General features: G+C 39.3%; 1 protein-coding gene and 1 long non-coding RNA gene across 4 annotated transcripts; both read right to left on the bottom strand.

Moving 5' to 3' along the window:
* Positions 1 to 27,670: 27,670 nt before the first annotated feature.
* On the bottom strand, positions 27,671 to 44,228 carry si:ch211-236k19.2 (LIM/homeobox protein Lhx6). Of its 3 annotated transcripts, none has more exons than XM_034170924.1 (9): positions 43,949 to 44,228; positions 43,240 to 43,370; positions 42,672 to 42,806; positions 42,066 to 42,187; positions 38,904 to 39,124; positions 30,820 to 30,920; positions 30,637 to 30,719; positions 28,923 to 29,094; positions 27,671 to 28,369 (listed from the first exon to the last, which is right to left on the bottom strand). In XM_034170924.1, the coding sequence occupies exons 2-9, from the start codon at positions 43,240 to 43,242 to the stop codon at positions 28,334 to 28,336; spliced, it is 873 nt and encodes a 290-aa protein (XP_034026815.1). In that variant the 5' UTR covers positions 43,243 to 43,370; positions 43,949 to 44,228; the 3' UTR covers positions 27,671 to 28,333. The 3 variants fall into 3 exon arrangements, with proteins under 3 accessions (XP_034026815.1, XP_034026814.1, XP_034026813.1); XM_034170923.1 differs by having other exon boundaries at positions 30,624 to 30,719; positions 38,904 to 39,121; positions 43,949 to 44,204; XM_034170922.1 differs by having other exon boundaries at positions 30,624 to 30,719; positions 43,949 to 44,202.
* A 12,721-nt stretch (positions 44,229 to 56,949) lies between these two features.
* Positions 56,950 to 70,524, bottom strand: LOC117509841. Its single transcript, XR_004560557.1, has 3 exons — positions 70,420 to 70,524; positions 69,569 to 69,584; positions 56,950 to 56,962 (listed from the first exon to the last, which is right to left on the bottom strand). It is a non-coding gene; the product is annotated as an uncharacterized LOC117509841 (long non-coding RNA).
* Positions 70,525 to 70,748: the final 224 nt, after the last annotated feature.

Here is a 70,748-nt window from a genome sequence, read left to right as displayed (position 1 = left end):
ATTTTTCCAGGTGAAGGAGTCCTGTTTGAAGTGGCTTTTCGTAAGCTAAATTAGATGTCAGGAATATGTATTTAGTTCATGCACTTGAATCAAAGTTTTTTTTGTGGTGTTGTCAGGATTGACTTTCAAGTTTTTTGGTTTCTGAATTCTTTTTCAGATCATTTTCATAGAACATTGGTTTTCTTTGCTGTGCACAATTTGTCATTGCTTTTTGCCACTTGGTTTCTGACTGATAACTGGAAGATAGACAAACAGGCATAAAATTGGAACCTTCATCCAATTTTGGTGGTGTAGGTAAATCCATAACAGAAAAATGCAAGTGACTGAGGCACTTTCGATTGAGATATAAAATGTACACTAAAAGGGATTTTCAATATTAAATTGAAATGTCCACAAAATCCACAATCTGGATCAGATCTGGCTCAAACTTTGTCAGGCGATACTGAGTGCCAGTCTGCACCTCACTTTCAAATTGGAGCGTGATTGGGGCATGTTTGTTTAAGATATTATGTAAAATATACATTAAATGGGGTTTCAATGTTGCATGTAAATGGCCACAAAATCTGTAATCTTGTTCAGATCTGGATCAAATTTTGTCAGTTGATAAAGAATACCATCCTACATACCTCTCTCAAATGTGAAAGGAATTCAATCTTTCTGACAATTTTTGAAAATTCTTTCAATGTTAAGTATAGGGATTTTTCCAATTTTCCAAGATTTTTCCCGACTTTCACAAACAGACTGTTGTGTGAAAGTGTAATGACACGGACCCACAACAGGGGGCGTAAATGAACAGTCAATGGAAATAAAGAGTAACACTTTTAATGTTGTGAAATGTGCACAACGAATACAGACACAATTCAATACTACAGTCAATTTGTACAGTTGGTGTCGTGTGGGCAGGCTCGAGGATAGGAGACGCCTGTCCAGATAAGAGTTGGGACCCACACGATTTCCACCGCCAATGGATCTGGAACACACCGGAGCCGCCAAGCCCCGAGTCACCAGGTGGCCACCGTCTCCAGTTGCCAGATCGGGTACTGCTAGCAGGGAGCAGAAACAGTCAAGGGTGAGTGTGTGCACACACCCAGCAAACAGTCAGCAGAGTTCTGATAATGAAGGGAGAAAAACACCACCTCCCACTTCTCACAATGTCACAGTCGTGCAGATCCTACTCTCACTTAACAGCTGAGGAGCGGAAACGCCAACTCCTCCTGACCAGCTGCAAGTGTACTGAAATGTCTGCAAACTCAGAATGCAAAGTACAGCTTCTCGAGCTTAGTAGCAAAATACGTTGCAACAACAAGCCAAGCTGAAACAGAATAAAGACGGCTGAGAGTTTACCTGAGAACGTCAGATGATTTCTCGGCAGGGGTGTGGTGTCTTCTCCAGGCTTTTATGGATTGCTAGATGAGATGATGGACAGCTGTCAGGGTCCCTGGCGGCGAACTGCGCCCTCTGGTGCCTGAAGCCCGTCTACAGGCAGAGCGCCCTCTGGTGTAGGCCAGCAGTACCTCCTCTTTGGGCGGCCCACACAACACAGACAGACAAGCAAACAAACAAGGCAAAAACATAACCTCCTCCAACTTCATTGTGGGAGGAAATTAGTGTTATATATCGTTTGATTAAAGCTACTGTAAATTAAATAAATTAAGCCATTTTTTAAAATGTTATTTATTTTGAGCAAAATTAACTGTTTTCCTTGAAAAAGACACTAAATCCCAACATGGCAAAGTCCCAATTCCATTACAGAACAGTGCTGTGTTGAATCTGTGATTCTGCATTATTAAAATACAGTGTTCTTTGTACTTACAACGGTTAAGTTCTGTTAACTTGAATACTCTGTTAAAACAACTGAAAACACATGAGTTCACTCAACCAGTGTTTTTTCTTTTACCTGCAATCAAAGCAAACTGTATATGTTCAACTAACTTCAAATATTTAAGTTGTACTAACTTATTTTTCAGCACATAAACTTAAAAAATATTGGGGCAATCCAGTGTATCTTTTTTCTGCCCATTACTTTGGGTTTACGGTTTTATTTAAAGAAGTTATACTGTGCAGCAGTGGTCTATATTGGTTTGCTAAAAGGAGCACAACACGACTCCTTTAATATGGCACATGAACTTGCACCCATATTGGACAAAAGGTATTGCATCTGATGTGCACAAATCCACTCGGTTGGACACACCAGGCCTCAGGCATAAGTGACAAAAACAATTACCAGACACACACACACACACACAAAAAAAACATTTTGTTGACTTTTCTGTATCTGCACTCATCTGCATATTTTACATATTTAAAACTGAACACACTACTATATATATATTTTACATATTTAAAACTGAACACACTACTATATATATATTTTACATATTTAAAACTGAACACACTACTATATATATATATATATATATATATATATATATATATATATATATATATATATATTATATATATATAGTAGTGTGTTCATGTGTTTCAAACAATCCATTTTACATAAGTATTATTATAATACAGTACACGCAGTGACTGGTTTGTAATGTAAGTTTGGTGTGTCTTTAAGGCCCTGTGACTGCGTTTGACAGCCCTGATGCTCCTGTCCTTTAAACAAACAGCTGCTGGTTGGAAATTTGTTTGACCTCATGTCCCTGTGAGTTGTTGACACCAGACTCCTCAAATCTTCACCTGACCTGAATTCCGGAGCACAAACCGGTGTGACTGGCTGGAAACAGGGCTCTGCTGTCTCCACAGCGATCCTATTGACTGAGGACACAATGCACGGCAATGTGAGACTCTGGCGTGACCTTGGGATGGGGAGAAGCTGCGGGAAGCAGAAACAATGGAACGACAGAAAGTGAAAAGAAAGTAAAGACCCCTGAGAAATGCAATGGCTGACCTGGAAACCACACACGCACGTACACATGCACACACCCATTTGGTACATTGTCAGCCCTTTCTCGCTGTTATACAGTATGTGTCACATAAAAGCCGCATGGCCTTATGAAGTATGATGGGTGATACCTCTGCAAGATGGACTCACACAGAGGGAAGACCTGCTTTAGTTCAGCCTAAACCTGCGCTGTACACATACTGCACTGTTACAGTTAGCAGTAGGAAAGAACCCAAAAATGCAGACAGCAGCCAAACAAGGAGGTATGTCAAAACCCAGGTGATTAATTGTGCAAACAGTCCAACAAGCAACTTGAGGAAACAAGCACAAAAATAAATCCTAACATTGAGGTATCACAAAATGGTAAAAATGCAAGAAAGAACTAACGCAGATCAAACTGGGTACGATAACAATAGAAGAGTAGGAACTAGCTGGGACAGTCAACATTTACAACAAAACGCGAGGAGAAGACAGAGGGAATAAACTATAAACAAGGGGCAGGTGAGGGCTTAACTTCAAAACCGCCGCTAAACAACAAGGGAACTCCAAAGTGACAACTGTGTAAACACTTGGCCAAATGGCCGGTGGGAGCCAAAGTCAAAGTCCAAAGGCTGGCCTTGCGACTAGCTGGAGCTGAAGGCACAGTCTAGGGGTCGACTGTGGCTGTCCGGGGTCACTTGTGGTGTCCAGAGGGCGGCCAAGGGGCCGGTAACAGTCCACGACAGTCAGGAGATCAACCTTACAGCCCACGTGAGTCCTCAGAAGAGTCAGAACAGCCACCGGGCAGCTCACCAGAGTCCACAGCTGAGTCAGGAGGATGGCCGGACGGTCCCCAGGGGTCTACGGCTGAGTCAGGAGAGCAACAAGGAAACATGATGGCAAAACACATACAGAGAACTGATCACAAAGAGACAGACCCCAGACATAGACATTGGACAAAGCACAAGGATGACACACACAGATGATGACAATGGCTCATAACGAAAACAGGACACCGACATGGACAGTGAGCAACACACACAACACTGCACATACACAAAGATACACTTGATACTAAAAAACGAGAAAAGAAATGGAACATTAGAGTGAGGCTTTAATGGCAAACAAGGGTGAAATGTGAAAAGGCTTATTTCAGCATAATGTAACATGGGGTCACTTAACACTTTCAAATTAAGAGAACACAAGCAAATACAGAAAACACAAAGATATTTGCAAACACAGACAACACAAACAAATACGACCTACAACACAGGCATCAGTTTCATTCAAATTCAAATTCAGACGATACATGAAAGATACATTACAAATAACCACGACACAAATAGCAGTACACAACAAAACAGAAGTACTAGCAACACAAAAAGAGGTTCATGCTTGGAGGATTTTTATTTATTTATTTTTTTAATTACTGATGGACTGATTTTATTCTGAAAATATCTTTATTCAGTTTTTTTATTTGATTCATGATGCTTGTTTTTTTAGTTCTGTTTTGTTGTTAATGGTTCTTCATGTTGTGGATATTTGCTGCACACTTCTGTTTTTCCATACTTTATCTATGTTTGCAGACTTTTTCTCAGTTTATTGTTTTAATTTTGGAACAAGCGGAAATCCAGATTTAAATATGTCCCAATGACATATGGGGGGGGGGGGTCCCCCATGTCATTGACGTGGGAGAGCGTTGGTCACATAAGTGAGAACTCAAGTGTTCAAACCCACTAGCAGCCACAAAAAAATGTTTCACTCACTCACAAACCGGCGTTGTTGACAGGACGTGAAAGGTGACCATGAGGTCACAATGTGGTAGCGAGATAAGTGAAATTCTGATTCAGATGTGTTGTAACTGGCTTTGTACTCAGTTACAGATGCATTTGTTACTGACTGATTGATACAGTATATGTTCATGGGATTCAAAGTCAGCCAACCAGCCAAACAGCACAAACATGTTTTCATGATGATTTTATATTGCAACAAGTTGAAAGTGTTGTAACCTTAGTATGAAATTAAAAAGCAATCTTTCAGCCCTGCCCACTACACATTTATCATGTTATGACACAATACACTGTATTCCAGTACTAAAAGACTATTATGCCAAGAAATAAGAAAGTTTAAACGACATAATCTTACAAATATTCTAATACATGTACAATTGAATATGCAATTTTAAGTAATGCATCATGAAAATACACACAAAAAGTTTATTTACATGTCATGCTTCCTCCGCATGCTGTAATTATTGCAGTCAGGGTGTAGGTTGTGCATATTTTGTAGGTAAAACTTTTTTTTTTTTGTAACTTGATGAGCAGTTGGTGTGTGGCTGCTCTTGACTGTGTGAACACTTTATCCAGCTCAGTCAGGTGTGGGCGCAGAGTCCCGAATCAGGATCAACCTGCAGACAAGAGGAGGCCTGCCTGTGGACGATCAAACGTGGAAGCATCGCCACCTTGTGGCCATACACTGGCATTACATCAAAACAAGCACACACTGTTGAGACCAGACATGTTTACACAGATTTTGGCTCAAAACTACACCTGGAATGTTACCAGACTGTGCATGTGTTAAATTCGTAAAAAAATGTCTGCTTCTTTCCCATATAAAGCAATTTTGAAATAAAAGTTACAAGTTAGAGTAATTTAATTTTGTTGTTCTTTGCAATCTCAGATTTGCAGGAGGCCACTACATCCACCAAGGTCAATGCCCCTTTAAGCTGTATGGACAATTCCATCAGATTCCATGAAATGATGGGATTACTTCTAAAACATCTGAATTAAGAACTAGGGACCTTTACAGGTGCATCTCAAAAAATTGGAATATATTGGTAAAGTTGAATGAATGAATGAATGAATTTATTCGGCAGTGCACACACACACATACTTAAAAACAACAAAGAAAAGAAGACATCTCTCATTAAACAAAACAAAACTCATATCCATTTCCCATTTTTCCAGTTTTGTGCGGCTGAAGGAAAATTCAATATTTTTGTCAGGTTTTTCAGAGAGTGAAAAGTTTGCATATTTAAGTTTCAGGATATAAAAATTAAAATGTTTCAATTATTTTTGATTTTATTTTAATGTTGATAATTATGGCCCACAGCTCCAAAAAATAGAAAATGCACATCTCACATTATTTTATTTCAAGCCACTGTTTATGGAGGGAGAACATTCAAACAGCACACAGAAAGAAACTGAGCATGTGCGGAATCAAACCCCAGATCTTCTTGCTGTGAGGCTGTAACATGCACTCTTCAGGTACTGTTGTAATCTATATCTATTACCAGACAGGACACGGGAGACATTCATGACAGTCAACTCTAGATCCCACATGTATATCCATTAATGCCACACCCCTTCCTGTGGGGTCCGTCCTTTTATACCATCCCTGTAGGTACATATCTTATGCCCACGCTACAGAGGCAAGAATGTTAACCACGCTGTCACTGCTACTGTGAGCGCGCAGCAGCGTGCAATAGCACAAAACGTATCAAACCAAAATTGCACACTAAAAAGAACCAAAATACACAGTAAATGGAATACAATGGCAAATGGGATGAATAATTCATATCATGTGACATCCAAACCACCAATCAAATGACAAGGATCTATTGAGGCGTTATACAACCCCTGGCAAAAATTATGGAATCACCGGCCTCAGAGGATGTTCATTCAGTTGTTTAATTTTGTAGAAAAAAGCAGATCACAGACATGACACAAAACTAAAGTCATTTCAAATGGCAACTTTCTGGCTTTAAGAAACACTATAAGAAATCAGGAAAAAATGATTGTGGCAGTCAGTAACGGTTACTTTTTTAGACCAAGCAGAGGAAAAAAATATGGAATCACTCAATTCTGAGGAAAAAATTATGGAAATCACCCTGTAAATTTTCATCCCCCAAATTAACACCTGCATCAAATCAGATCTGCTCATTGACACTGATCCTATGCCATGACATTGACCCTATGTGTCTTTTTGCAAGGAATGTTTTTGCAGTTTTTGCTCTATGGCAAGATGCATTATCATCTTGAAAAATGATTTCATCATCCCCAAACATCCTTTCAATTGTCCAAAATATCAACATAAACTTGTGCATTTATTGATGATATAATGACAGCCATCTCCCCAGTGCCTTTACCTGACATGCAGCCCCATATCATCAATGACTGTGGAAATTTACATGTTCTCTTCAGGCAGTCATCTTTATAAATCTCATTGGAAAGGCACCAAACAAAAGTTCCAGCATCATCACCTTGCCCAATGCAGATTTGAGATTCATCACTGAATATGACTTTCATCCAGTCATCCACAGTCCACAATTGCTTTTCCTTAGCCCACTGTAACCTTGTTTTTTTCTGTTTAGGTGTTAATGATGCCTTTCGTTTAGCTTTTCTGGATGTAAATCCCATTTCCTTTAGGCGGTTTCTTACAGTTCAGTCACAGACGTTGACTTCAGTTTCCTCCCATTCGTTCCTCATTTGTTTTGTTGTACATTTTTTGATTTTTGAGACATATTGCTTTAAGTTTTCTGTCTTGACGCTTTGATGTCTTCCTTGGTCTACCAGTATGTTTGCCTTTAACAACCTTCCCATGTTGTTTGTATTTGGTCCAGAGTTTAGACTCAGCTGACTGTGAACAACCAACATCTTTTGCAACATTGCGTGATGATTTACTCTCTTTTAAGAGTTTGATAATCCTCTCCTTTGTTTCAATTGACATCTCTCGTGTTGGAGCCATGATTCATGTCAGTCCACTTGGTGCAACAGCTCTCCAAGGTGTGTTCACTCCTTTTTAGATGCAGACTAACGAGCAGATCTGATATGATGCAGGTGTTAGTTTTGGGGATGAAAATTTACAGGGTGATTCCATAATTTTTTCCTCAGAATTGAGTGATTCCATATTTTTTTCCCTCTGCTTGGTCTAAAAAAGTAACCGTTACTGACTGCCACAATCTTTTTTCCTGATTTCTTATAGTGTTTCTTAAAGCCAGAAAGTTGCCATTTGAAATGACTTTAGTTTTGTGTCATGTCTGTGATCTGCTTTTTTTTCTACAAAATTAAACAACTGAATGAACATCCTCCGAGGCCGGTGATTCCATAATTTTTGCCAGGGGTTGTATAAACACTAATAAACAAATGGTTATGAATGCTATATTCCATTTCTGCCAATACGCCTAAATCCTACATACTGTAACTTTAAATAGTTGTGAGTATCTTGATGTATAGTCATGATGTCACTGTAGCTTTAAACAGTCTGCAATCATTGTGGATTAAACTTGGTAGAGGGTTGTTTCTTAGTCAAAAATCAGGTGGTGCAATTTCGTACAGAATTGTTCAGCTGTATAGGCCACACTGAACCATATGTTATGGAATCACTGAAATACAAAGAAATAATTTCCATAAACTGGTGTCAGTCATGTACACTGCTGCACTGTGTGCGTGCCCCTTCTAGTTTGTGTCTGCGATGGAGAACAAGCTGAGTATTATGAACACTGGAATCATAATCCATCAGCTTGTCCAAATAATAACAGTTCAATAACAAACAGCAACTAATGGCTCAATGTACCGCAAAGCTGGTAGTCTCAACTAATAACCAAAACAAATTTTTTTTTGTAGACCGCCAATGACAAAATAATCAAACATGATGCTGTGAGATTGTGTCTGAGTGTGCTGAGTTTGCCACGTGAGATCAGACAAGTTCTGTCGCAGAATCCACCACACAACAGAACTGCATGGAGTCCTGGGTGCCAACTACACAGACAGGCCACTGGTCCATCACCTTCTCTCAAAAGTAACCATTGATCTGCAGCAGGTGAAACATGAGTGTGCTCCTGAACTTCTACAGTCACTGGTGTCATCAACACAGAGGCAGCAACATGCACAGAGAAATGTATCACACAGCCAAAATGTTATAGCTGACGCTCCCAGCAAAGGCGAGCAATACTCATTATCTGAGTCTCCCTACATAACCGCTCATTTGACACAAAGTCATTGCGGTGGTACTCAAGGATTCTCTGAAGGACCTGCAATTTTCTTTGCAGATTCTCTCAACTAAAGTACAGTGAAAAATACTGGAAAGAAAAGAAACATTAACCATTTAACCCTCATCAGTACACATCATCAAACTTACTAGGAAATGTGCCAGAAGTGGATCCCTTGCACCCCCTCACCCATGCAACAAAAACAGGTTTTTTTCCAAGCCTCTGAATCTAATAAACATGGATTTGAATGTTAGCATTAAAAATATTGGAATACAGGGGGTGTAAGAAGGGACTCACTTCTGACCTATGACCTAATTCTTATCTGTACACCTGGAGCGCCTGTGGACCCCACCAGAATGTCTTCTTTATTAATACTATTAACATGTTTTTCAGTATTCTTGCGGGTATCTGTAATACAGTGCATCTGGAACATATACATAGTGCTTCACTTTTTCCACATTTTGTTATGTTACAGCCTTATTTCAGAATGCAGCAAATTGAATTCTATTCACAACACCACATAATGACGTGATTTTTTTTTTTTTTTTTGCAAATTTATCAAAAACAAACAAACAAACAAACAAACAAAAACAAACAAACAAGCTAAGGAATCACCTGTACGTAAGTATTCACACCCTTTGCTCAATACCTTGTTGATGCACCTTTGGCAGCAATTACATCCTCAAGTCTTCTTGAATGTGATGCCACAAGCTTGGTGCACCTATCTTTGGACAGTTTGGTCCATTCCTCTTTGCAGCACCTCTCAAGCTCCATCAGGTTGGATGGGAAGCGTCAGTGCACAGCCATTTTCAGATCTCTGCAGAGATGTTCAATCAGATTCAGGTCTGGGTTCTGGCTGGGCCACTCAAGGACATTCACAGAGTTGTCCTGAAGTCATTCCTTTGATATCTTGGCTGTGTATTTAGAGTTACTGTCCTGCTGAAAGATGAACCGTCACCCCAGTCTGAGGTCAAGAGCGCTCTGGAGCAGATTTTCATCCAGGATGTCTCTGTACATTGCTGCATCCATCTTTCCCTCAATCCTGACTAGTCTCCCAGTTCCTGCTGCTGAATAACATCCCCACTGCATGATGCTGCCACCACCATGCTTCACTGTAGGGATGGTGCCTGGTTTCCTCCAAACTTGATCTCTGTCATTCACACCAAAGAGTTCAATATTTGTGTCATCAGACCAGAGAATTTTTTTTTCTCATGGTGTGAGAGTCCTTCAGGTGCCTTTTGGCAAACTCCAGGTGGGCTGCCATGTGTCTTTTACTAAGAAGTAGCTTCCATCTGGCCACTCTACCATACAGGCCTGATTGGTGGATTGCTGCAGAGATGGTTGTCCTTCTGGAAGGTTCTTCTCTCTCCACAGAGGAATGCTAGAGCTCTGACAGAGTGACCATTGGGTTCTTGGTCACCTCCCTGACTAAGGTCCTTCTCCCCCAATCACTCAGTTTAGATGGGTGGCCAGCTGTAGGAAGAATCCTGGTAGATCCGAACTTCTTCCATTTCTGGATGATGGAGGCCACTGTGCTCATTGGGACCTTCAAAGCAGCAGAAATGTTTCTGTACTCTTCCCCATATTTGTGCCTTGAGACAATCCTGTCTCTGAGGTCTACAGACAATTCCTTTGACTTCATGCTTGGTTTGTGTTCTGACATGCACTGTCAACTGTGGGACCTTATATATAGACAGGTGTGTTCTTTCCAAATCATGTCCAATCAACTGAATTTACACCAGGTGGACTCCAATTAAACTACAGAAACATCTGAAGGATGATCAGTTGAAACAGGATGCACCTGAGCTCAATTTTGAGCTTCATGGCAAAAGCTGTGAATACTTATGTACGAGGGTAGGCTGAAAAGTTCTAAGGCTCCCCATGAAGGAGTAATGCATTAACTGCATTATAGTGAGCCTTAGAACTTTTCAGCCTACCCTCGTACACGTTGTTACTGTCAGGATTTGTCCTTAACTGGGGTTTCAATTCCATTTTCCCTCTTTCTTTTTTCCACCATCTGCTCCAGATTTGATTTATTAGGTATTTTATTTTCATCATGTGTTTATTATATTATATCTATTTGCTTTGCCATTTTGTTTCTTTGTTACTTTTCATACTTTGGCCATAGTTCAGTTCCGTTCTAGTTTTGTTCTGTCCATTTGTTTTCATTTTTATCATGAGTTTATCACTTGTTTATTTAGGTCCTTTCATTCAGAATATTACAACCCCAAATCCAGTGAAGTTGGGACGTTGTGTAAAATGTAAATAAAAACAGAATACAATGATTTGCAAATCCTCTTCAACCTATATTCAATTGAATACACCACAAAGACAAGATATTTAATGTTCAAACTGCTAAACTTTGTGGTTTTTGTGCAAATATTTGCTCATTTTGAAATGGATGCCTGCAACACGTTTCAAAAAAGTTGGGACAGGGCAACAAAAGACTGGGAAAGTTGATGAATGCTCAAAGAACACCTGTTTGGAAACAGGTGAGTGTCATGATTGGGTATAAAAGGAGCATTCCCAAAAGCCTCAGCCGTTCACAAATAAAGATGGGGTGAGGATCACCACTTTGTGAACAGCTGCATTGAAAAATAGTCAAACAGTTTAAGAATAATGTTTCTCAGCATTCAATTGAAAGGAATTTAGGGATTCCATCGTCTACAGTCCATAATATAATCAGAAGATTCAGAGAATCTGGAGAACTTTCTACACATAAGTGGCAAGGCTGAAAACCAACACTGAATGCCCATGACCTTAATCCCTCAGGCAGCACTGCATTAAAAACTGACATCATTGTGTAAAGGATCTTACTACGTGGGCTCAGGAACACTTCAGAAAACCATTGTCAGTTAACACAGTTTGTCGCTACATCAAGTTAAACCTCTACCATGCAAAATGAAAGCCATACATCAACAACATCCAGAAATGCCGCCACCTTCTCTGGGCCCAAACTCACTGAGAAAAGTGAAACATCAGTGCACTTTATTCAAAGTACTTATTTACATTGGTCTGATGGAAAATTATGGTTTCCAGTTTAAATCTGCTGGAATCACTTTACCAAATCATAAATATACATTGTGAAAACCTAAAAAAAATAGCTGTAACAAATTAGATAATTCTTTTTTAAGTTGATCCAAAGTATCATTTTGTTCAGCGCTCATTTGAAATGGACAGATGCAAAGTGAAAAAGTGTGCTGTGGTCTGATGAGTCCACATTTCAAATTGTTTTGGAAATCATGGACATCGTTTCCTCTGGACAAAAGAGGAAAAAGACCATCCAGATTGTTACCAGCGCAAAGTTCAAAAGCCAGCATCTGTGATGGTATGAGGGTGTGTTAGTGCCCATGGCATGGACAACTTGCTTGGAGCAACACATGCTGCCATCCAAGCAACGTCTTTTTCAGGAACGTCCCTGCTTATTTCAGCAAGACAATGCCGAGCCACATTCTGCACGTGTTACAACAGCGTGACTTCATAGTAAAAGAGTGCGGGTACTAGACTGGCCTGTCTGCAGTCCAGACCTGTCGCCCATTGAAAATGTGTGGCGCATTATGAAGCTCAAAATACGACAACGGAGACCCCGGACTGTTGAACAACAATCAAGCATCAAGCAAGAATGGGAAAGAATTCCACGTACAAAGCTTCAACAATTAGTGTCCTCAGTTCCCAAATGCTTATTGAGTGTTGTTAGAAGGAAAGGTGATGTAACACAGTGGTAAACATACCACTGTCTCAGCTTTTTTGAAACATGTTGCAGGCATCCATTTCAAAATGAGCAAATATTTGCACAAAAACAATAAAGTTTATCAGTTTGAATGTTAAATATCTTGTCTTTGTGGTGTATTCAGCTGAATATAGGTTGAAGAGGATTTGCAAATCATTGTATTCTGTTTTTATTTACATTTTACACAACGTCCCAGCTTAATTGGAATTAGGGTTGTACTTATTAGCTGATGATTGCTTTTTAGTTCTCGTGTTTGGTTCCTAGTGATTTATTATTCCGCCCTCGCTTTCTGTTTGCTTCTTGTGCTCTGTTTTCCCTCATCCCAGTTGTTTGTGTTCACTCTCATGCCCACCTGATTATGTTCTCACTTCATCACTGCACTTGTCTGCTTTGTGATTTCCTTCACACACTCTCTTGGCACCTGTTCACGTATCTCTGTATTTTCATCACTCCACCTTGTGTTGTCCTCCCTATCTTGCACCATGTATCATCTTGGATTCACCCAGCCACACCCCTTTCTAGAGACTTCTCCCCACACCTGGAGCTTGTTTTCCAATCACTTCCTGTTCTATTTAAGTCCATTGTGTTCACCTCCTCACTGCTTGTTCGTTGCACTTCACCGTCTTCATCCCAGTTCTGTTTTTGCCTTTGCCTGATTGCCATCCTGTATTTGACCCTGCTTCTTTTTTTGGACCTCGCCTTTGTCTTGCTCTCTGATCACTGTGACGCCGTGTATTTATGAACTTTGCTTGTTGAATGACCACTCCCTATTTGTGTACCGTACCTTAATCAGTGATTTTTTTTTTGGATAAAGCCATTTTCTTATATACCTGTGTCCGTGAGTCCAGCATTTGTCACTAGCCACCTAGTGTCTGCACCCAGTGTCGTGACAGTTTATTAGTTTTTTTAGTTTTAATAGATTTGCAAAAACAAAATGTAAAAAATAAATAAATAAAATTGTATTGTGAGTGCCATGGTAAAGGCTGTGAATACTTAAGTACATGTGATGTTAGGGTGTACCGAAAAACAAACCAACTTTTTCAAGACACTTCTTCATTTTTTATTTCCTTTAGGGGAAAAAATAAATTGGGTAAAATTTTATAAGATTTGAAAAATATTAACCACTGCCACCCAGCCCCTGTTTTTTGTGATGTGCAAGTGACATTTTGAGTTATGGACCAGATACATTAGTGTGCATTAGCTTCATGGCAAAGGTTGTGAATACTTATGTACATGTGATTCCTTAGCATTTTTTTATTATTATTTTTAATAAATTTGCAAAAATAAAAAAAAAAACACTTTTTCAAATTGTCATTATGGGGTATTGTGTGTGGAATTCTGAGGAAAAAATTTATTTCATCCATTTTGGATGAACATAACAAAATGTGAAAAAAGTGAAGCACTATGAATACTTTCGAGATACAGCATATAACTAGACTGGGTCACTTAGCAACTATTTTGAAAAAAGACTTGAATATCTGCCTGACAAACCAAGATTCATTTTGATTCATTCATTTTTTTAAATCTTTTTTCTCCTTTTTTTTTTGCACAAAAATGTCCAGTTTAAAAAGCTGATACTTACTCCCACTCCCTATCATTGTTCTGACACAAATAACCTGAATAGAAACAGCTCTGACAGTTCATTAGATATGAAAAATTGACAACTTAATTCAAAATTTTGTGATGGAGTCTGACTAGATGTCATTATATCAAACTGGGGACCAAGTGGGCCCCATCACTTCCTGTTCCGGAGCACAGCGGTGTTTTTCTGTATCTGTTAGCTGTTTACTCTGCGCAGTTAGATTGATCTAGTTATCTAGATTACGATTTGTTTCCCAGTGTAATCTTTACGTGCCTTAACTAAAGCACTCCTTCTGCTGAATCACCTCTAAATTATTTACACATTATTCACTTTGCGTGTTTTTAGGAATCCGCTAGCTTAGCGTAGCTACTAGCTCTTAGCCGATTTAGCATGGCGGCTTCTCCTGTCTCTCCCGCACTTTTCTGCTCTGGGTGTGAAATGTTTAGTTATTCCTCGGCCTCCTTTAGCAGTAACGGTACTTGTAATAAGTGTAGCTTATTCGTAGCTTTGGAGGCCAGGCTGGGCGAATTGGAGACTCGGCTCCGCACCGTGGAAAATTCTACAGTTAGCCAGGCCCCTGTAGTCGGTGCGGACCAAGGTAGCTTAGCCGCCGTTAGTTCCCCCCTGGCAGATCCCGAGCAGCCGGGAAAGCAGGCTGACTGGGTGACTGTGAGGAGGAAGCGTAGCCCTAAACAGAAGCCCCGTGTACACCGCCAACCCGTTCACATCTCTAACCGTTTTTCCCCACTCGACGACACACCCGCCGAGGATCAAACTCTGGTTATTGGCGACTCTGTTTTGAGAAATGTGAAGTTAGCGACACCAGCAACCATAGTCAATTGTCTTCCGGGGGCCAGAGCAGGCGACATTGAAGGAAATTTGAAACTGCTGGCTAAGGCTAAGCGTAAATTTGGTAAGATTGTAATTCACGTCGGCAGTAATGACACCCGGTTACGCCAATCGGAGGTCACTAAAATTAACATTAAATCGGTGTGTAACTTTGCAAAAACAATGTCGGACTCTGTAGTTTTCTCTGGGCCCCTCCCCAATCGGACCAGGAGTGACATGTTTAGCCGCATGTTCTCCTTGAATTGCTGGCTGTCTGAGTGGTGTCCAAAAAATGAGGTGGGCTTCATAGATAATTGGCAAAGCTTCTGGGGAAAACCTGGTCTTGTTAGGAGAGACGGCATCCATCCCACTTTGGATGGAGCAGCTCTCATTTCTAGAAATCTGGCCAATTTTCTTAAATCCTCCAAACCGTGACTATCCAGGGTTGGGACCAGGAAGCAGAGTTGTAGTCTTACACACCTCTCTGCAGCTTCTCTCCCCCTGCCATCCCCTCATTACCCCATCCCCGTAGAGACGGTGCCTGCTCCCAGACTACCAATAACCAGCAAAAATCTATTTAAGCATAAAAATTCAAAAAGAAAAAATAATATAGCACCTTCAACTGCACCACAAACTAAAACAGTTAAATGTGGTCTATTAAACATTAGGTCTCTCTCTTCTAAGTCCCTGTTGGTAAATGATATAATAATTGATCAACATATTGATTTATTCTGCCTTACAGAAACCTGGTTACAGCAGGATGAATATGTTAGTTTAAATGAGTCAACACCCCCGAGTCACACTAACTGTCAGAATGCTCGTAGCACGGGCCGGGGCGGAGGATTAGCAGCAATCTTCCATTCCAGCTTATTAATTAATCAAAAACCCAGACAGAGCTTTAATTCATTTGAAAGCTTGTCTCTTAGTCTTGTCCATCCAAATTGGAAGTCCCCAAAAAGTTTTATTTGTTATTATCTATCGTCCACCTGGTCGTTACTGTGAGTTTCTCTGTGAATTTTCAGACCTTTTGTCTGACTTAGTGCTTAGCTCAGATAAGATAATTATAGTGGGCGATTTTAACATCCACACAGATGCTGAGAATGACAGCCTCAACACTGCATTTAATCTATTATTAGACTCTATTGGCTTTGCTCAAAAAGTAAAAAAATTACTCATAACCATCCCAAAGACGTATCGTTATCTCTGGCTGCTTTCAGTGATGCCGGTATTTGGTTAGACTCTTTCTCTCCGATTGTTCTGTCTGAGTTATTTTCATTAGTTACTTCATCCAAACCATCAACATGTTTATTAGACCCCATTCCTACCAGGCTGCTCAAGGAAGCCCTACCATTATTTAATGCTTCAATCTTAAATATGATCAATCTATCTTTATTAGTTGGCTATGTACCACAGGCTTTTAAGGTGGCAGTAATTAAACCATTACTTAAAAAGCCATCACTTGACCCAGCTATCTTAGCTAATTATAGGCCAATCTCCAACCTTCCTTTTCTCTCAAAAATTCTTGAAAGGGTAGTTGTAAAACAGCTAACTGATCATCTGCAGAGGAATGGTCTATTTGAAGAGTTTCAGTCAGGATTTAGAATTCATCATAGTACAGAAACAGCATTAGTGAAGGTTACAAATGATCTTCTTATGGCCTCGGACAGTGGACTCATCTCTGTGCTTGTTCTGTTAGACCTCAGTGCTGCTTTTGATACTGTTGACCATAAAATTTTATTACAGAGATTAGAGCATGCCATAGGTATTAAAGGCACTGCGCTGCGGTGGTTTGAATCATATTTGTCTAATAGATTACAATTTGTTCATGTAAATGGGGAATCTTCTTCACAGACTAAAGTTAATTATGGAGTTCCACAAGGTTCTGTGCTAGGACCAATTTTATTCACTTTATATATGCTTCCCTTAGGCAGTATTATTAGACGGTATTGCTTAAATTTTCATTGTTACGCAGATGATACCCAGCTTTATCTATCCATGAAGCCAGAGGACACACACCAATTAGCTAAACTGCAGGATTGTCTTACAGACATAAAGACATGGATGACCTCTAATTTCCTGCTTTTAAACTCAGATAAAACTGAAGTTATTGTACTTGGCCCCACAAATCTTAGAAACATGGTGTCTAACCAGATCCTTACTCTGGATGGCATTACCCTGACCTCTAGTAATACTGTGAGAAATCTTGGAGTCATTTTTGATCAGGATATGTCATTCAAAGCGCATATTAAACAAATATGTAGGACTGCTTTTTTGCATTTACGCAATATCTCTAAAATCAGAAAGGTCTTGTCTCAGAGTGATGCTGAAAAACTAATTCATGCATTTATTTCCTCTAGGCTGGACTATTGTAATTCATTATTATCAGGTTGTCCTAAAAGTTCCCTAAAAATCCTTCAGTTAATTCAAAATGCTGCAGCTAGAGTACTGACGGGGACTAGAAGGAGAGAGCATATCTCACCCATATTGGCCTCTCTTCATTGGCTTCCTGTTAATTCTAGAATAGAATTTAAAATTCTTCTTCTTACTTATAAGGTTTTGAATAATCAGGTCCCATCTTATCTTAGGGACCTCGTAGTACCATATCACCCCAATAGAGCGCTTCGCTCTCAGACTGCAGGCTTACTTGTAGTTCCTAGGGTTTGTAAGAGTAGAATGGGAGGCAGAGCCTTCAGCTTTCAGGCTCCTCTCCTGTGGAACCAGCTCCCAATTCAGATCAGGGAGACAGACACCCTCTCTACTTTTAAGATTAGGCTTAAAACTTTCCTTTTTGCTAAAGCTTATAGTTAGGGCTGGATCAGGTGACCTTGAACCATCCCTTAGTTATGCTGCTATAGACGTAGACTGCTGGGGGGTTCCCATGATGCACTGTTTCTTTCTCTTTTTGCTCTGTATGCACCACTCTGCATTTAATCATTAGTGATCGATCTCTGCTCCCCTCCACAGCATGTCTTTTTCCTGGTTCTCTCCCTCAGCCCCAACTAGTCCCAGCAGAAGACTGCCCCTCCCTGAGCCTGGTTCTGCTGGAGGTTTCTTCCTGTTAAAAGGGAGTTTTTCCTTCCCACTGTAGCCAAGTGCTTGCTCACAGGGGGTCGTTTTGACCGTTGGGGTTTTACATAATTATTGTATGGCCTTGCCTTGCAATATGAGGCGCCTTGGGGCAACTGTTTGTTGTGATTTGGCGCTATATAAAAAAAAATTGATTGATTGATTGATAAGATATTATTATCATTATTATTATTATTATTATGAAATCCAGAGTATTTAATCAAAGTGGATCAAAATAAGTGGGATTAATGATAACTGTACGGGTGCCAATTACATAAAATTTCAACTCTAGAAGTATAATGGTTCAAAATTTCTATCAATAAATATACCCATGGGGGTCATTTGGACCCTACGTGTACTGATTGTGGTTAAATATACCCTGATGTCACCAATGAAACAGCCATCTGTCTGTCCACAATGCACAAATCCAGGTGTTTAATTCCCAGAATTCATCTCTGCCAGTGTGCTGTGGCGCCACCATCTGTTCATAACATGTCCATGGAAAAGCAGGATGCCTCAAGAGGAAGATTTGTCCTCTGCTGGATCTTGTTACAAATCAAAGTGAAGTGCTGTGATATTTCAAAAGTCATTGTCACCTCCCATAAAATAAACACATTCTGGGAAACCGCTGTGGAGCGGTGGGTTTATTTTTACGCGGTGTACAGTTGGCCGTCAGCCTGGGTGAAGTGAATCATGTGTTTCAGTTCTTTCCTTGCTTTTCGTCAGCTCTCCTCCTGCACTCGTGCTACTGTAAGCGTCCCAGTTTACGCATGAAAAAGTTTCCTTGTTTAGTTCTCAGTATTTTTATAGCACATTATGTACTGGCCCACGTTCCAGAGTCACATAAATTCTTTTTGCTTTGTTTTTGCTTTGTTTGGAAATGTGATACAGCATCCAGTTGAATAAAGCTTTTATGGCTGGACTTTAATAGCAGGCCTGTGCAATATCCACATTTAAATGCAACACTCCAAACCACAAAGTAAATTCATAGTGGTCAGCTTTGTCGAAAGGGAAAAAAAATGTATCACCTAAAAATGTTCGCTGATGCTCTGTTAACGCTCACGCAGTTGTTGCAGATGTGGTCCTGCTCAGAAGTGCCACACCGGCCCGTTCAACTGCAAAATTAGTTGCTCTATAGGTCTATAAAAATAAAGTTAAACTGAAATGTTCTGATTCTTAATGTCACGAAGCAGCAGAAGAATTAAATATATTACAAAGTACTATTTTGTCCACAGTTTAGTGCTAAAAGGTTTCTTGGAATTATTCGCTGTATGTACAGAGGTCACCCAAAATGCACACTGATTTTGTTCAAAATAAATTTAAATACCTCAGAAAATATAATAAAGGTTTTATTTTCGTTATATGCTTCATAATCTATATGTCTTAAAATGCTCGTTCTCCCCCAAGAGAGCCTCTAGAGGCCTGCTGGTTTGTCTTGATCCCAGCACAAACAAGGACGCTGACGTGTACGCAGACCCGCATGTGTTTGTCCTGTATGTCGCATCGTGTTAACAAACGGAAACTTCCAGTGCTGAAAAATAAAACCAACACTGAAGTGTCAAAACCTGCAGTTCCGTCAACGGCCACTTGAGGCTGTCTCCAAAAGTGATTTAGTCCCCATAGACCCTCATGTTAAAATGTCCAACATTAAAGCAGAAATAAGCATGTTAACATTGTTGCATTATACATTAAAAAAAAGCATCTTTGCTTTAGCTGCAAAATCCCACAGACATGTCTGTAATGCACTGAATGTGGTGCCACACCTTCACCTGAACACACTGTGGTGTGCTGGGGGGGCAGCACATCCAAGAAGGACACATCCAGGCTGGACAAACTGATCTGGTGGACTGGCTCTGTGGTTGGCATGAAGCTGGACTCTGACAGAGAAGAGAACACTGGACAAACTGTGGGACATTATGGACGATGCCAGTCACCCTCTGCACACTGTCATTAGCAACCAGAGGAGCCTCTTCAGCCACAGACTGCTCCTTCCCAAGTACAGGACCAACAGACTGAAAAACTCCTTCGTCCCTCAGGCCAACAGACTGTACAACTCCTCACTCAGAGGAGTAACAGGAAGACAGAGGACGGGAAGGAGAGTAGTAGTAGTAGTAGTAGTAGTAGTAGTAGTTTTTAGTTCTATGTTTGATACTCTGTGTGCTTCTTACCCTGTGTGCTGCTGGAACCTCAGGTTGCCTGAGGGAGTCTTCCCAAGGGATTAATAAAGTTCTGTCTAATCTAATACACACACACACACACACACACACACATTTTATATATATATATATATAAATAATGTTAGAATGAGAAAGTAGACTGTAAATGGAAAATAGAACATGTGGCTGAGAATGACACCAAAACTTTTTGTCAGTACTACTAATTAGTGATGGCTAACCAAAAACACTCTTTTGCAATGTTTACGTACCTTGTCATCGCCTACATTTCGTTACATCATTCTACGGTTTGAATAAAAAGGAAGACATGCTGAACACTGCCACCTGTTGGACAGGTCACAAATGTTCATCAATATCAAGTTACGATTGTATTCGGTTCCTGCAGTAAGGGGTGGTGGCCAGTAAGTTAGTGCGCTTGTCTCCATGTAATATAGGGTTGCATCGGGAAACCATCCAGTACTAAATATAAAAATGTGCCAACCTTGGGTCTGCTGTGGCGACAGCAAGTGAAACAAGGGACATGCCGAAGGGACTTACTACAAGTCAGTTCCTGCAGTAGTACATACTCTGTGAAGTTTGTTTGTTCCTGTGACCATCCACACTAATAAAACGACACACTAGCTCTCTACTAGAGGTGGGCCATACCGGGAATTTTGGTATTGATCTGATACCAAGTACATACAGGTCCAGTATCGCCGCTATCAATACTGATACCGATACTTTTTCATATTTAAGCTTCATAGAGCCAAAGGATCCAAAAGACCTAGGATAGACTTTTGGTAAACATTCTACGTGACAACAAAATACTTTATTATCACAATCAACATTTTTGTTAAAAAAAAAATCACTCAACACAAGTTAAAGCAAAACCTCCTGAGGTAGAGGGCTGACAAACCACAATACAAGGGTACGCTGCTCCGTGTTGTGTGACACAGCGCAGCGCTGCTCTTACAGACAGAGAGTAGACTTTGATGAATCTGCGTGCGCAGCAGTCAGTGCATGCGGGAGAGCAAAAAAGCTTGCGTATAGATCTTTTTACAGGAGGATCGTTCAATATCAATACCAGCGTTGGTATCGATATTAGGATCGATCTGCCCACCTCTACTCTCTACCCTATTTTATGTTGGAGGCTGACATATAAGCTGATGCTGCATAGTGTATTTTAGAAAATGTACACCAACAGAAGTATAAACTATTCAAAAAATGTAACTGATGTATTTTGAAAACAATGGTGAACAATACATATTACCTTTTTATAGCTTGGGGCTGCTCTAGTTACCTGGCTACTAGGCCTTGAGGACTCCAAACAGAGTTTGACATCCCATCACTGCCAACAAGATCAAGTAGTCCTTTGGCTTTGTCGAGATGACGTACATGACTGATTAATTCGTGTTACAGTCACACTTGTGCAAGCAGTCAACATGTAATTTTCCTAAGAGCTCGACTCAAATGATTCCAAATCAGAGCACTTCTTTTCTCAAAAACTGAAAGTATGAAAGGGTCTTTCAGGGGAAAGACAAGTTCCTAATGCAAATCGTTAATGTTATTCATAGCAGTAATGACTTATAACACACACACAAAAATTCATGTTGTATACTAGCTTGTTTTTTTCCTTTTTTTTTTTTTTTAATATTAGACCTTGAACCTTTCCTCTGGGTAACACTAGGGAATTATGAATATATTTCAGAAAGCTGACACAGCCCTTTGGGTTTTGCTAGCAGTGAAGCGTCACTGCCAGTTTACTTCCGCCTCGCCGGTGTGAAAATATGCAGTTGTCAGCATGTTTTACCATAGAGATACATTGTGTATGTGGCAGTGGTATTTGCTATTAAATTCCAGATTTGTTTGAATTTCGTGATATTTCTGTTGTTGGGACCTTAGTGTGTCCTTCAACTATTCTGAGGGTTTGGATAATATCGCTCGGGAGCGATATAAAACCAAAATAGCAGTAGCAAGACCCGCACCTCGTCCGTACCAACTTGAAGCTGGATGATGGAAAAATGATCCCACACAATGGCCAGATGTTCAATATCCTGATATTTATTCCTACCTCATAGACACACCAGATATTTCTGTATTTTATATAATTTATGTCGTGTATGCATTGTGAACTGCTGGTCTGCTCCAGGAGGGGCCACGCTGCTTTTTTTTTTCTCCAAAGTAAAGCATGATCGTTGTGATGCATAATCCACTTGCTGTGTTGTGATTTTCTTTCTGGCTTTGTTGGTACAACTCATTACCTCGCATTACCAAAGCATTTAAAAAAACAAAACAAAAACAGTGGTGAAAATGAAAAACTCGCATCAACTTCACTATCCACTATTGATTGTTTACACACCAGCTGGCGTTGTTAAGCACATTGCTAAGACCTCACAGAGTGCCGGATGTGCGACCGAGTCAATAGAACATCAACACCCAACACCTAGCTTAAGCTGTTAGCATGTAGCTGGCTTGATTGTGGGCAAATAATGTACTCTGCTAAAATATATCATTATGTAAGGCTGCTTCCCAGTTAAATGGATTAACTTTTCAGTTAATCTTGTGTACAAGTAGTTCCCTAAATGTGTAGTAGCAGTTCACTAAATGACAACAGAAAATGTCAGTAGCTGCAGTACCTCCTGTTTTGTAATACAGATCAATGAAATTCAACCTCTTAACTTCTAATCTGACTGCATGTTGAAATGTTAAAAGCACTGCATGTTAAAAGCACTGAAGGAATGTTGAAAATAAGGTCTCTTTTATATGTAGCGGGATGAAGGTCCCGGGTCCTGATTGAAAAGACATTCCCGCTAGCTTTGCTAACGGGGATTTCCCCTTTGGCTGACCTGGTAGAGGAATGGTCTTTAGTGCGAGCCGCATGGGTTCGATCCCACCGACATCCCGGCCACAAAGGTCCTGCGGTTACAATCTGGCGTCACGAACAGGATGTGGGTAGTCACAGAACATGCTTAAATGCACCTGTTCCTTCGGGACAAAGTCAAAAATGGTGGGGAGATATGTAGCGGGATGAAGGTCCAGGGTCCTGATTGAAAAGACGTTCCCGCTAGCTTGGCTAACGGAGATTTCCCCTTTGGCTGACCTGGTAGAGGAATGGTCTTTAGTGCGAGCCGCATGGGTTCGATCCCACCGATGTCCCGGCCACAAAGGTCCTGCGGTTACATATATATTTGAAATATTTCTAACATGCTGTACGTCTGTTACACTCTTGTTCCAAATATTAACCAGTCCTCACCAATGATCTGACAAAAAACCCTTTTTGGATCTTGAACCCTTCATCTGTGTAACACTAGAGAATTATTAATATATTTCAGAAAGCTGACACAACCATTTGGGTTTTGCTAGCAGTGAAGCGTAATAGAATATCAACACTGAACACCTGCTAGCTTAAGTTGCTAGCGTGTAGCTGCCTTGATTGTGAGCAAATAATGTACTCTGCTAAAATATTATCATTATGTAAGGCTGCTTCCCAGTTAAATGGATTAACTTTTCAGTTAATGTTACGTTTGTGCACAAATAGTTCCCTAAATGTGTATGTTTGTGTAGTTGTTCACTAAATGACAACAGAGAATGTAGCTGCAGTATGTCCTGTTTTGTAATACGTATCAACGAAATTCATTCATCCATTCATTCATTCATTCATCTTCTACCGCTTAGTCCAATTAAGGGTCGCGGGGGGCTGGAGCTTATCCCAGCAGCCATAGAGCGTGAGGCGGGGTACACCCAGGACAGGACGCTAGTCTGTTGCAGGGCCACAAACAGACAAACAAACACAGACACACCCACGGACAATTTAAAGAGTCCAATCCACCTAACCCGCATGTCTTTGGATGTGGGAGGAAACCGGAGCGCCCGGAGGAAACCCACGCAAACACGGGGAGAACATGCAACACACAGAAAGGCCACGGGAATTGAACCCACGACCTTCTCGTTGTGAGGCAACAGTGCTAACCACTAAGTCACCGTACTGCCCTCAACGAAATTCAACCTGTTCTAATCTGACTGCATGTTAAAAATGGTAAAAGCTCTGAAGGAATGTTGAAAATGAAATATGGTCTCAACTAAGTTTTCCTCTCTATAAGTGCTGATTTGTGGACACATTACTTTCTATATGTTTGAGGTATTTCTAAAATGTTGTACTTCTGTGATACTCTTGTTCCAAATATGAACCAGTCCTCACATAAGACCTGACATATCTAACAAATGAAATAACTTAAATTGTCCTTCAGGTCATACAGGAAATACAGAGTGAATGGCTGAAATTTTCAATAAAAATTAAAAATTGCCATTACCTTCACATAGCTAGTCGCAAGCTAGTATTAATATTTTTCAACAATTCAAACTGAGGCTGATTATCAGCCTTTCATCTACTTAGTATGTCACCATCATTTCAGTCAGAAAATATTCTCAGGTGATTCAGGGGGGAAAAAGAACAGCAGCTCTAAAAAGTTCAAAGTTCATGTGAGTATAGAGCGGAGCAGGAAGATGGCTCATGTTGCAATCTTCCACAGAGGTTTTTGTTGACTGTTGTGCGAGGCAGAGCTCATCAGCGTGAAGAACAGAAACTTGAATATGCAGAGACAAGGGGCACTGCAGTGTATCTGCTCATTAGGCGGCCGATGCTGTAATTCAGTGAGCGAGCAGCTCTGCAATCAGGGGCCTATTCATTAGCATAGGGGGCTGCTTTCATCTGCAACCACTTGAGGCTGCCAATCAACGAGGCGGACGCATGACATTGTGACAAAAACACTCAGAGATGCTTGTGCACAGAGAGACATGCTTAAACGCTGCTGTTACGCGCTCAGACTTAAACGGGGAAGAAATCTTAGTTTTACAGTGTCGTGCTGGCAGGTGGCCGAGAACTGTGTCAGTCAGATAGTCATCGCTCTGCTCGACATGAACACTGCTTTTGTTCTAAGATTTCACGAGGAGCGTCATCATTACGCTGCACAGGAAGAAAGAAGACACTGATTCTAAAAAAAGAAATTGAAATGAAATGAAAATCTGCCCAGGAGCGAGAGCCCTATTGTCATATTTATAACTGCGATGCTGTCTTACTTCCTCAAACCACACATAGAGAGAAACTTCTACACAAATACACAGTTACCTTTGAATCAGATAGAACCTATGTACACCTGGACGGTCAAAATTGGAGCACATTTCATTTAAATTTAAAGACGCGCATATAAATATGTGTGTGTGTCTGTGTCTAGTGGCGAAATAATTGTCTTTATGACATCACTGGTCTGCTACACTCAAAAAATGGCTCTTTGGATGAACTCAATTCAATTACGTGCAGGATTTCCATCTAATAAATATATGTAGTCCCAACTCAAAAAACACATCCATGCAAGAGGGACTACATATATTTATTACATGGAATCCAATCCAATGAGTCAGTTTTTTAAGTGTACCACACAAAAAATGACTCATTGGATGAACTCAAATCAATTATGTGTAGGATTTCTATAAAATAAATATATGTAGCCCCAACTGAAATAAAACACATCCATGCAAGATAATGTAATTTAACTGAGTTGGGGCTACATATATTTATTAGATGGAATCCAATCCAATGAGTCAGTTTTTTAGTGTACCACACAAAAAATGACTCATTGGATGAACTCAAATCAATTATGTGTAGGATTTCTATAAAATAAATATATGTAGCCCCAACTCAAATAAAACACATCCATGCAAGATAATGTAATTTAACTGAGTTGGGGCTACATATATTTATTAGATGGAATCCAATCCAATGAGTCGGTTTTTTAGTGTACCACACAAAAAATGACTCATTGGATGAACTCAAATCAATTATGTGTAGGATTTCTATAAAATAAATATATGTAGCCCCAACTCAAATAAAACACATCCATGCAAGATAATGTAATTTAACTGAGTTGGGGCTACATATATTTATTAGATGGAATCCAATCCAATGAGTCGGTTTTTTAGTGTACCACACAAAAAAAATGACTCATTAGATGAACTCAAGTCAATTATGTGTAGATTTCTATAAAATAAATATATGTAGCCCCAACTCAAATAAAACACATCCATACAAGATAATGTAATTTAACTGAGTTGGGGCTACATATATTTATTAGATGGAATCCAATCCAATGAGTCGGTTTTTTAGTGTACCACACAAAAAAAATGACTCATTAGATGAACTCAAGTCAATTATGTGTAGATTTCTATAAAATAAATATATGTAGCCCCAACTCAAATAAAACACATCCATGCAAGATAATGTAATTTAACTGAGTTGGGGCTACATATATTTATTAGATGGAAATGATGTACAAAATTGAATTGAGATCATCCGATGTATCAGTTTTTTGAGTATACAAGGAACAAGAAGAAAAGCGCTAAAGTCAACTTAGTCAATTATTTTTAAATAAGAAAAATGATCTGAATGTTCAAACTGTCATTTTCTGATTGTCTTATGTGGTATGATGTTTAATTTACAGCAATATAAAACAGACGAAAGAAGCTAATCCTCATGTTTCATTCAAAAATCTGCATGAATCTAGACTTTCTACCAAATTAATACATTTTCCCTGAATCCTAAAACTTTACATTCTGAAGGCTTATATTATTTTTTAATTTAAAAACTACACACACACACACACATGTGTGTGTGTGTGTGTGTGTGTATGTGTATATATATGAAGAAAAAACTAGAGCTAATCAAATCTGGATTTTCTGGATTTCTTTTTCTCCTATTTCATCCAAGAAGCTAATGGTCAGATTAGACCACAACAAACAAATTAACGTTGTAAATTTGTGCCCCGGTATATGACAACACAAAAACAGTTGCTGAGGATCACTCAATGATAAAATAATTGTTAAAACCAATTAAATGCAATTTCATTTAATAACCTCCTTTTTAAAATGAATTTCGGGAGTCTACCTAAAAATGAGACTCATGTATGTATGTATGTATGTATGTATGTATGTGTGTGTGTTTCCTTTTTTGAAGTGGTTAAAAACTCAAACCTGATTTTCAAGAGTTGTTCTGAATGTCAACAGTGTAATTGTACGTCTAAAAATCCAAACCTTCCCATAACAGTTAAAGGCTCTGCTTTATGTTCTCTTAATCACTGCAACAATTGTAGATAATCTGTTAAAAAAGCCTCGTAACGGCCAACAAACTACCCGATCAATGTCCACACTTTGACTGAAAATACTTACAATCATTTTCACAGTTGGACTGATCACATTTCCCATGAAGACCAGCATCTAAATTGGAGATGATTTGCGCTTTTGTCACGGATATTGCTCTCAATAACAGGTTGGCCCTCTGACACGTGACCTTTACATTTAGCGGCTGGAGGAGTTAAAAATAAAGACGCTGCTGTAATTTGTGTGGAGGTGACTCACACACAGTTGAACAAACATGATGTCCGTGTGACATCAACACTTAAAAGGTTCATACATTTTATTAAACCGCGGCAGTATTTACATTGTACAATCACTTGAATTATTTCACTTCAAGACACATTTAAAAGTGCTTCTTTTTCTGTAGTTTCATTCTGAATAAATAAGAGTTTCTGGTTTTCTGTCAACAATACAACAACAAACCACAGTAAAGATTCAAATGTGCTTGTCACGTTACAAAAAAATGCTGAGGTTTAAAATACTGCTAGAACACTCCTTTTCTTTTTTCCTTTGAAAGCTTATACTGCAGCCCTGAAATACTTTGTGAGTGAGTAAATGGAAGGAAAAGATTCTGACCTGATGCAATGCTTTGTGTCCCATCATCAACACGTAAAATCAAATCAAAGTGGTCATCTTCTCTGCGTCATACAAAAACAAAGCTCCCGTACCAGAGTGGAGGCCAGACGTTTGTCCAATCAGCACAGTCTGATCAGTTTTTACTAAAACGTCAGTCAGTCTATGGCAGTCCTGAAACAAGGCATCCGACCGACTGAGATCCTGCCGTCGGAGGATTAGAGTCCAAGACATTTACAGCATGCGTCCCAAAGGATTACTCACAACATCAGACCAAAGGCAGACAAGGGGGGGGGGGGGGGGGGGGGTCAGCGGCTGATGGGAAGCTGTGGCAAAGAGATAGACGGATGGGTCAGGTGACCAGGAGCGAGCACAGAGAAGGGATGACCTGCAGAGGACAAGAGTGACAAAATGGTTAATAATGAATGAGGAATAGTGACAAATATACAGGATCTGACTATATAAACCAAAACAGCAGGGAGCAGGATATTTGGAATATAAACAGTACTATGTAGAAAAAAGGGTTGTTTTTTTTTTCTTCCAGAAAGCAAAGATGCTGCAAAAATGAAGACAATATTCTATGTGCCAAATATGCAACTTATGTAATTTAAAGATTCAAATGAATCATGTTGATTCATTCATTGATTATTTTCCACTGTCTGTTGTTTTTCTGGAATCATGTCTTGGAATGCAAATCTACAAAGTAATCATTTTTTTAAAATATAGTCTTTTCTTTTATAAAATAGAAAAAGAAATCATATTTATTCATGTATTTAATGTCAAATTGGAAATTCAAGCGTGTTCTTTTACTGACACATTAAAAAAAAACCTTTTAAAAATCAAAATCTATACAGAAACACTTGGGTGGAAAAGACTTTTGCACAGGTATGTTTGGAAAAACTCCCAAACTAAACTTGTATGTGCCTGAGTTTGTTACTCACTGTCCAGGTATCCATGCAGGGCCAGGAGATGTGGCCGGTCCGGGCTGCTGAATGGTGAATACTGGATTTCTTCTGGTAGTGATGAAGGCATTCTGGACAGCGGTGCGCTCTGAGAGTAACTGTTCTGTGGGGGCTGCTTTTTGTGTCGGGCACGGCAGTTCTGAAACCAGACCTGGGTAAGGTGGCACAAAATCATCGCTGATGATGCTGAAGATCAGCTATAAAGAATGGCTTTTTATCATCACCTTCAATATGAGCAGAAGAAGAAGAAACAGCAAGATGTGTAATGCTGGCAGCTGCAGGTATGGTGATTAAAACAGCCGCCGTTTTTCTCTTTTCTGCAAATATATGTACTTATGTCTCCATATACGTACATTTCTACACTCTTTATTTTTTCTTGTTCCCCCCTTTTTAATATTATTATATTTAAGTAAATATTGGAGGAGTGGGGTACAATTAGTTATACCTAACAGCTAACGTTAGCTTATCTAGCCGGCCTTAGCAACGCTCATCATAGCTTACAAAATAGTTGGTTCTTTTGTGTTTGATAACCCACATTAATTCATACTTTTGCCCACATTTATTTTATATGTATTTGTTAATACCATTACTGTAGGTTTAACTACGCTATTATACTTTATACACTAATTACCGTTTTTGTTTATCATGTTAGCTTGCGGTTGGCTTATTCATGGCTAATTTAGCTCTTCTACTATAACTAGCTTATTTTCACCATTTACAATTCTATTTTATATGGTGTAGATTTTTAATGATTCATCAGTTTATGTGTTCCTTTAAAGACATCAACATATAGTACCTACGTTCTTAGGTTTCCATTTGATAGCATAATGATTATACTTTTTATTTTCCTATAGTATGCTAACAGAGTTACTTTAGATAGATACCAGTACACTCAAACTCATAGCTTCTGCTTCTACAGCTTAGCCTACTAACTATATTTGATTTTACTACTAGTCTACATACTAATTACCTATACTACAATATTCTCCTGTGATGTCTTATCCTTCTTATGTCTTATTACTTATTATATATACCTTTTTCTTGAGCTGCTTGGGTGGGTAGGGAGAGTTCCCATGGGATAAAAAAGCATTTTAACTTACCATCCCTGGTTCTCAAGACCAGGCACCTAAGTGGCTCTACTCTACTCTTTTCTACTCTCCTATTTTACTCTTCCTTTTTAGATATTTAGATATACATTTGTATACTGGCATAGAATTGGAATATAATATATAAGATATACACTGAAAAAAAATGCTACTTTGGATCAGCTTAAAAAAATTGATGTAATTTGTTACAGCTAATTTTTTTAGTTTCTCACAATGTATATTTAAGATTTTGTAAAGTGATTCCAGCAGATTTAAACTGGAAACCACAATCTTCCATTAGACCAATGTAAATAAGTACTTTGAATGAAGTGCACTGTGTTTCACTTTTTTCACTGTACCTTACTGAATTGTCATGACTGTGTTAAATCTTAAATAAAATGTCTCTTAATGACAACCTGTAAATAGTTTAAACTGAGCAGTGCTTCAAGTAAATTAAGTGTATTCATATGGTGAACGAGTACGAATCGTCATTTCTTTCAGACCCAGCTGAAACCTAAAGTCTGCATCAGTTGATATCACAGTATGATGCAAAATAAAGATCCTGCATGAAACACTGTTCATTCATAGTTCTGACCTGTATGACTCGCCTGCTGAGTCCTGTCATTTCTGCCAGTTTCTGCAGAGTCTGAGCATCGGGGTTGTTGTCCTGTGCAAACTGGGTCTGCATCACCTGTGAGGGCAGACTGCCGTCAGTCATGAACCATGATCCAGGCCCCCTGTGTGAGTTCATGCACCGTGGAGTAAATACACACATGCATAGTGGCGTCTACCTGTAACTGTTCTGCAGTGAATGATGTCCGCGCCCTCTTAGCCGGTTTCGGCTGGCAATCCTGATCGGAGGGCAGAGCTCCTTCCAAAGTCAGTCCTGTGCCTGTGTGAACAGCAGCCGGATTTCAGACACACCACAGATGTTGTAGATTTAACGTGATATTCTTCATTAAAAACATACAATCAATCAATTCAATCAATCAATTTTTTTATATAGCGCCAAATCACAACAAACAGTTGCCCCAAGGTGCTTTATATTGTAAGGCAAGGCCATACAATAATTATGTAAAACCCCAACGGTCAAAACGACCCCCTGTGAGCAAGCACTTGGCTACAGTGGGAAGGAAAAACTCCCTTTAACAGGAAGAAACCTCCAGCAGAACCAGGCTCAGGGAGGGGCAGTCTTCTGCTGGGACTGGTTGGGGCTGAGGGAGAGAACCAGGAAAAAGACATGCTGTGGAGGGGAGCAGAGATCGATCACTAATGATTAAATGCAGAGTGGTGCATACAGAGCAAAAAGAGAAAGAAACAGTGCATCATGGGAACCCCCCAGCAGTCTACGTCTATAGCAGCATAACTAAGGGATGGTTCAGGGTCACCTGATCCAGCCCTAACTATAAGCTTTAGCAAAAAGGAAAGTTTTAAGCCTAATCTTAAAAGTAGAGAGGGTGTCGACAACATTAGGGTGTTATGACAACATTAAAACAAACACGAAAAAGTGTCCACTAACTGCAAAACTCAAACGTTTTTCCACAACTATGTCATATATTTTCCTCACTCATTCACAGTTCATGATTTAAAAAAACCCACAACTGTAAATCCCGATGAGTTTCTGCCACTGGAACGGTTTCAAGAACCAGATTCTTAAACCATTTAAGGTTAAATAACTAAAATAATTCTCATCTGAAAACAAAAAAATATATATTCTAATTGATTGATTGATTGATTAATGTTAAATTAAAATGTTCCATTTGATACAGTACATCTGGAAAGTATTCATATTGCTTCACTTTTTCCACATTTTGTTATGTTACAGCCTTACTCCAAAATGGAGTAAATTCTTTGTTTTTCCTTCTCAAAATTGTACTCAACACCCCATAATGACAATATTAAAAAAAAAACTTTTTGGGGGGAATTTTTGTAAATTTATTTAAAAAAAAACAACAGCAAAAAGAAATCAAATGTACATATGTATTCACACCCTTTACGCAATACTTTATTGATGCACCTTTGGCAGCAATTACAGCCTCAAGACTTCTTGAGTATGATGCCACAAGCTTGGCACACGTATCTTTGGGCAGTTTTGTCCATTCCTCTTTGCAGCACCTCTCCATCTCCATCAGGTTGGATGGGGAGCATTGGTGCACAGACATTTTCAGATCTCTCCAGAGATGCTCAATCTGATTCAGGTCTGGTTTCTGGCTGGGCCACTCAAGGACATTCACAGAGTTGTTCTGCAGCCACTCCTTTGATACCTTGGCTGTGTGCTTAGAGTCATTGTACTGCTGAAAGATGAACTGTCACCCCAGACTGAGGTCAAGAGCACTCTGGAGCAGGTTTTCATCCAGGATGTCTCTGTACATTGCTGCATCCATCTCTTTCTCAATCCTGACTAGTCTCCCAGTTCCTGCTGCTGAATAACATCCCCACAGCATGATGCTGCCACCACCATGCTTCACTGTAGGGATGGTGCCTGGTTTCCTCCAAACATGACTCCTGGCATTCACACCAAAGAGTTCAAGCTTTGTCTCATCAGACCAGAGAATTTTGTTTCTCATGGTCTGAGAGTCCTTCAGGTGCCTCTTAGCAAACTCCAGGTGGGCTGCCATGTGCCTTATTCTAAGGAGTGGCTTCCGTCTGGTCACTCTACTATACAGTCCTGATTGGTGGATTGCTGCAGGGATGGTTGCCCTTCTGGAAGGTTCTCCTCTCTCCACAGAGGAATGGTGGAGCTCTGACAGAGTGACCATTGGGTTCTTGGTTACCTCCCTGACTAAGGCCCTTCTCCCCCGATCGCTCTAGTTGGGACCTTCAAAGCAGCAGAAATGTTTCTGTATCCTTCCCCAGATTTATACCTCGAGACAATCCTGTCTCTGAGGTCTACAGACAATTCCTTTGACTTCATGCTTGGTTTGTGCTCTGACATGCACTGTCAACTGTGGGACCTTATATGTAGACAGGTGTGTGTCTTTCCAAATCATGCCCAATCAACTGAATTTACCCCAGGTGGACTCCCGTTAAACTTAAACTGTAGAAGGAGAGAGCATATCTCACCCATATTGGCCTCTCTTCATTGGCTTCCTGTTAATTCTACAATAGAATTTAAAATTCTTCTTCTTACTTATAAGGTTTTGAATAATCAGGTCCCATCTTATCTTAGGGACCTCGTAGTACCATATCACCCCAATAGAGCGCTTCGCTCTCAGACTGCAGGCTTACTTGTAGTTCCTAGGGTTTGTAAGAGTAGAATGGGAGGCAGAGCCTTCAGCTTTCAGGCTCCTCTCCTGTGGAACCAGCTCCCAATTCAGATCAGGGAGACAGACACCCTCTCTACTTTTAAGATTAGGCTTAAAACTTTCCTTTTTGCTAAAGCTTATAGTTAGGGCTGGATCAGGTGACCCTGAACCATCCCTTAGTTATGCTGCTATAGACGTAGACTGCTGGGGGGTTCCCATGATGCACTGTTTCTTTCTATTTTTGCTCTGTATGCACCACTCTGCATTTAATCATTAGTGATCGATCTCTGCTCCCCTCCACAGCATGTCTTTTTCCTGGTTCTCTCCCTCAGCCCCAACCAGTCCCAGCAGAAGACTGCCCCTCCCTGAGCCTGGTTCTGCTGGAGGTTTCTTCCTGTTAAAAGGGAGTTTTTCCTTCCCACTGTAGCCAAGTGCTTGCTCACAGGGGGTCGTTTTGACCGTTGGAGTTTTACATAATTATTGTATGGCCTTGCCTTACAATATAAAGCGCCTTGGGGCAACTGTTTGTTGTGATTTGGTGCTATATAAAAAAACTGATTGATTGATTGATTGATTGATTGATTGATTGAAACATCTCAAGGATGATCAGTGGACACAGGATGCACTTGAGCGTCATGGCAAAGGCTGTGAATACTTATATACATGTTGTTTCTTAGTTTTTAGTTTTAATAAATTGGCAAAAAAAATGTAAAAATAATAAAATTGTATTTTGTGTGTGTGTGTGTGTGTGTGTGTGTGTGTGTGTGTGTGTGTGTGTGTGTGTGTGTGTGTGTGTGTGTGTGTGTGTGTGTGTGTGTGTGTGTGGAATTTTGAGAAAAAAAAATTCATCCATTTTGAAATAAGGCTGTAACATAACAAAATGTGGAAAAAGTGAAGTGCTGTGAATACTTTCTGGATGCAAATCAAACTTAACAGTATGAAGTATTTTGCAGTCATTTATACCATTCCTACAACGTAAGCACTTGTGTAACATTTCCACACGAGGTTTTAGTTGTTAAACAGTTCTGACTGGGAGCAACTTTGCGTTTAATGTCTTGCTCAAGGACAGTGTGACAAATAGATGTAAGCAGGAATTGATCCACTGACCTCTAAGTACACCAACAACCCTGTGCACCATCTGAGCCACAGCTGCCAAACACAGTGCCTTCAGCACAAAAATGTTTACTTTTGCCTTTTTCTTTTAATCTATTTCCAGAATATGTTAGGACCTCTGATTCTGTATCAGTAAAAAAAAGAAGAAAAAGAACAATGAACACAAAGTAAATAACATCTGACAACTCTACAAAATCAGATGTAGAGACAACAGCAGGCAGTGTCTAAAAAAAAAAATGTAACGACATTCCTTCACCAACTATAACAAAATTAACTCAGCAAAGTTCAAACGGCAGCATTCAGCCACTGCGGCTCAAGTAGTGGAACATGAACGTAAACTGAATAGTTCGTAAGTTGATTCTGTTGTGTTTGGTTGGCTTTGAATAGGCGTAATGGGAAATGCGACAAGATTTGGTTCCTGAGTAAGACACAAAAAAGAAGAGAAAAAGTCATCTGCATATAAAACATTTAGACAAAAAAAAAACAAACAAACAAAAAAAACAAAACAAAAAAAAACATAAAAGTGAAAAAAAAAATTTAATTTAGTGTTGTTCAATTCAGATGAATGTAATAATTATAATTTCATATTATTTGAGGAATACTGTGAATAAATGCAAAATACTTAAAATTAGTTTTAGAATTATTTCTAATTATTTTCTAATTTATAAATTAGGTCATAATGATTTAACACACGTTCATTTTATGAAGGAACACAGTGGAAATAAGCCTTTTTTTTCACTTTCATGACTTATCTTGGTTTTTAATGTTGTCATAGCTACGTTTTGTTTGTGTGATTATTACTGGCCAAATAAACAAAATAAAATACTATATTTGAATAATTTTCATGCTTGACTTCTTTCAGTTAACTGAATTTAATTTTGTTCCTCAAATGATTTCAGTTGAACTAACTTAGTTTTTACAGTACCAGAAACTAAACTAAATGAATGTTGATATTTGAATCCATCAAACATTATGGACTGGTTAGACTTTAAAACAACAGGGTTATGAGCACTTGGGTTACACTTGTTTTTGGGCTCTTAAAATCCCATCATACCCACAGAATATAGTGCCAAAATCAAATTTTGCAAATTTTGTTTTACAAATATGTGTAAATATCACTTTTAATGAAAAATGGCCCTGAAATATTGTATGACATTTTTTTAATTTTTGTTTTAACAGACATAAATGATATTGCGTCCTGAGGTGTGCCAGTCCCAGTTTTTCAGTTATTAATTGTTGTAATGTGGTATTAGTTGTTGATGTTATATGTCATGTCAGATCTGGGAGCATGTACAGATCGTGTTGCTACATCTACCACACCACAAAACCAAGCCCTGGATCGTGGATTGTGTGTGTGTGCACATGCATCTATGTGTGTTTTACTGTCTGAATGTTATATATGAGAGTTGGTTTTGCACCATAACAAAGAACTTGCGTGGACAATAAAGAACTTACTGTGTACAGTAAAACTTGTATGTAATGGATTCAGGTGGACCAGCAAATTTTGTCCTTTATAATCGAAATCCACTATATGTATAAAATGGACAAAATCTGATTTTTCTAAATCTGCTTTGGAGTGGTACCTTAAAATCCTAAAGTCTGATTTATCCTTCTGTGGCTATGCAATGACGTTGACGTGCATGTGACCCTTTTAAACTTTTCCGTCGTGCCTTTATGCAATTTTCTGCAGGAACACTGGCTTTTTCTGGATTAATCTGTCCCTCAACGAGCTCCACTTCTTTATGCAATCATCATTCTCCACACCAATGATATGGTACGTACAATTTTCCTCCATGAGTTGTGGATCATTTGAAGGTGTGAAGTTTGTCATATTTGCAGACTTTTCTGCCAAAAGTATTTGATCCATGCTCAAAATGTAATCGGCAGGTGCACTGATAAAACTTTTAAACTATGACGGGAGAGGAAGGCGTGAACATGTAAAAGTGACAAATCACAGCCCTCGCTGTCTCAGTTATTTAGCAGGTGAACATCAGGCTCTGGGGAGGGTTTGCAGCCAGGCAAAGGACTCTGATCTAAAGTGGTTTGGTTTGTCACACCCAGGGATAAGTGTGAAACTTAACATCATATTACAGCGCAGCCAACAAGCAGCATTTTGTTAATAACCACCAGTCTTGAATAAAGGCCTGCCTAGTTTAGATCCTATGTCTGAGCACGTTTTGAAAAAAATAAACAGCCGGTCTTTTAATCACGGAAATATGGTACCCACTTTCCTCAAATTGGTGCGTGTCAGTGCTGAACTTCATTTCGTACCTCTGTTACTGGGCACATCCAGACTGGTCTGTCTGGTACATGTGAAGGGTTTTTAATGAAAATACATTGTGATTGGACAGGACAGTCTGTCCGATGGGATGGAAAATCTGTTATAGAAAATCAGTTATATACGGTGTTTATTACATGGAAATCCATACAAAAGCATTGGAACTTTTGCATTTGTCCAGTGAGTGTGAATATTCGGGTTATATGATGACAGTTTAGGTGAGTTTTTCTGTATTTCTCAACTTTGAATTTGTAAACAATTGTGCTTTATACCCTGTAAATAAGTCCATCCCCTCCTGTTTGTGAACTAAATAACCCAAAAAGAACAAATACATTTATCTTGTAAGTTTCCAAATTAAAAAGGAATATTTTAATTAGCAACAAGCTCATTAAAATTGACTTTGATGCACAAGAGCAAATGAAAAAGCGTCTTTTCTTGCTTATAGTAATATCACACAGACCTGCTGACCACCTACTGAATAGTTAGTGGATGCTGGAATGATGATAGATTAGGAGCAGGTGTGCTTTTAAGTACACTACACAGAAATATACTAAATTACAAGTATATCATTATTTTCTGATTGTTACACAGTGGTTACATTCTAAAACTCAATTAACTCAGTCATAACTCCACACAACCTTGTGGAAAGGATTTTGCATTTGGGAGGAGGCCCTGGGGAAGACCCAGGACACGCTGGAGGGACTACATCTCTCGGCTGGCTTGGGAACGCCTTGGGGTTCCCCGGGAGGAGCTGGGGGAGGTGTGTGTGGATCTGGAGGTCTGGGCAGCTTTGCTTGAGCTGTTGCCCCCGCGACCCAACTCCGGATAAAGCGGAAGAAAATGGATGGATGGATGGATAATTTAACCACAAAAGAAAACAGTGAGGGAGTAAATGGTAAATGGACTGCATCTATATAGCGTGTTTCCATCTGCATCAGATGCTCAAAACGCTTTACAATTATGCCTCACCAATACACACTCACACACCAGTGTCAGGGTGCTGCCATGGAAGGTGCTCACTGCACACCGGAAACATCTTGAGGATTAAGGACCTTGCCCAAGGGCCCTTAGTGATTTTCCAGTCAGGTTGGGGTTTGAACTGAGGATCATCTAGTCTCGAGCTCAACGCTTTAACCACTAGACTATCACCTCACCATCCTTGGGGAGATGTTAATGTGAGGTATGCATCAAACTGGGTGACTGGAGAACAGAGGTTTTCCATACTAACAACATAGTCATATGCTCACACGACCCTGCAGGAAGGATTTTGTGTGAATGTAGCTGAAGCAGACACTTCTTCCCTCTGTATCTGTTAACATGTGGTTTACATAGGACGCAATGAGCACATTTGTCAGTTTAATTCATTTCCAAAGCCTTTGTGTATTCAAATACCTTGATTAAAAAATACACAAGGCAAAACCCGATGAGTTTGTGAAACTCAACAGGTTTCAGGAAACCAGCTGCTTAAGAACCTTTAACTGATTCTGTCTTCTCCCTGTCAGTCACCTAAACATGTTTGTTTGTTTGTTTGTTTGTTTGTTTGTTTGTTTTTCTGTGTTTTTACTGCTGGTGGTGGTGGTGGGGGGGGGGGGGGGGTGATGTTTGACACGAAGAGCACTGATGGCAATACGCACCAACATCACCTAACATAAGGACAAGCAGATAAATGCCAGTTTTAATTTTTTTTTATTAAACATTTTGTATAAGGTTTCATGTGTGAAAATATGTTTTGCTTCTCTTTTTGTCCTTCCATCTACTCACTGTATTTATTTTGTTAAAGTTTCCTAGGAAACTATGTGACATATTCTGTTCAATTGACCCTGCAGCAAGAAACACCATTATGACCTTGTGGTTTTCATACCCTTTGATTTTTTTTTTAATCCAAGAAGTGCACAGAGATATAATATATGTCTTACTGAATTCCTTAAAAATGAAGGGAAATGATGTATGAGATATCAAACCTTTTAAGCGTCATGATGCAGTTTAAAAAAAACCAATTTGCTTGTGATGTGACTGACGTCATTGACAGAGTTGGAAAGAGCACAGAGAGAATATGTAAGTGATGATGTCAAACAGTGCCATAGGGGAAAAACCTATTTCAGAGAAAATTAAAAATTGTATCATTTGGGTTGAAGTGACCCAGAGTGGCCAGAATATTTGGTTCCGTCTACCAAAGGTTATGTTTCCACATTGGATGACCAGAAACTTTCAGAGTGCCTCAGTGGTGACGTGTCTGTACCGTTTTCAGCAGCTCTGCGCAGGTTCTCCAGCATGACATCGTAGTGGCTCCGGCACAGCACCCGTCCCTCCACCAGACCAAATTCCTCACCAGTGGACAGCTGCCTCTTACAGGAGAAACAGGCAAAACAGGCCAGGTGGTACACACTGCCCCGGGCCCGCCGCACCCAGTCACTGGCGTACACGTGACGCCCGCACTGGGCGCATTTAGTGCCGAACCTACTGTGAGGAATTAAAAGGCAGGTTAAGGTTGGCTGCATATGAGGATTTTTATTTTGTTTGGCAGGTGCAGAGATTGCATGAGGGACTGACATGCTGGATTACACAAAAAAATGTACTTAATATTTAAAAGGATCTGAGTAATCCTGCTGATAAATCTCAGCCATTCGAAGGAACTTGGTTGGTCTGCTGAGATGAGACAGTTACATTCAGAGGAGTCCTTTAAATATTAATTCAACACTTTTTATAATACATACATGTTGTTGTCCATCTTTTATGTGTTTATTTTTAATTGTCCTTCTGTCTTGTTTGTGGTTTTTTGTTTTCTTTTTGTTACTGAGTGAGGCTCAGATGAGGAGTATCACTTGCATTGTGAGGGAGCATCAGCCTCGACATTTTGACCGTGTGGCGCGTTTGTGAATGATACAGTGCACACGTGCCTGAATGTTGAGGACCCCAGTGGCTGCAGAAGGCCCCACCTGGCTGTGGCAGATAAATGGTTATTTTAGAATGTTTGGGTGGACCAGTTGTCTGCCTGGGTGGTTGTCATCCAGGACCTGGCAAAGCACAGCAGCCGTGCACGCTCCCAGACTTGATTTGATTTGACTTTTTCCTCTTAAGCCTTGTATTGTTATGCAAAATACTTTGAAGCAGCTATCTCACATGTGCAACACAAGTACATTGATAATCATCATCATAAAAAGTGAGTCCCTTCAGCTTCTCCCTTGCTTCACTTGCGGTCGTCAAATCAGATCCAAGGTGGATGATCAACGTGGCAATGCAAAAGCTTGGTATGCATTAGAAAATTACATTTTTTAAATGATATATATATATATAAATCAGATTTCTTCTTTATTTGATGTTGCACCAACTGCTTAATATAATGGACAATATCACATCTCCTACTATTCAGACAGCAGTGTTTTCAGTGGAGGCATTCACAACTTAGCTGTTAAAAAAAAAAAGATCTCTATGGAAAGACTTTTTTCCATTGCAGTCGTGCTTTATAATGACTCTCCTTTGAGCAGTGAGATGAGAATAATGTTTTGAGCTGCAGGGACTGTTTTTATTTGCACATTATACTTTTAATGGCACAGCGAGAGCTATATTTTATCCTATTTATTTATTCACCTGGCAATGTAATTATATCTTAAAATCTGATTCAGTTTTATTCTGTTTATTTTTCTGGCAGGTGTGGGGTATATGTTTGGTATATGAGCATTATATTGACAATGCTGCTATAACACTGTAATTCCTTTCTGGGATCAATAAAGTATCTAATCTAATCAATCAAATTAACCTATTGTATTGATGCTCTTTATTATTAAAGTGAAAGCAAGTGTAGAAAACAAGATGCAAATTAAATAACAATGGAAAACACAAAATGATGGTTTTGATAAGGGCACTGCACACATCCCTTAATAAGACAGGACAACTGACTCACAGTTGGTGGTATGGTGATGTTTTCAGTCAATCAATAAATCTGAAATGTAACTTTAAATGAGTATTCTTTCATTTTAATGTAAATTTTATTGTAAATAACTTTCACATTCAGATTAAAGAATGTTTATTTATTTATTACAATTTTGCATATGGAAGCCTGATTGTATATTATTTTTGTTTGTTTGTTTGTTTGTTTGCCCAGATGTCCCCAGACCTCACTTTAATGGTGATGATTTGTGTGGAATTAACTGAATAACTTTGTGTAATGTGGTTCTCTTTCTTTTTATTAGCTACATGTAAACAAAATTGCTATATTAATTAAAAGCAATATTCAGTAGTCCAGCACATATTAAAATAAGCTTGGACACTGATCTCAGTACTCCCCTCTGAAAATCCTGTGTACGCCCCTGTCTATATCTGTGCCTACTGATCTGTAATGAGCAAAGAAAACACAGATACAAACTGTTGCGCCAGAAAATCTCAGAAATCACAAAAGAAAATTTGAGACCACAAGATGAAATGTCAAATGATGTAAAAATGGCTCCAAAAAGCATGTCAAGCTTTTAAATTCATGTGTAAAGATGAAATTATTTACAAATGAAAGCTGTTGAGCTGAGCCAAATGTAAAAATAATAATACATAGTTTTAAAAACTTTATTTTACTGAGATCATCTTTGTCCAAAATTATAAATCGTCATCATATGAAGTTGCATGTTTTAAAACTCAGATATTGTTACTTCGACATTAAAAAAAATTCTTAATGTTTTGAACTTCAGATTATAACATAAAAGGAGGAATAAATAATTTTTTTTACATTTAATCCTGATGGTTGATGTGTTTTGTTTGTTTTTATTTGACTAATTTGTGTGTGTGTGTGTGTGTGTGTGTGTGTGTGTGTGTGTGTGTGTGTGTGTGTGTGTGTGTGTGTGTGTGTGTGTGTGTGTGTTTTAATATACGCAAAATCAGTGCAGTTTTTGTGCAGCGGATTCTGTGTGCAAAGAAAAACCTTTTGCAAAATACCAGATACCGTCGATGAGACAATAGTGACAAAATTAACGCCAAAATAAAGACAAACAAACGAAGAATGCAAAACGAATATTTGATCTGGCGCAGTGGACTTAATGGATTAAATTTTGCTGTTGACTATTTAAAATAATAGACGTTATTTTACGTTATTGATATAGAAACTAGAGTTTCAGCATATTTCATTTTAAAATCTAACATTAAGTAACACATCATTTACCTTTAGCACGTATTATATTATATTACACTTTATTTATTTATTTATTTATTTATTTATTTATTTATGTATCTGCCGTGGCGACCCGAGTAAAAAGAAAGAAACCAAGAATTTATACTGTTTATTTTTAACTATCTATTTGCAAATTAGATTTTTTTTTTTTTTTAATGAAGTAATGTCCAAGCGTCAAAGAGGGTCCTATAAAACAATCTTTTTAAAGTGTTTCAAACAATAAATGCGCCCGAGGAAGACTGATGTTACCTGAAATAATCCAGTTTGCAATAGATTTCTTTATTTTTGACGTAGCAGCTGCTGTGTTGGCGCAGTGAGGCTCTGCACACTGAACACTCCAAACAACCCAGGTGCCAGTTCAAGTTGTTCACCTGAGGTCAGCAGGGAGAACAAAACAAAACAAAACAAAACAAAACAAAAAAACACAGTGATCAATAATCAACAATCACTGACGGAAATAGGCCTCTATTTTGTCCAATCAAAATAAAGTCTGCCCACGAAATATTTTCCCACGCAGTTCAAAATATATGGAGAAAATTAAGGGATATGATTATAGAATTAGATATTTTATATAATATATATAATAAATATATAATTATATAATAAGTAATATCGTATATAATATAGTATAATATAATAATTAATATATGACATATAATTAAGGAATATGGAGAAAATTACGGGCTTAAGATCGAAATCAAACTAAAACAGAAAGACGTAAGAAAATTGTATTTCTTTAAGTAAAAATTATAAACACATTTTACGAAAAAAAAAGAAGAGCAATAAAATATGAGAGGATAAAATAAACCTGTTTGATTTTTTTTATTATATTTATAGTTGTTGTTTTTTTCTCACCTTCAGCAGGTATCGGTCTTGGATCTCCATGCCACAGCTCGCGCACTGGTTTTTGGCCGCCGGAGGGGAACAGAGGCAGGAGGCCTCCGACGGGCTGAACTCCTCGACAGACTCCTTCTTCACCTCCGATTTAGACTGTTTAAAAAAGATGCTTTAATTCCGAGAAGAAATTCCATACTGGTTTCAACATATCCTAATCGATTTAAATTTTTAAATCCAGTCTTCATATACGAATCATACGAATATCCCCGAAAAGTTGCTGGAGTGATTGATTTATACACGTTACCCACGACTTAATTTGCTGTTAAAATGCGTAAAATGCAGGCTGATTGTAAAAATATCTGCAAACCATCAGCTCGTAAATTAATTTTGGATGATTTTATAATCCAGGTTCCGCCCATACTCTCAGCGCCCTGCGCGCGTTATTACGCATGCAAGAAAAAAAGAAGAGAGAGAGAGAGAGAGAGAGAGAGAGAGTAAAAAAAAGGTTAAGAACATCACAAGATGAGAAGAAACGTCCCTCAGAAAATCTAATAAATCAAAAGTCTTCCAGATGCTCGTGACTTACCATTTTGTGGTGCTGAACGCTGCCTATTTGGAAAGAAGATGGAGCTCGTTCTTCTCATTACGCATCTCTGCCCCAACCCACACTATATCCGGTCCAAAACAACGCAAAACAGTTTCTCCTGCATTTAAATCCTGGCAACAAAAGAAATTTTGATGCAATTAGAAAGGGTGGCAGGGGGGAACTATACAGGATCGATCGCTAGCTGTTGTGCGCAACGGGAGGCTGCGTGCCCGCGCAATCAAACGCCGTGAAAAGAAAGGATGGGAGTACTTGTGCAATTAGCGGTGGATTGAAATGCTTCGTTTGATAAGTGGCAGCCCGAGTGTCAATTTCATCTGTCAATCATGAAAAGGCAACCGAGCCACGAAAAAAAGAAAGAAAGAAAGAAAGAAAGAAAAAAAAAAAAAACAACAAGCGGCGCATCCTAATTTCAACGGCTCTATAATCGAAAATCGAAAAATCTCCAAAGTAAAGAGGCTCAATTGGAGATCGGTCTATTCATAAGAGACAATGTGCAGAAACTGCAGCTGATCTTGAGGGATAAAGGAGCCTGATTGTCTCTTTCTCATGATGGACCCATTTAAGCACTTGAGGCTCCGCTTCGTGATTACAGCTGCATTCATAAAGTGCCAAAAAAAAAAAAATCGCGAGTCCGTGTTTGTCCCTCATTTCAGCGAAATTAACAGCAATGCAAGATCGTGTTAATTACCAGTTCTGTGATAAATATTGGAAGACATGAGATACGATCATAACGCCACGGTGCTGCTGGACTGGATGTGGAACAGCACATGGCTGCGCGTCACGCGTGGAAAAGTTCCACAAAGCCTCGAAAACAAAATCCGGTAAAAGTTCTCATTTTCCCCCGCAGTTTGTCAGCAAAATAATAATAATAATAAAAAAAATCCAGATACTCTCGTGGAACACAAGAAAGATTTGTTTTTTCTCTCTCTGCCTTTCTCTTTTCAGCACAGAACAGAACACTCCCCCTGCGTGATGGCTGGGAATCAAACCAGCGGCACCAGTGCGCTCCACGCAGGCTTTTCCCTGCCTCCAGAGAAAGTTCACACCCATCAGTCAGACGGAAGGGGATGCTGCTCAGTGGAACAGGAGCTGTGCAAACTTTTTCTTTTCTTTGAAACGAAAGCATGACTATTTATCACCACCGGCTGGCATTAAAGGGGTCATTTTGTGTAAAATAAGTTTTTATTGTTTTGTTTTCAGGATCATGTATTTGAGGTTTGTTGTTAAATTTCTAAAAAGCCCTACAATTCTATGTGGGCATATGCATATAAATCTTCCTGTAAATAAGTAAGTTTCTGTTATATATGTCACTGAAGTGTATGTCTGGACTGGAGAGGTTTTCACACTTTTTTGGAACACCTCTGAACTTATTTACAAGACATCTTGCAGAGGTTTGCGTGGTGACGTCACAGGCTGGTCTAGCTAGCTGTAAACCTCTGTTTCGTTTGTGTGTAAATATATCCTCTTTGTCATGTATTATGTAAAAGCTAGTGAGAAATAAACACTTCTAAAACTGAAAACACTGTTTTTGAAACCTGATAACTTCTCTGGAGTCATTTACAAGACATTTTGTGGACATCAGTGTGTACGCTAACTTCTGCTCTTGTCAAAAGCTCATGAAAATTCAGTAAGGTATATCTTCTATTATACATTCCAAATCTAAGGTGGAACTTTAGTGTATATTAAGGTACATATAAATATCTAAATAAAAAAAAAAAAAAGAGTAGAGCCACTTAGGTGCCTGGTCTTGAGAACTAGGGATGGTTGGTTGAAAAGCTTTTTTATCCCATGGGAACTCTCCCTACCCACCTAAGTGGCTCAAGAATATGGACAGCATGTATATAAGTGACATTTATACAATCAGGGCAGTAAACAACATATATATATATATATATATATATATATATATATATATATATGCCTGTATATAGAGGGGGTTCAGTGGGTTCAACCGACCCCCCCAAAAAAATTCTGCTTATTTTTTTCTGATCTGGATATCAACGTTATGTATTTTCTTTTCATTGATAATAAGCAACAAGCACTAACTGTTACACAGCTATTATCACACACCCTCAAGTTTCAATTTCCTCTGCCAGAGTAATCCCTTAAGTGATGAAAGGGGGAACTGCTAGATAAACTTTCCCCATGGGGGTTGAGAATTTTTGCTCCCTGGTCCCTGTCCTCCTCTGATATCAAACAGATTAGTAGGCTTGTAAATACCCATGTAGACACACAATTACACTTGTCTGGTTTGTAAAAACATGTTTGTATGTATAAGCTGAGAAATAAAGGGAGCTTCTCCTTCCTGTTGCAAATACTGTAAAGGTGCAAATATTTGCGTGGGATTTATTATGCGAATTTTGCGAGTTAAACAAGGTCGCCAAATTAAATACCACTATTTTAATACATAATGTACATATACGTACATATTCATAATGTAAACGTGAATATTAATACCACTAAATATGAGGTCTGTTAGAAAACTATCCAACCTTTTTATTTTTTGCAAAAACTATATGGATTTGAATCATGTGCGCTTGCATCAGCCAAGCTTGAACCTTCATGCGGATGCGTGAGTTTTTTCATGTCTGTCGGTTGCGTCATTCGCAACCGACAGGCAGGTATAAAGTTTGCATTAATGTTATCTTGGTTCTTCCTGGGTGGTTCTTATGGCAACTGATCCAATCCCAAGCAAGGACTATTTGTATATAAAAATGTATTTCCTAAAATGATACATTTTGGGTTTCAAATGAAATTTATATAGCTTTTTACCCCTCAAAATCCTCAAAAAGCTTCTGCTTCGGGGGGCTTTGCCCCCCTGAGCCCCCCACGAGGGCGTTGCCCCTCGACCCCACCGGGGGCCCTGCGGCCCACTGGACCCCCAACTCAAGGATTTGAACCCCCCCTTTCACATTCCTATATACGGCCCTGTATATATAATATTATAGGAGTTAGCTCACGCACACCCTCCTGCAGACGCCATTAAAACATAAATAATCTTCACAATTGATTGTTTGATTGATAGAGGGGCTTTATTAAACATATATACAAATTCTATGTAAGACAATAGGATCTTAATAATGAATTAAATTTTTATAAAGAAGACAATGCACATACGGCAGAGGGTATTTTAGCTTTGCATTATATTTGCTATTTTTGCTTCTTTTCTTCTTGTACTCTTTATCAGGTGATGATGACCCGCTTCAACTTCCTGTAATTGGTCCATAAATCCAGAATGTCCAAAAAGTGTTTTCACACTGCAAACAAACAGAGGAACAGAACCACTGTTCAGTTTGGTCTGGACCAAGATCGTCTCTTTTGTTCGGACAAAATTTTAGTCCTTTGGTCTGGATTGAGGTCTGAGGCAGCTGTTACATCTACTACTTTGGTTCACACCAAACTGAAAAGTCTCAGAAGGTCCAGACCAAACAAAGAAGATGTCAAAGCACCTTTAGCTGGTCTGACTGTGTTCACACCTGCCCTGTTTGGTTTGGAGTTTGGGACTTTTCAGTTGGTCCAAGAGGTGTGAAAATGACCCCAGACTACAGTCTGGATGAAGCAGTCAGTCTTTAGTCTGACCCAAAGAGGTAGTTTCATTCTGGAACAAATACTTACCACAGTTCATTTTGTTTACAACATGAAATCATTTTTGGATTTTCAGAACAATTACAGGAATGTTTTGCCATAGAATTACTGTGGCTCAAGTCACTAGATTATTTATACTTTTCTCCTTCTTCTGTCTGCAACAGCATCATTTTCACTCAAGAAAGTTATTCATTTGTCAACTTGGAACTAGTTTTGCATATTCTTGTATAGTCTTGCGCATGAAGTTGTTGCAGCTGGTAGTAACACCACAATAACAATACTATTACAACAGCAAGGAAATGAACTGGAGTGAACCTGCCATTGGCGTCACACGCGGATCAGTTGGAAGTACAGCTGCCGTAAACGTGGGGCAAAGACGACAAGCGCATGACAAAACTAAATTTGAAAGGAGTTGTAGCAGCATTGGAGCGACAACAGGAATGAGTTCCACTCGTGTGTGTACATGCGCGCGTGTCTGTGCACATGTAGCTAGGTCATACTGGTCGTACTACCTGTCTGTGTCCTCAGACAAGACACTTCATCTGCATCGATCTTGCTCACCCGGCTGTAAATGGCTTCCGGCCTTGGTTATGGAACCTGCAATGGAATGGCATGTTGTCGACTCTCATTCATGTCACGCCAAATAATCTGGAATAAGGACTGGCACCAATGGGCCTCGGGATCTGTGTAGTACTTTCTTCTACATCTTTAAGTGACTGAACAAAAACATTGCATTGCCATTTAGGACTCACAGCCATTGGACAAACTAAATATGAGGATTTTTGTTCATATAAATCATCACTTTAAGGGCCAATTTTCTTTCAACAAGTCAGGGGATGGATACATCAACATTTCCCTGGTCACTCAGTATGTCTTGCACTTCATTCATATAAATTATTAAGAAATATAGACAGCACAGTTTGGTTTGTTAAATCCATCTGGAGTAAGCTGCGCTCAAAAACTGAGTGAGTGTACATAACGAAGACTAGTGAGGGAAGCCACCAAGACACCCAACTCTGAACAAGATATAGGCTTCTACGGCAGTGACTGCTGAAACTGTGCATGGTGCAAGTTTGATCTGTTGCATCACACTTGGCAGCATCATCATGGTAGAGTAGAAGAGACAACGGTTTTCATATAAGAAACTGATCAAATCTAGGCTCAGGTCTCTGACAAACTATAACTGGAATTTCAATCAGTTTTTGAGAACCACCTACTCCAGACAGATTTATCAAACAGTACCATACTGATTGTGTTTTTTTTAATTATTGATGTGAATGAAGACATATCCATTGACTGAGCGCCTTGGGGCAACTGTTTGTTGTGATTTGGCGCTATATAAGAAAAAAGTTGATTGATTGATTGATTGATTGACTTGGAAATGTTTATGTAACAATCCTCCGATTTGTGAAAAAAAAAAGTTAAAAGTGATGATTAGTGTTAAAATTACTTCTTAAATTTACTTTATCCAGTTGCTTATTGCCTCTGGGAGTATACATAAAGAAATTTTAACTCCACTGGGGGGTATATAGAGTGAAACTTACAAAAAAATTGTGCCAATCTACAAATACTTGTGCACTTTGCTGTAATGAAAACTGGATTTATTATTATTATTATTATTATTATGTTTGCTTTACTAATATCATTAAAAATGGATTGTCTCCAAGAATTTAATCCAAGAACCAGAACCTGATGAAATGGAGAAATGGAAGAAGGAAAAGTCCAACAATCATTGTAAAGGAAAGAATTTTTCTCAAATTTTCCAAATTCGCATTTGTTTCAGAAGGGAAATTGTTATGAATTTTCAACAGTAATTACTATTAGTCGTTCTACTGTATCTGTTGTGCAACCACGAAGTAACAAAATGCATATAGCAGACACTTGAAATGTATTTTAACATGCATATTTACATATTTACTACCAGTTCTGTTTTCACACCTCTAAATAATCATGCCAGCCATCTAATCCACCAAGAAAAAATAAACTCTGGAGCTACCACTCGCTCTTCTACATATGTTCCTTCTTACCTGTTCTACAGTTTATGTTCAGGCAAAAACAACAACAACAAAAAAAAGGTAGCCAACATCAAATTTGTCTAATCCGGTCTGGCCCAAGCAGGAAGACATAGGAAATGTACAGAGCACAGGTGATCTGTAGGAACGGAGTGGGTGACAACTTTTAATCTCCTGAATTAAGCACTCCAGCAAATGGTATATTTTAACAGTTATTAATGTCATAATTGTTGATGAATAAAGTGAAATCTTAATTCGAATGAAGCTTCAGTTGTCCAAGTGAAATGATTGGGGATTTTTTTTTTTCCCATTTATTTTAACAGTTTAACAGGGATTATTCCTGTTTTTGAAGATGAAGAAAGTTCTCTGGAGATTAAAGATTATTTTCTCCTGAGACAAAAGCCTTCAGGTTTTTATTCTGTATTCAGTGAATATAAAGTGAACTCAGCCGCTTCAAATGTTATGTTCAAGACAAATCAATGACACTTTATTTGTTATCGATTGCTTTAAAAGCATTTGGTTTTACCTGTAAAGCGGTGAGTGACATTGTGTCACTGTCTGGTGTTTTTGGTGTAACGCATTTCACAGGGTCCACACAGGGTCACACGATAGGGGGCGGGCCTGAATGGATTTAAGGGGGTAAAAAGAGTGTTATTTTACCTCCATTATCAAAGCGCTTAACAATGGTGATGACATCCAGGAGTGGAGCTTTGTGATAGTGAGGATGATGGTGTCCTACTGTAACAATGTGGTCCACAGGGAACCTGACACACACACACACACACACACACACACACACACACACACACACACACACACACACACACACACACACACACACACACAGACTTTATGAAGCTGATGATATGGAAGTGTTCAGGTTCAAGGACCCAGAATATATAATTCACATGCATGTTACCTCACTCACAAACATTTTTCAAAGCATGTAACCAAAATGGGAAGTTCTTTATTCCTTCATTTCCTGTGTCCCATTGAGTTGAATTTATTTGCAAAACTGTCAGAGGTTTACTCCTTTATAAAACATGTTGCTAATATAAAGATTTAAAAATATCCTGCCTCTATACCAGTAGGCTAAAACTGATAACTAAAGTTGACCAACACACATGCATTGTGTGGTGCACACAGTTTGTGCATTTGTATCCCAAAGGAAATGTTCCTGCTTCAAAGCTGACCATGTGCCATTTTCCTTGTACAGCTGGAGTGGCATTAGAAAAACCAAATAAATATGTGGATCCCTAACTGCAATGACGACTCCAAGTAAAATAAAGGAGCCCATTGAAATATTTTAATTGAGTAATTCCACTTTATTATTATTATCATTATACAGAATTAGTCTGGAAGCCACAGCTGCTTACTGTAATTTAAAAGTGAGACAGTACTGCAGTCCTTTTACAGTAAAAAGCTATTGTATGTTACAGTAAGCACATTGTAGAATAACAGCATAATAATTATGCTGGTAGCTGAAGCTGACACGAGTTCACTGTAAATTAACAGATTTTTTTTTTTTTTTTTTTTTTTTACAGTGAGTAATTTCCCAGTCTGACAGGGACTCAGACAGAGGATCCAGTGGTTACAAGTCCTCTACTTTAACTTCTTGTCCATTACCTATAACACATCAATTCTCCAGCACTTTTATGTGTTGCTAGAAAAGTGTGTGTTGCTTGGACTTCATAATTAACTTAAAGCTGCACGGCCTCTGGGCTTTTAAAGAGTTAAGTCATAAAATAACTTTCTTTGGCACCACTATAATTCTATTCCTCAGCATTTAAAGAAAGGTTCCATAAAATGATATTGCCAATATGATCAAAATTCATGCTTTCTGGAAACAATTCAGAATTTCTCCCCCTGAAGGGGAGAATTTCAAGCACTCAGACACCATGACCTACATTTGGTAGTCATGTCACACAGGAGCTTCCCCTGACTTGCTTGAGGGATGCTATGAAGCACACAGTGACAGCCAATTGGAATAAAGAAAGGCAGCATGACATCAGATGGCTGCTTGCTCAAAAATAACCAAAGATGGTGGAAAATGCTCCAAAACAGCTTATTTCTGTATAAATGTAATGTTTCACAAATATTTTGGAAAAGTTAGCGAGAAATAAACACTTCTAAATTAAAAAAAAAAAAAACTGTTTTTGAAACCAGATAACACCTCTGAAATCATTTACAAGATGTCTTACAGATATCACCTTGCATGCCCCAGGAACATGCATCACACAAGTGCATCAGGTTAATGGTAATCGCAAAGCCTTGGGCATGTACTCATGTGCTTCCTCCTATAGATGGCCTTAGGAAGAAAAGAAAATATTCACTATTGGAATCCCCCCCTTTGTCTTCATTAAACTGAGCTGTAATTTTGTAACATGTCACAGAAATAAACTAATGCTTGGCTTTTGGTAGGAACTACATTTTGTCCCTTTTGTGAAATTTTAAAGGCCGTACAGCTTTAAGCCTTTTCAAAAGGCTAGAAGTTTAAGTTAAAGTTTACTCTTGAAGTTGAAGTTCCCAAGCTTCCTACATTTTTTTTAGAGTGTACAATTGGGCAGCACAGTAGATTGGTGGTTAGCACTGTTGCCTCACACCAAGAAGGTCATGGGTTCGATTCCCACTTGTGGCCTTTCTGTGTGGACTTCACATGTTCTCCCCATGTTTGCGTGGCTTCCCTCCGGCTTCCTCCCACATCCAAGGACATGCAGGTTTGGTGAACTGGAAGTTAAACTGTCTGTAGGTGTGCGTGCGGGTGTGAATGTGTTTGTTTGTCTATATGTGGCCCTGTGACACAGGTTAGGTAGATTGGGAAATTAAAATTGTCCATAGGTGTGCGTGCACCATGCAAGTGTCAATGTGTTTGTCTCTCTGTGGCCCTGCAACAGACTGGCGTCCTGTCTAGGGTGTACCCCATCTCACGCCCTATAACTGCTGGGATAGGCACCAGCCCCCCGTGATTCTTACTTGGAGTAAGCGGCTGAAGATGAGTGAGTGATTTTTGTTGTACATTGAATCTTTGGAGATGGCTCCTATGCAGAAACCGGTCTTGAGGTGACCCACAAGTGTGCTCTGGATGGCTTAGCTTAGTTCTTCAGATGTTTTCTTCCTCCTATTGAATGCGAGAAGGCACTTGTTCTTCAGTTAGGTCCTTAAATAGGGCTAAAGGTTCTCCAATTAATCCTAAATTATGCCAGTTAGTCATTCTGAGATTTTTAAAAATAATTCCACAAATTTAAGGAATCTTCTTGAATCCTCCACAGCATTGAAAGAGGCATTTGTCTTGGTGTTTGGAAACTGATATAACTGATAGTGACTCCTATGTCAGTTCTAAGGCCCATTGGTGGCAGTGTTTATACCCGGATACCATAGCATGAAGCAGACGAAAGTCTACAAGTCCCCTTGGATGGGTTGCCAGTTCATGGCAGGTTACTTCACCAACCACTTACAGCCAGGATGACAATACAGATGATTAAAAAGCATCTTGTCCAAGGACACAGACTATCAATGGGAATTATCCACTTAAACCCTAGAGTCCCCAAATTTGGGGACTTGCCCTGTTTTGGAACATTTGAACACTTGTAACTAACCAATGCTGACACCAACATACACTTATTATACATCAAAATGTCAAGCAAATTCTCCTCTACAAAAGTATCAACTTCAATCACATATCAACTAACCACAGCTGAAATGCCAAGCAAATAAAGACATAAATCGGAATTCATTTTTTGGAAGAAAAAACCTCATTTACTCCTAACAAGTATTCTTTACTTTCAATTTTTTTTTTTTGCATCCACAACATCCCCTAGGTGGACCTGTCTTTTAGCTAATCCAAACTTTTGCATTTTTGACCTTGTACAAGCTGAGAGATAAATCATAATGTATGGGTATGTGATTTTGGTGAAATAGGCTCTAGGACTTAAGGGTTTTTTAAACAAAGGTCGACATATTGGTAGCCCAACTCCTACCCTCTCTGCAAGTAGCTCAGTGTGATATACACTGCATTTCTGATAATATATGCATTAAGAGGGAAAATATATCTATGTGGGAGAGAATATGTGCACGTGAAAGTCTAAGAATTATTAATGTCTTGCACAGCCCATCACAGAGAATCAAAGTTTCCAGCTTCTATACAGCAGGACTGACTCCTATTCAGGATTTTGTCCAGTTGTTTTTTTTTTTTCCCTCTCTTGCTGAGGGAGACGTGCCGCCCCCCGCCCCCCCCCCCCCCAAAGCACAGTTCATGTCTTTTTTCTTTCACTGTTTCCATGTTTTAAAGAACCGACTCACCGCCACGTAACAGGATGAGTGATGCTCTGTTTGGCATGTTAGCTGAAAGAAAATGTTTATAAAAGGGTGGCATGAATCCCAAATGCAGCACAGGAGTCTTATCTCATTTCTGTTGAGTGAATTTCAACTCCATATCAGAGAAGAGTTACGTGGAAGGCATTTTGGATTATATGAGGGTTGGGACTAGTCATAATAGTTGACTGTGACTAGCAGACTAATTTTGTTCTAGTCAAGTCTTTCAGATTTTCTCATTCAAATTTTTTTATTGATTTTAAAAAACAAAAAAGAAACAAGAATCAAATAAATTGACAATGACACATTTGCATGTAAACATTAGTGAGGACAGTAACAAATTAAGTCAATGTAAACCATAACACGTGTAGTAAGGACCATAAAAAAGAAGAAAATAATCTCTACGCCATCCCTCCCACAAAAAAGAGGTTGTTAATAATAAATAAAATAATAAATGTTAATAATAATAAAAGTAAATTATGTTGTCAAAGAAACTGCAATAGTTTCAAGAAAGGTCCCCAAACCTGAGTCTTTCAGATTTTACTGCAAATACCCTAATTTTTGTGAAATGTTGGATTGTTCTGATGGATCGTATTGTTTATCAGAAGAGACGGCAAGGGAGCACGAATACCATTTGCCAAAGAAGTGAAAATGAAGGGAAACAAAACTGTGACCAGGGATGGCCTAATGCAATGTGCAATCTCACAAGTAGATGACACTAAATACAACACAGTGTAGCTTTAATGGCTGTAAAAATCAATCAATAAATAAATGAATACTTTTTTTATTTTAAACTGCTTGCATTTCATGCTACTATATAGTTTTCACAGAGTTCACTGTGCTTGCTCGATGCTTTCAACTTGTAGTTCTAGTGTTGTTTTTGAAAATAAAATTGATTTGGATGTTCACCGCTTGCATTTGACCCGATTTGGCAGCTTGGTGAGGACGTGGTTACGATACGATATACTTTGTCCCTTCCAGGAAATTTGTCTTGGACTCCAAGAGCTGCACAGATAAAGCTGCCAAGGCATAATTACATAACTCATGCATATTGCACATAACTTAATACACACACCAATATTGCACATAGCCCTTTTGCACAGCAGTCTCACACAGATGGTTCATGCATATTGCACATATCCCTAATACACATCTATATTGCACAATAGTCTCACACAGATGGTCCATGCATATTGCACATATCCCTAATACACATCTATATTGCACAATAGTCTCACACAGATGGTCCATGCATATTGCACATATCCCTAATACACATATCAATATTGCACAATAGTCTCACACAGATGGTTCATGCATATTGCACATATCCCTAATACACATCTATATTGCACAATAGTCTCACAAAGATGGTTCATGCATATTACACATATCCCTAATACACATATCCATATTGCACAGCAGTCTCACACAGATGGTTCATGCATATTGCACATATCCCTAATACACATACCCATATTGCACACCACTCTCACATGGTTAAAAGGAAAATGCTGACAATACAGTAAATACCAATGAATAAATAACACTAAATAGCATTGACACCATGACATTAATGCACAATCCTGCTACATATCCCAGGAAGCAAACTCTAATTGCTGTGGGCACGAATGAGTTTTTAAAGCAATTCAGTCTATAATAGGGTCTCTGTATCACCAACCAGAAGATAGGAGTTCATACTCGGGGTAGAGGACATGGGAAGGATCCAACAAAGCTCGCTGTGCTTGTCTGATAATGTGATTGTTTGTAGATCAGAAGGTTCCCGGTTCCAGAGTAAGCATGTCCATTCTCCATGTAACGTGGAATTGCGTCATGAAGGGCATCCATTATAAAACTTGTACCAAATCAACATGCAGATCTGCTGTGGCGACCCCCGAGTGAAGCCAAAGGAACTTAGATTTGATCTTATTCATTTGTCGTCAATTTTAGTCTTCAACTAGCCAGTTACTTATGGCCTGATTATAGGAGCATCAAAATGATAAAAGATTTAATACAAAGGTGTAGTTCGTAAAAAAAAATAAATAAATAAATAAATAAATGGGGGGGGGGGTGCAATTTCACCCTCTGTCGACACACAATTGTTCAAAATTCAACAGGCTGAATCTACTTGCAGATCAAACCCACCTAGATTACAGTCCTGCAGCCAAGATTTCAACAAACAAAGGAAATGGCACATTACACCATCCCTCCCTTTGAAAAGTTGCACTGGAGGAAAAAGAAACCCTTTCCAGTTATTTAACAAATGCAACTTTATTTGAACTACAGACAAGGAAAAATGAAGGGCTTTTTTTTTCAGGGCTTGCACTCCATATGACAGCAATTTGGGGGTATTGTGTATTTTGGCCCGAGCGTGTGGTCTGTGATAGATGACAGCAGAGAAAATCATGAGCCGCTGGCTTCAGCACAGACATGCAAATTGCTTTCAGCTGATTGCTTTATTTTGTTTGATATTTATCAAATAGATTACAGTATGGTTCTTTATTTACAGCCAGGAAACAGCTGATCTATCCCGCTAAAGCAGTGAAGGAAGGGAGAGGCTTTTTTTTTTCATGAAGCCCTGAAGTGGTCAGTGAACGCTGTGAATTGAAGTGTGGCCTCAAATCCATCTCGCTTTTCCACATCAGATGAGCCAACTCCAGGAATACAGATGTATTCTGAAAAAGAACAGAACATAAATGATAAGATGACAAGTGATTACCAGTGCATACTTCATGAAATTAAGCACGCACTAAAGGGCTGCGTCCATCAGCCCAAGAGTGTGTTTTTGCATTTTTATTCAGTCAAGTATCACACTACTTTCAGAAATGTTATTGTGTGAGAACACCTTTGCACTGAAGTGATTTTCAAGTATTTGCAGGATTCGCAAGAAACAGTCTTCACAGGTTGAGTTTTTTTTTAGTTTTTTTTTTTAAGTTGTGCCTATCAGTTATCGATACGGAAAAAGAGCTTAAACAATGCAAAATTAGTTCAAACACATTCTGAGGAAACCATTTACCTTAAATCAGTTAAGTGCAGTTAACATAAATGTTTCTACAATCAAAACATATTTTCATTAAGTAAAATAAACATGGTTAATTGGTGTTAAATTAAGTTAAATATGCTTAATAATGTTAAGCATTGTGCACTTTGACATGCAGAAGCAGTAAGAATGTAAAGCAGTGACCTTTTGGTTTGCAGACGACCTGCTCTGCCGAGTCACAGCCAGCGACATTACGACTACAAAATTTTATTTCTTCGTGTTTGTGGCCCTGCAACAGACTGGTGTCCTGTCCTGGGTGTATTCCGCCTCGCGCTCTGACTGCTGGGAAAGGCTCCAGCCCCCCGCAACCCTTAATTGGACTAAGCGGTAGAAGATGAATGAATGAATGAATGAATGAATGTTGTTTTCTTCTATACTAGGGAAGCCCCACCCCCTTTTCATCCCACCAACTTTTGAGGTTCCTTATATGATACCAAACACAATCATCAAGTTCCCCAAAATAAAAACTGGTGACAAACCAGATATTCAAGACAGAATCCACACTGGCTGTCAAAATATGATGTTCCTATTAATTCTTGATATATTTTACTGGTATTTTTAACAGAAAATGGACCACTGGCTGCAACTTTGGACATCAAATCGAATTTAAAAAATGTGAATGAAATTATCTTAGCACATATGTATTTATTTTGATCTGAATGCATTTTAATGGGGTGGGGGGGCATTGTGGCAGCCATTTTGGACGCCATCTTTAATATGTGACTAGACACCAGTTGTTGTTTTTGGGAACATCCTGACTGCATTTTGTGGTTATCTAAGGAACCTTAAAAAAGTGTGGTGGGGGGGGGGAGCATGACCAAATCTGATAATATGTTAAAGCATTAATATTTTACCAAACAAAAGTGTAACTTGGATTTCTATGACAAATATAGTAAATATCTGTGAGATATTGCAGACAAAATGATGGAGGAAACGTGTACAAGGTTCAAAGTTCATGCTGCATCTGATGGCAACTAGTAACTCTGAATTTCTGTCTTAGGGGAAAAAAACACTTAATAAAATGATGATAAAATATTGTTCTCTTCACTGACTCGTTTTGGCAAACCAAGTAAAAAGGCTGTAACTGTAACAAATAACAACTGACACAGCAGACCTGTGTGAGTTTTGTCTTGCTTGTGTCTAGCAGGTATCCAGCAAAACATTTGTGTGAAATATGTCCCGATTTTATCCCGAGTTCTTTCCAATTGGATCTTTGATGGTTGATGATTGTTAACCATATGCCCTTTACAGTATTTCTATTTTGGCACTTTCAATCACATTTGAAGGTCTACCATGTTTCTTCATCTCCATTAAGCCAACACGAGCATATATAGTGTGTCGCTGCCATTTGACCGTTGAACATCATGTTGGATGACTGAGTTTCCCAGTGTCTCTTGGCATCTTACCTCAATGTTTGTTGGAGTGATTAAAATGTGTAAATACTTTTCCAGACAAGGTGAATTTGAAAACACAGTGGTGATACACAATAAGACTGGAATCCTAATTTGCATGAATATTAAGAAGCAATTATAGTGGTGCATTATAGTGGTGTAAAATGAAATCATTTTCTCTGCCAGTGAAGTTGGACGGAGGTTGTGTTTTCACCCCTGTTTGTTTTTGTGAACAGCCTATAACTCACAATTTTTCATATATCGTTATGAAAATTTTATAGAGGATACATATCCTGATAGACAAGAACTGATTAAATTTTCAAGGTCAAAAGCTCAAAGTCAGGAAAAATCTTGAAACCTATCCTTTAACATTGAATGAAGTTTAAAAAATTCAGAACTGTCCAAAAAATTGAATTTCTTTAAGATTTGAGAGCATTATGTAGGATGTCATCCTTTATAGACTGACAAAGTTTGATCCAGATTACAGATTTTGTGGCCATTTAATTTTAACATTGAAAACTCCATTGAATGTATATTTTACATTATATCTTAATCAAATGTGCTCTAATCACTCTCATATTTGAAAGTGAGGTGCAGACTGGCACTCACTTTTGCCTGACAAAGTTTGATCTGGATCTGATCTGGATTGTGGATTTTATGGACATTTAAATTTAATATTGAAAAGCCTATTTGGTGTACATTTTGCATTATATCTCAATCAAAACGTGCCTCAATCACTCATTTGTGACATTGAGGTGCAAACGCACTCTCAATGAAGTTTGATACACATCTGATCCATATTGCAGATTTAGTGGATATTTGATCTTAACAATGAAAAGCGCTTTTGATCTATATTTTGTATTATAGTTTAGTTTATGAAAAGCCACTTCTAACAGGAGTTTGACCTTGAAAAGTTTTTGCAAAATAAAAATTTGTGGAATTGGAAACTAGTGTTGGCGGAGGTTTGTGCTCTACAAGTGCGATGCTCTAGTTTTAAGTCTTAAATCATAAAAAAGAGATTACAGCTTTAACACCAAGGATTGTGCTGTGTAACGTTACTGCCTGGAACATAACAACACAAGGGCAATCACAGATGAATGCTTGATGACAAACAGATTGTAAAAAGTTGATCAGATGGAAATCTATGTTTCTCATAAAGTGCAGAAGACCACATAAAAGAAATGACACATTTATAAAGATGATAAAAAGGTTGCATATTTTACTGATTCATATTTGGACTGCAGTGTTTTGTGATAAACTCACAGGAAATATATTTATATGTTCTTTGTGACATATTTTGCAATATTTTTCTGAATTTGTCAAAAGGTAATTAGGAAGTAACAGTCCAGATCTTAAAAAAAAAAAAAAAAAAAAGCAGGACAGGGGTCAGGATCTGTTCAAGTTTAATGAATCAGACAGTGATATTTTGTATGTATATCTGTAGGATTAGGAGCATGTTGTCATTTTGTTAAGCCCCTGTTTCTGGATTGTGTAGATTTAGGGTATCGGACTGCTTTGCTTAATGCATTTTCAAACAAAATCCTGAGTGTCCATCAGCATGATGCTTCTTCCTTATCAGCCTCATAATCTCAGACCTGTTGTAAATATGTCCTTTGACCTTTATTTGTAGAGCTTCTGGAATAATGGGAATGTGTCTAAACTGATTATTATAGTTTGTCTTCTGTGTCGGTGTGGATACACATTTACATCTGCTAGATGGCAGCCGAAAAGTATAGAATAATAGAAAACACACACTGGGAAAAGTAAAAAAAAAAAAATATAATAATAATAATAATAATTCACATGACATGGTTAAACTGAACAGGCACAATAGTTGGAGATCACTCAAATAAAAATGGTCCAATAGCACAGGAGTTAAAATTTCACGAGCAGCCTGTCATCAGGGTCCAAGTATTTTGCCTCAGCTTCAGATTTGTTTGAGGACTCCGGTCAGTGTCGGAGATCAGCTACTTACCTAATCAGGTAACCGGTTCCAGAAGGAAAATTATTTCCTTCCGAACACTTGCACTCACCCGCTCACCTGCAGTGACCCAGAGCAATCAGAGGTGAACGTGGCTCCTAATCACACAAAACCCTTTAGGCCGGCGTGCGCACACCCCACCTCAAACCCACCCATCCTCCCCCACCCTCACCAAAAGGCCAGCAAAGAGTTCAAGTGTTTAAAGTGTCACATCAAATTGGCTCAGCTCGGGGATTACTTGTGCAGGACGCATCGTGTGTTTAGTTTGATGCCGACTGTAATATCCTGCCTGGCGGCTGACGCTAGCAGCTCCGGGGTGCAGGGCCGAGTGTGGCTGTGTCAGGAAAAGGTGGCTGTTGCCTGGCACGCTCACACTCTCCTCCACAAGGAAAATAGAAAAAGGTGGGACAGGAAGCAGGAGTGTTTGAGCACAGGGTGCTGGAAAGGATCAATAACCTGGAGCGTGACCATCAGGGTTTGTTTTGATCATGGGGATCTCTTGGGCTGAGAGACAGTGAATGAAACCACACATATTTTGAAGGTAACACTTTCCAAAATGAAGTGCAGCTTCATGGTCAAGTGAAAAATTGATGGATAGCAAGCTGAAGTGTTCGCTATACCAGTGCATCCCTGCGTTTATGTTTCACGGTCCCTTCACTTTCGAGGGCCGGACCCGAGGCACTTGAAGACTGTGAGTGCTTGTAATGTGGTCTGTGTGTGTGCAGGGGCTGCGTTACAGTGAGGAGACTCATGTTTTTCTGCAGGCAACTGTGCCAGCTGTCTGACAGCTGATGAATGACTCCAAATGTCGCTCCGCCCACACACCTCAGGTCATTTGTACCGCAGTGTGCACGTCTGCGAGTTGTGACCACTGAAACCACACTCACTCTGAAATATATAATGACTGAACTTCAGCTCATGAGTAAATGATCATCGATCAACATTAACTCTGACTCATACAGCCAAGCAGGACGTGTGGGAGATGCTCTCTCTCTCTCTCTCTCTCTCTCTCTATATATATATATATATAGTGAGGAAAATAAGTATTTGAACACCCTACAATTTTGCAAGTTCTCCCACTTAGAAATCATGGAGGGATCTGAAATTTTCATCTTAGGTGCATGTCCACTGTGAGAGACATAATCTAAAAGAAAAAATCCGGAAATCACAATGTATGATTTTTTAAATAATTTATTTGTATGTTACTGCTGCAAATAAGTATTTGAACGCCTGTGAAAATCAATGTTAATATTTGGTACAGTAGCCTTTGTTTGCAATTACAGAGGTCAAACGTTTCCTGTAGTTTTTCACCAGGTTTGTACACATTGCAGCAGGGATTTTGGTCCACTCCTCCATACAGATCTTCTCCAAATATTTCAGGTTTGGAGTTTCAGCTCCCTCCAAATAATTTCTATTGTGTTCAGGTCTGGAGACTGACCAGGCCACTCCAGGACCTTTAAATGCTTCTTACGGAGCCCCTCCTTAGTTGCCCTGACTGTGTGTTTGGGGTCATTGTCATGCTGGAAGACCCAGCCATGACCCATCTTCAATGCTCTTACTGAGGGAAGGAGGTTGTTTGCCAAAATCTCACAATACATGACCCCATCCATCCTCCCTTCAATATGGTGCAGTCGTCCTGTCCCCTGTGCAGATGAGCACCCCCAGAGTATGATGTTTCCACCCCCATGCTTCACAGTTGGGATGGTTTTCTTGGGGTTGTTCTCATTCTCTAAACATGGTAAGTGGAGTTGATTCCAAAAAGCTCTATTCTGGTCTCATCTGACCACATGACCTTCTCCCATGCCTCTTCTGGATCATCCAGATGGTCACTGGTGAACTTCAAACGGGCCTGGACATGTGCTGGCTTGAGCAGGGGGACCTTACTGCCCTGCAGGATTTTAAACCATGACAGCATCATGTGTTACTAATGTAATCTTTGTGACTGTGGTTCCAGCTCTCTTCAGGTCATTGACCAGGTCCTTCTGTGTAGTTCTGAGCTTTCTCAGAATCATCCTTACCCCACAAAGTGAGATCTTGCATGGAATCCCAGACCGAGGGAGATTGACAGTCATCTTGTGTTTCTTCCACTTTCTAATAAATAATCATAACAGTTGTTGTCTTCTACCAAGCTGCTTGCCTGTTGTCCTGTAGTCCATCCCAGCCTTGTGCAAGTCTACAGTTTTGTCCCTGGTGTCCTTAGACAGCTCTTTGGTCTTGGCTATGGTGGACAGGTTGGAGTGTGATTGATTGAGTGTGTGAACAGGTGTCTTTTATACAGGTAGCAAGTTCAAACAGGTGCAATTAATACAGGTAAAGAGTGCAGAATAAGAGGGCTTCTTAAAGAAAAATTAACAGGTCTGTGAGAGACAGAATTCTTTCTGGTTGGTAGGTGTTCAAATACTTATTTGCAGCAGTAACATACAAATAAATTATTTAAAAAAAATCATACATTGTGATTTCCAGATTTTTTTTTTTTTTTAGATTATGTCTCTCACAGTGAACATGCACCTAAGATGAAAATTTCAGACCCCTCCATGATTTCTAAATGGGAGAACTTGCAAAACCACAGGGTGTTCAAATACTTATTTTCCTCACTGTATATATAGAATAGAATAGAATAATTCTTTATTGTCCACCGATGTGGAAAATTGTCTTCGGCTCACCAGCACAAAAAAGACAAAAAAACAGTCATGAAACATTCATACAAACACACGAATAAAACAAAAATAAGATACATAAAATACATGGAAGTAAAAGAAGAAATAGAATAAGACCTAGTAAGATAAATAAAACGTATAGTAAGATCTAATAAAATCAAATAAAACAGAAGTAAAGCAGTTCAGGTTTAATTTGTGGAGTGGTCACTTTTTTGAGTTCATTATGGTGACGGCATTTGGTATAAAAGATTTTTTGAAAGAACCTTTGGCCAGAGGAGCTCTGTAGCGCCTCCCAGACTTCAAGAGCTCAAACTGACAGGACAGAGGATGAGAGCTGTCTGCCAGGACTCTCTCAGCTTTCCTCCTCATCCTGTCAGTGTAATGTGGGCCAGAGTCTTCTGGGGTTTTCCCACAATTTTCCCCGCCATTTTTACAATTCTATTTAATTTGTCCTTACATTTACAACTCAAGTGAGCAACCAAACACAAAGATGAAACGTTAAATACTCTCAATATGTGCAGAATACACAAGCTCTAAAATCTGCGGATTAACACCAAGACAACTCAGTCTTCTGAGAAGACTGAGTCGCTGTGAACATTTCTTAAAGATAAAATCAGTGTTTTCAAAGAAGCTCAAGTGACTATCAAGAACTGTACCAAGATATTTAAAAGTTTCAACGTTTCAACAAGCTGGCCATCGAGTGAAACTGGCTGCACGGTCAGTTCTTGCTTTGTGTGAAAAACAAGCTCCTTTGTCTTAGACACATTGATTTCCAGGTGGCTGTCGAGACACCAAGCTTCAAGAGCCTTAGTGTGAGCGAGATAGGAGGCTTCGCCACAGGAGTCACACTTCTGTAGCAGGCCAACTAGGGCCATGTTATCCGCGTATTTAATCAGTTTAAAGTTTGTGTCATTAACTGCAAATTTGTTTGTAAAAAGGGAGAAGAGCAGAGGTGAAAGAACGCTACCCTGTGGACAGCCAGTGCTTATGATGAGCTCTCCTGACAGAATGTTGTTAGCACAAACTCTTTGAGGGCGACAAGATATACGAGGTCTCTTAGATAATAAACCGACCCTTTTATTTTTTTTTTAACTATATGGATTTGAATGACATGCGATTACACCAATCATGCTTGAACCCTTGTGCGCATGCGTGAGTTTTTTCACGCGTGTCGGTGACGTCATTTCCCTGTGGGCAGGCCTTGAGTGAGACGTGGTCCCGCCCTCTTGGCTGAATTCCTTTTGTTTCACGTTGCTCGACGGCGCGCGTTTGCTTTATCAAATTTTTTCTGGACCTGTGAGGAATATCCGAGTGGACACTATTCGAGAAATTAAGCTGGTTTTCTGTGAAAAGTTTAACGGCTGATGAGAGATTATGGGGTGTTTCTGTCGTGTAAGGACTTCCCACGGAGCGGGACGTCCTGCAGCGCTTCCAGGCGCTGTCGTCTGCCTGTTTCGAGCTGATACATCCTAATTTAAGGCTTAATTCACCAGGACAGTACGTGAGAGAACAGAGAAGATTCAGAAGAGGCCGCATGAGGAATTGATGCGGACACTTCCACTGTTTAAGGACATTTTTTTAATGAAAGACGTACGCGCAAATTCGCCGAGTCGTTTCCGTGACGACTCGGCAAATCTGTGTGCGCCCGCGACAGGAAAAACACCTCCGTGTGAAAACCATTTGTAGAATTCAGGCGGCTTTAATGCTAGCAACAATCGAGGTAACTGAGAAATTGTTTAACCGCTTGGGCATGTTCCAACTTGCCCGTTAAGATTTCCAACGGAGGTGTTTTTCCTGCCGCGACCCCCCGCGGTCGGGTCCGGCCCGACATGCGACTCTGCCCGCAACGTTCTTGTCATTACAAAATGACCGTTAACAATGGAATGTCCGAATAACTCCTCATGCCGACTTCTTCTGAAAGTTCTCTGTTCCTCTGACGACTTACTGCGTCAACAGAGCCTGAAATGTGGAAGTTTTCAACTGAAACGGCGAGCGCTGCCGCCTCGAAGCGCAGATCGCCGTCAGGCGCCGTGGACCGTCCTTAAAGCGACACTACCAACCAAAATCTCTCATCAGCCGTTAAAATTTTTACCGAAAAACCAGCTGAATTTATGAATGGTGTCCACTCAGTTGTGCCTTACAGTTTTGAAAAATTTTTTGTCAAACAAAGCAACAGTCTCTGAGCCATTCCTAAACAATGAAAAAAATCGACGAGCGGGTGGACGACTCCTCACTCAAAGACTGCCCACAGGTGAGATGACGTAACCGACAGGCGTGAAAAAACTCTCGCATGCCCACGAGGGTTCAAGCATGTCTGATGTAATCACACGTGATTCAAATCCATATGGTTTTTGAAAAAATAATAAGGTCAGATACTTTTCTAATAGACCTCGTATATATATATATATAGAGAGAGAGAGAGAGAGAGAGAGCTGTGAAAATGTTAGTGCACCCTTGAGCTTCTACCTTTGAATTTTGTTATTCAGGCTTTGTATATTCCAGTTTCAAAATGTTGCCCTTTTTAAGTCTATACATTATGAGTAAATAAGAATATTCTTTCAACCAAACAGACCAAATCTAGGCTTACATCTCTGATGTGCCTTCTGGCAAATGGTAGCTGAACTTTCAAATCTTTAAAAAAAAAAAAAAATCCTTTCTGTACCACTTCATCATGAAACTGTATAACTGGTGATGGAAAATTCAAAACTTGCACTATGCATAATTTTTTTTCCAATTGCAGCCACAGAAACCTTTTAGCTGAACTGACGACTCCACACAGTTTATATATATGTATACATAAAAACATTATTTGTTTAAATCAATTGCAGCTCAACAACAGGATGAAAAAAAGTCCACACATTGTGCTCAGATTGACTGTCAAAACGTAAAATGGCCATTTTGAAACGACAGGGTAAAACCACAATGGGTGTTGACATGGATACGTGTTATGGTGTGACAGGATTGAACCCAAAATTCAGACACTGCCCAGACAAGTGTCAGGAAAAAAGTCAGTGATTTATTTACCAGTTGTAGATGAGTCCAAAAGTAATGAACAGACCAGCACAGGATGAGAGTTCAGCACCAACACCAGGCCCCATGAACAATGCAGAAAAACTAAACAGACAGGAACGCTATGAATCAGTAAAACAACAACAACAACAACAACACACCACCAACTCAGGGGCTTTGGCAGAGACGAGTAGACGAGTGACAGGTGGTGTGATTGGTGATGTGAAACAGGTGTGAGGGAGAAGCGGTGACAGGGACACGCCCACAAACATACACAGGAACTGACAAAGAGAGAGTGACTATAACCACAACAACCCTGGGGGTGAGTACGACCCAAAACATACCATAATACTCATCAAACTGAAAGGGGAACTACAAAATAACCAAGTACAAAACCAAGGAAGAAAAGGCAGAAAACTAAGTGGAACTCAACAATGCAAAAGAGTGGGAAAACAGGAAACAACTAACATAAAAGACACGGACACGGAACTGAACATAAGGACAAACACCATAATAACAACTAGCATACATAAGACATAGGGGACAGACCACAACAACTTGACGTGGCATCACACGTTGCCTATATCCTGCACTTCTGTGTACCCTTGGGAGGCTGTAAGAACATGAACACGACACAATTCTCTGTTATGGTGTAACGTAATATATTTTAGCCAAACATTTGTCACAATGACCATAAAGACAATCATATTTAAGACGGAACAGCTTCTAGCTCCTAGAGCTCTCCCTAGAAATTTCAAGTGTAATTGTGCTGTACCATAGAAAAGTGCACATGCAGTGCAGTGCACAGTGCAGGTGTTGAGCCTACATGGATAGTTGTTTTTCCAGGTTAAGCCCAACCTAGCTCCATGGTTGGCAACCCGACCCTTGCTTGCAAGCTCCCTCCAGGGTTGGCTCCAGGAGGAGGCCCTGATTTCCTAAATCCAGGTGAGAATTACGACCTCCCACCCTACCCAGCTACTGCCCCCACCACTTTACTGCCACTGCGACCAGTTCTTACATATATACAGTGGGGCAAAAAAGTATTTAGTCAGCCCGATTGTGCAAGTTCTCCTACTTAGAAAGATGAGAGAGGTCTGTAATTTTCATCATAGGTACACTTCAACTATGACAGACAATCACACTGTAGGATTTTTAAAGAATTTATTTGTAAATTATGGTGGAAAATAAGTATTTGGTCACCTACAAACAAGCACAATTTCTGGCTCTCACAGACCTGTAACGTCTTCTTTAAGAAGCTCTTCTGTCTTCCACCTGTTACCTGTATATAATGGCACCTGTTTGAACTTATCTGTATAAAAGACACCTGTCCACAGCCTCAAACAGTCAGACTCCAAACTCAACCACAGCCAGACAAAACAGCTGTTGAAGGACACCAGGAAGACAATTGGTAGACCTGCACTAGGCTGGGAGAGTGAATCTACAATAGTTAAGCAGGTTGGTGTGAATAAATCAACTGTGGAGCAATTGTAAGAAATGTAAGACATACAAGACCATTGATGATCTCCTTCGATCTGGGGCTCCACCCAAGATGTCTTCCCGTGGGTCAAATGATCATGAGAACGGTGAACAAAAAATCCCAGAACTACACGGAGGGACCTGATGAATGACCTGCAGAGAGCTGGACCAAAAAGTAACAAAGGCTACATACTACGCACAGAGGTACTCAAATCCTGCAGTGCCAGGCGTGTCCCCCTGCTTAAGCCAGTACATGTCCAGGCCCGTCTGAAATTTGCCAGAGAGCATATGGATGATCCAGAAGAGAATTGGGAGAATATCATGTGGAACTATGAAACCAAAATGGAAATTTTCGGTAAAAACTCAACTCGTCGTGTTTGGAGGAAGAAAAATGCTGAGTTGCATCCCAAGATCACCATACCTACTGTGAAGCATGGGGGTGGGAAACATCATGCTTTGGGGCTGTTTTTCTGCAAATGGGACAGGCAACTGATCTGTGTTAAGGGAATAAGAACGGGGCCATGTACCATGATCCCAACACACCGCTCGGGCAACGAAGGAGCGGCTCAGTAAAAAGCATTTCAAGGTCCCTGGAGTGGCCGAGCTAGTCTCCAGACCTCAACCCCATAGAAAATTTGCTGAGGGAGCTGAAAGTCCATGTTGCCCAGCGACAGCCCTCAAAACATCACTGCTCTAGGGAGATCTGCATGGAGGACTGGGCCAAACTACCAGCTACCGTATGTGCAAATCTGGTGAAGACTTACAGGAAACATTTGACGTCTGTCATTGCCAACAAAGATTATGTTACAAAGTATTGAGTTGAACTTTTGTTATTGACCAAATACTTATTTTCCACCATAATTTACAAATAAATTCTTTAAAAATCCTACAATGTGATTTCCTGGATTTTTTTTCTCATTTTGTTTCTCATAGTTGAAGTGTATCTATGATGAAAATTACAGACTTCTCTCATCTTTATAAGTAGGAGAACTTGCACAATCAGGAGCTGACTAAATACTTTTTTACCCCACTGTAAGTGGTGGAAAATTAATTAATGTGCTGTACCTGTACCTCAATGTCCCTGAGGGAGTCATTCCAAGGGATCAATAAAGTTCTATCTAATGTAATCTAATCTACCTATGGAGATGATACTGCCATATGGATGGGGTGGGATGAGGTTTGGGATTTTGTTAATGTTTAAGACATTTAAGACTGGGGCAGTGTGTGGTATCAGATGAAGTCAATATTCCATTTAAAGGAACCTGTCACATGGACTAACAATCCAGTCAACGGCTGTGCACAACAGGACATCTAGCACCATAATATAGAGTTTTGTGTGGTCTTAGCTTTTGATCAATTCTGTTCAAAATTGAATGACTTTATCCTTGACACAAACGCAGAGATGAAAAAATGTTAGAGAAGACCTGAAGCTCCTTCCCACAATATTTTTCATCTGCCATCTAGGGAGAAGTAGTGACACAGGTTTGTGACACATCACTGTACCTACAGCAACACAAAGACCCACAGCACAAGTGGAAACCCATCAGATAAATTTATTGCATAGAACCTGCCATCTGGTGGCTGTGGCAAATACTACAAAAAGCTAAACCACATGCTCCCTCAAGTATTACATTACATTCAATTAGAAAGTGTCACTTAAATGCATGTAATTATTATTATTACTACTACTTGACTACTACACACACAGTTCTGTCCAGATGCAAGTTCAGTTATTAAGATGAAAGACCAGGATGACAGATGAGTGATGAGGAAGAATCATCATAATCACAGGTGAGCAATGAGAAACAACCATGAGGGGTCACAATTAAGGTTGTGGTCAAATGTGAAAGGTTGAGTGTTGACGATTGCTTATCCATAGGTGCACTTTTACCCATATCAAGGTAACGCTCCAGATCTGGTTGACAAAAATGTATTTTTTGGATGGGGATAGTCTCATGCAAGCAAGTAAGGATTGGATTTAGTTTGGGTTCCGTTTTAAATTAAAGGGGGCAGTGGGGCCTTGGAGGTTTGCACCCCATGTATGAATAGGCGTACAATTAATCTATGAAATAAAAAGTAAAAGCACAAGATTTCATCTTGTGCAGTTGATGTTTAAAGCAGTAGGAAAAAGTCAAGTTAAATGCATAAATGTGATTGGTTACATTCCCGTTAGTGGACCACCGCCTGATTTGAGATGACGGTTGTCCTCCTCCACAATCAGCTGCATCTCAGGTTGAACAAATTATACTTGGAGGGCTTTCTTAAGGACCCACCAGAGTGCAGTTCAATCAAAATAATCTGATGGCATATGATGCCCCTGACTATACCCTGCTGCAGTTCCTTCAGTGGGATTGGGCTGATCCACAACTGAACAGGAAGTCTGCTAATCTGTAATTTGATACTGGGGAAGGAAGAAGTCAGGAACCAGCCTTCAGTGCTTTCACCAATCGTATTCATCACTAGGGCAGGCCCAACGCTCATTTAGAGCAGGAGAACAGCTTAACTAAACATCTTCTCCATAAAATAAATGCTTCCAGGTTACTCCCAGTCCAGGTTGCACTCAGCGGACCATCTGATCTCAATTACCAGGAATGCTATAGGAAGCCACGAGTTTCAGTATTCATCCTGTGCCAACAACACCATAGCAACCACCAGCATGTGTGTCAGCCTTAAGCAGATAGGAGTCCTTTTCAGGCACTTGTAAGGCGGGAAATGATGATATGATAATTACTTCCTGATGCTGCACTTTTTTTTTATTATTTATTTATTTTTTTAATCAAACATGGGCAAGTGTAATCCAAGTACAGTTCACTTTCTGTAGAACTTGGTTTGGCAGGCATGTGAACCATGTTTGTATGTTTACTGACCGTTTTATATTTTAAGTGTGGGATATACTTAGTTGTGTACGCAGTTCAGCTAATTTGCTAACAGCTAAATAGCAAAGTTAAGCTTTTTCGTGAGCAGATTAGCTTTTCAGCTAACTTTGAAAATCACTAGATCACCATCCATTAAATTTAGTTTGGATAACTTTATGTCACTTAACATTTTTTGAACAACATTTTAATGGGCAAAAATGTTTGTAAACTTAAAACATTACGTTTGTTCCTGTTGGAGCTTATATACTAATCCAATAAGCAAAACTGTCACATCATGTGAAGGCAACAAGTGCATCCTTAAGGAGATGGAGGAGCAGGAGGCCACGTTGTTGTTGTTGTTGTTGTTGTTGTTGTTGTCCTTTTGGCTGGTCCCATTTTTGTTCTGGTTCCCCACAGCGGATACAGCCAGATCCGCATTGGTATTTGGTATAGGTCTTACGCCGGATGCCCTTCCTGACGCAACTCCAGTTTTACCTGGAGAAACACACAGCTGCTGGTGTTCCAAAGAGGTCTCCCATCCAAGTACTAACCAGGGTCCCGCACTGATTAGCTTCTGAGATCTAACGGGATCAGGCTAACACAGAGCAGACTGGCTGCAGGCCATGCCAGAGTAAATGCATTAATTAAACTATTAAAATTATTCTCTATATTTATTTTGATTTCTTTATTTTCATTATTTGTTTGATGTTTGATATTTTCTGTACTATAAACAAACAGCATGTTGAATGGAAACAGCTGTATAATTTCATTTGTTCATTTAATTGTTGGTATTGATGTGAATCTTGATCATCATCTGATCTTGGAAGCCTCCTTGTTTACACAACATATTAAAATTTCATCTTTTTAGGTCTGTTTTTCATGGTTTTATAGCCCAAAAAACCCAAGCCAAAGCTAACGTCATATAATAAAAGTTAGCAGTTAGCAGTTAGCATATAGCCATTAGCGGTTAGGTTCAGCTAATTGTTTTGCTGTTTATTGGTTTAGTGTCACATTTAATTTTTCAATTAGCAGATTAGCTGTTGTCAAAGATAACCTTTAGATTAGCTGTGCCCACCACTGGACATACAAATAGAGCATAGAGAGCAACCAGGCCCATAAACAATCATCTCAGTCTTCAGAGATCAAAAGTAAAGAAAAAACTACACAACAT

This window comes from Thalassophryne amazonica, chromosome 5, assembly GCF_902500255.1.
Source record: "Thalassophryne amazonica chromosome 5, fThaAma1.1, whole genome shotgun sequence".
NCBI lineage: Eukaryota > Metazoa > Chordata > Actinopteri > Batrachoidiformes > Batrachoididae > Thalassophryne > Thalassophryne amazonica.
This window is presented reverse-complemented; position numbering and strand designations above follow the sequence as displayed.

Excerpts from the sequence above, each read along its gene's own strand:
- si:ch211-236k19.2 (XM_034170922.1), bottom strand. Across the intron at positions 39,125-42,065 it reads TGCAAACTGGATTATTTCAG|TAGGTTCGGCACTAAATGCG; the intron begins GTAACATCAGTC and ends AATTCCTCACAG. Across the intron at positions 30,921-38,903 it reads GCGCAGAGCTGCTGAAAACG|GCACAGGACTGACTTTGGAA; the intron begins GTACAGACACGT and ends CTGTTCACACAG.